The sequence below is a fragment of the Arachis ipaensis genome, chromosome B10, assembly GCF_059453495.1.
Source record: "Arachis ipaensis isolate K30076 ecotype BB chromosome B10, ASM5945349v1, whole genome shotgun sequence".
Taxonomy (NCBI): Eukaryota; Viridiplantae; Streptophyta; class Magnoliopsida; order Fabales; family Fabaceae; genus Arachis; species Arachis ipaensis.
Window position 1 is genome coordinate 24,994,493 of NC_142435.1, and position 72,089 is coordinate 25,066,581.

At 37.5% G+C, this 72,089-nt stretch overlaps 2 protein-coding genes, 2 non-coding genes and 2 pseudogenes across 5 annotated transcripts; 3 read left to right on the forward strand and 3 right to left on the reverse strand.

Moving 5' to 3' along the window:
- Positions 1-3,486: 3,486 nt before the first annotated feature.
- On the forward strand, positions 3,487-4,291 carry LOC148579447 (uncharacterized). Its single transcript, XM_088490149.1, has one exon. It carries the CDS (start codon positions 3,572-3,574, stop codon positions 4,289-4,291), a length of 720 nt encoding a protein of 239 aa, XP_088346275.1. The 5' UTR covers positions 3,487-3,571.
- Positions 4,292-12,734: 8,443 nt separating this feature from the next.
- On the reverse strand, positions 12,735-12,842 carry LOC148579448 (small nucleolar RNA R71). The gene has a single exon (XR_015895770.1). It is a non-coding gene; the product is annotated as a small nucleolar RNA R71 (small nucleolar RNA).
- A 6,988-nt stretch (positions 12,843-19,830) lies between these two features.
- On the forward strand, positions 19,831-20,957 carry LOC107623058 (putative methyltransferase At1g29790 pseudogene; annotated as a pseudogene).
- An 8,050-nt stretch (positions 20,958-29,007) lies between these two features.
- LOC107621772 (BTB/POZ domain-containing protein At3g56230) lies at positions 29,008-38,025 on the forward strand. Of its 2 annotated transcripts, XM_088507076.1 has the most exons (4): positions 29,008-29,314; positions 29,405-29,581; positions 30,226-30,593; positions 37,602-38,025. In XM_088507076.1, exons 1-4 carry the CDS (start codon positions 29,120-29,122, stop codon positions 37,612-37,614), a joined length of 753 nt encoding a protein of 250 aa, XP_088363202.1. In that variant the 5' UTR covers positions 29,008-29,119; the 3' UTR covers positions 37,615-38,025. The 2 variants fall into 2 exon arrangements, with proteins under 2 accessions (XP_088363202.1, XP_016179261.1); XM_016323775.3 differs by lacking the exon at positions 37,602-38,025 and having other exon boundaries at positions 30,226-30,763.
- A 2,093-nt stretch (positions 38,026-40,118) lies between these two features.
- On the reverse strand, positions 40,119-41,403 carry LOC107620400 (uncharacterized; annotated as a pseudogene).
- Positions 41,404-45,922: 4,519 nt separating this feature from the next.
- On the reverse strand, positions 45,923-46,030 carry LOC148579449 (small nucleolar RNA R71). The gene has a single exon (XR_015894513.1). It is a non-coding gene; the product is annotated as a small nucleolar RNA R71 (small nucleolar RNA).
- Between the last annotated feature and the right edge of the window lie 26,059 nt (positions 46,031-72,089).

Genomic DNA, 72,089 nt, shown 5'->3' on the forward strand with positions numbered 1-72,089 from the left:
TTATCTTATCTTTGGGTGAGGTCAGCTTATCTTCAAGGGAACCGCCTTTATCTCTATAGGCTTGGATTGGCTTTGGATTTGGGTCGTGTTCCTCTATTTAGGCCATTTACTGGACTTTCCTGGCAGTTTGGTCGAGTTCTTTGAGAAGAGGTCGGATAGTCGGATCTGTCGAGGTCGGTCGCCTTGTCGCTAAACATCCCGGGTCGGGTAGCTCGACCCAGGATATGAACAGTAGGGTATGGTAGGGTTTGGAGTCAACCCTAACCCTACCCACGGCTTGAGATTTTTATATAAACTCAACCCTACCCTACCCGTAGATTGAGAATATCTCAATTCTAACCTTACCCGCCCATAACCCGCGGGTACCCGACTCTACCCGCGGGTTACAAAAAAAGATGCAACATTATTATAACTTGATGATAATTTAAAATAGAACTGACTTTTATGTAAAAGAAATTATTAAATTATCAATTAATAATCTTCTTTTAATGACTAAGGATCTCTTGCATTTAGTGAGAGGTCTGTGATTCAACATCCACTTAAAACAAATTTTTATGTAAGTATATTATATATACATATATAGGGTGCGGGTTGGTCGGGTAGGGTTGAGGCTCAACCCGCACCCTACCTAACCCGCACGAGAACCCTACCCGCTGCGGATCGGGTTGGCAACCCTACCCGACCGGGTGGGGTCGGATTGGGTACCCGCGGATAGGGTACATGTTGCCACCTCTACTTACAGACGGCATTTTTATAGCGTTTGACTTAGATGTGATATACTCATCCAGAATATTTCTCGTGTATTTTCACCACAACCAACAATAATAGCGAAAAGACCTACAAAAGAATTAGTTTAAATATTAATTAAAGGGCAATATAGTGAAATAAAATAAATATGAGAAACCTTTACGTGATTTCAACAATTGGAAAAGGCTTACGGCATGTGCATTTTTATTATTATATAATCCGTGGGAGCTAACCACGGTTTTCAAATTACATGTAAACCGTGCCAGCCTTCAATGGTTTACTTAGGGGAAGGTTTGAAGGTAAACCGTGGGAGCTAACCACGATTTATGTACGAAACAATATGAGCAAAAAACCCTCTAACTCCCATGGTTTATGTACGAAACAATATGAGCAAAAAATCCTCTAACCAGCCACGGTTTATGAAGTATTTTTTAAACTTATAAACCCTTGTAGGCTACTCAATAAATGTACTCTTATTATTTTAATTTTTTAATTTAAATAAATATATTTGTATTATTTTAAATAAAATTTAAAATTAATATTAGTAAGTTTATTTAAAATTTTAAATTTTAATATTTTAAATAAACATATTTGTTACGGTAGGTAACCGGAGATTAATGGGCTGGATGGCGTTGGTTGGCCCAATCGTCTGAGGGAGGAAGCCTTTGAGAGGGTCTGCGCCTTGGGGGCCTCCGTCCGACTTGTGAGTATGAATGAATGGGGGGTGGTACCTGCAAGAACACTCCGATGCCTAAGTCAGCAAGAGTGTTAGCAGGTCTAGAGAGTATTGGGACTTAGAGATACCTGAGGGGTGTCAGTGTATTTATAGTGGTGAACCAATAACCACCGTTGGGGTAGTGCCACTTTTCTAGGGTGTTAACCGTCCCTTTATCTTAGGGAAGTTAAGATATGGCTCGTGAAGTGGTTAGAGAGTTTCTAGGGGCAGTTACTCATTCAAATGAGTGCTTATCTGCCAGCTAATCCTCGGTCCCGACTTCTTTAGAGCAAGTCGTGACGAGTACCGACTTCGTAGTGGCTGATCTGGTGAAAGGTGAGGTCAACCCTTTGGGTTGGGCCTTTTTACTTGGATCCTGGGCCTTAATCGTTGGACCAGGGTATGAACAGTGCCCCTACTCGAGCCCAATTTCTCTTTAAGATTTGGGTTCGAGTATACTACTCGGGGTTGTAACCGACTTGTTGGGGGACCGACGTGATGTTCTGAAACCGACGTGACTTTTCGTGACCTTTTGGTTCTGACAGTTACGTCTAATCAAGCGTCGTGTCCGTTAGGGATGTGCGTAGGGATTGATGGTCTTGGTAACGGTGCATTTTCATTAATGACTGCCCCGTTTTTACCATTGTGCCCCTTACGTACTTATAAATACTTTCCCTCTCTTTCATTGTTTCGTTTCTGCGATTTTTCAAATTTCCCCTTCATTCGTTCGTGCTGCATTTTTGCATCTTCGAAGGCTTTCGTTTTCTCCAACCCTCATTTTCGGATAAAGGTTAGTTCTTTTTGTAACATGCTTTTCTATTTGCATGCCTTTATTTTGTAGATAGGTTGGTTTGTAGACTTCAGTTCCGTATTCCCTCCTTTAGAGACCGTGTTTTTTATTTTTCTTTTCTTTTTTCCTTGTAGGTTTTTTGTTACCTTTTTAAGTAAAAGAAATGGCTTCCGTAGATATCCTTTCTCAGTGGGTTGATGTCACGGTCCTAGGGGAGGAACCCTCGGTCGATACTGAGTTTATCACCAACCTTCGCACTCACCACAGAATTTGTACTTCTGAGGAGGACGAGCCGAAGTATGAGTTGGTAGTCCCGGATCCTGAAGACCGGGTTTGCTTTGGGAGGGTCAATGAGGCGGCCCCTCATTTTTTCTTTATGTATGAGTGTATGATCACCCGTTTGGGTGTTTTTCTTCCTTTTTCAAACTTTGAGATATCTGTTTTGCATCACTGCCGAGTTTCCCCTACCCAGCTTCACCCCAACTCTTGGGGTTTTTTGAAAATTTATCAATTTATTAGCCAAGCTTTGGAGTTCCCGACTTCTTTTAAGATTTTTTACTATCTCTTCCATATGACCAAACCCTTCAGTGGGCTAAACAATAAGCAACAGTGGGTGTCTTTCCGAGCCATAAAGGGTCGGAGAGTTTTTACCCTTTTTGACGAATCCTTCCATGACTTTAAAAATTATTTTTTCAAAGTTCAAGCTGTAGAGGGTCACCACCCCTTTTTTCTGGATGATAATTATTCTCCCCGCTTCCCTTTGTACTGGCTGGAGGCCTCCCCCTGCGAGAAATATGGTCTGGATGACCTGGATGAGGTAGAAGCGGCCATTGTGGGGTTCCTCCGAGAAGTATGGGGGAGGGCCCCATACTTAGACACTAAAAAGTTTCTCCAGGGCTCTCCGACCTTTGTCCAGGCACAGCTAGGTAGCTTTTATTCGTTTGTTAGATTACCGACTTGCCTGATTGACCTTTCCGACTTGTCTTAACCTATTATCTATTGTTTTTTCAGAGATGGCGAAGACAAACGCGCAGGAGTCTTACCAGAGAGTCCAGGAGGCTAAAGCAAGGTCTCGCGCACGGACTGGTGGCGCCAGGGCGGTTATCTCTCCTCCTCCTCCTCCTCGGAACGTTGGGACTCCCTCTCAGCCCATTGTGATTTCTTCTTCAGCTTTCTCTCAGCCGCCCCCCTCCGCCTGATCTTCTCCTGAGCCAGAGAAGAAGAAGCGCAAGACTTTAGAGTCTGGCTCTTCTGGTGAGGTTAAGGCGGATGCTCTTGCATTCGTCCGAAAGAACATCTATCCCCATGCTCGTATAAGCATGGATGATGTTTCTGTTCGGCGCCACCTTACCACTCTGGTTGAGGAGAGCCTCAAGGCGGCAGGGGTTTGTGGCAAACTCTTAGATATTTTTGAGAAGGCTCCTCTCAGCTCTTTAGGGATGACCTCGAGGGTCGAGGAGTTGGAAGGAAGGCTTCTTTTATATCAAGAGCAGGAGAGGGAGTTGAAGGAGGAAGTCGCCAAGTTGAAGGAGGAAAGGGATAACCTCCGGGAGAAGGAGAGGAAATTGCAAGCCCAATGCAACATGGAGGTGGGCTTGAGGAAGACAGCACAAGACAGCTACCAAAGTTTATTTAACGATCTTGTGTCTGTGAAAAATGAGCTGCTGAATTCTCAGAGGGCCTATACCGAGTTGGAGGACTCTATTGCTGATGGGGCTGAGGAGGCTTGGAGGATCTTTAGGGAGCAGGTCGGAGTCATTGCTCCTGGCCTGGACCTTTCCCCTTTAGATCCTGATAAAGTTGTCATTGATGGTGCCATTGTGGATCCCCCTGTCCCCGAGATTATTTCCGAGTCAGAATTGAAGACTCGGGGGCAGAGAATTATAGAGTCCCCTCCTCGCCCTAAGGACGCTCCGAGTTCTTCTACAGTTCCTCCGACTTCCTCTTCGTCTCCTATGGATGCCTCTTTTCCCGGTCCTGGTGGCGCTCCTCCTGCCTCTGGTGGTGGTGATCTGTCTACTCCTCTTGCAAAAAAGTAATTTGTTGGCTATTTGGGGCCCGGCCTGTGGGTCCCCTCTTTTTTAAACTCTTTATTTATTTTTGGGTAGTGTTTGAACAATTTTTTGGCCTTTTAAGGCCGTAAACAAAACACTTTATAATACCCTTTTCACTAAGGGCTTACGTTAAAAAATAAATACCCCTTTTTTGGATAAGGGTTTAAGTTACCTTATGCGTGCATGCTTTTCTGATTGCAATTTTTTCGAATTCCCCTTGATCTTTTCTGAAAAAACCTTTTCTTTGGCTTGTCTGCCTTTCTGAAGCTTTTTGTTTTAAGGATCTTTAGGACAGCCTTTTAATCTTTTCTTGGGTTTTTTCTACCTCTCTTTTGTTATTCCTAGTACTCAATTTCGTTTCATTGAGTTTTTATGACTTAGATTATTTTTGGGATTCGTTTTCTTTTTCTACTCGGTTCTTTATTTCGACTTATGAGTCGGAATGTTTCCGAGTTTCTTACGATCAACTTTTATAACCTCTTTACACCGACTTGTACCTCGTCGTTTTATCTTGACGACCATCTAGGTCGGTCATGGGATTTTCACGTTTTGTCGAGCTTAAGTCGGCGCGTTTCGTAGAAAGAGAAAGCAACAAAGGAATTTTAGAGATATTTGTAAGCTAAAAAGATCTTTATTAATTGGGGAGGTACTTCATTGCTACTAAGGGTTTTGACAGTCTATTTCCCTTAGTCCCTACTATGATACCTCGTTAAAAACCCTTCTCCAGAAAAAAACCCTTTGGTTTTGGGAAAAAATCATGAAGTTGGGAAAAGAGTACATCAGGGAGTAGAGTTCGCTTTTAGCTATAGTACATTTTCATATTACAAGCATGCCACGACCTTGGTAACTCGGTGCCGTCCAAGTCGGTCACTTTATAATAGCCTTTTCCTAAGACCTCATTGATTTTGTATGGTCCTTTCCAATTTGCAGCGAGCTTTCCTTCCCCTGATTTGTTGACTCCAATGTCGTTTCTAATCAAGACCAAGTCACTTGGGGTGAATGCTCTTCGAATGACTTTTTTGTTGTATCTTGTAGTCATCCTTTGTTTCAACGCTGCTTCTCTTATCTGGGCTTCTTCTCGGACCTCGGAAAGCAAGTCGAGCTCCTCTTTATGCCCCTGTATATTTCCGATCTCGTCATGGAGAATCACTCTTGGGCTTTGTTCGTTGACTTCTATTGGGATCATGGCTTCTACGCCATAAATTAGTCAGAAGGGTGTTTCTCTAGTGGCGGATTGGGGGGTTGTCCTGTAAGCCCATAGCACTTGTGGGAGCTCTTCGGCCCAGGCTCCTTTTGCATCTTGTAATTTTTTCTTCAGCCCTGCCAGTATGACTTTGTTGGCTGCCTCGGCTTGCCCATTGGCTTGCGGGTGTTCCACCGAGGTGAACTGGTGTTTGATCTTCATACTAGCTACTAGGCTTCTAAAGGTAGAGTCGGTGAATTGGGTTCCATTATCTGTAGTAATGGAATGAGGTATCCCATACCTTGTGATGATATTTTTGTAAAGGAACCTCCGACTTCTTTGTGCGGTGATGGTGGCCAATGGTTCTGCTTCTATCCACTTTGTGAAATAATCTATTCCCACGATCAGGTATCTGACTTGTCCTGGCGCCTGGAAAAAAGGTCCTAACAAATCCATTCCCCATTTTGCAAAAGGCCATGGAGAAGTGATACTGATGAACTCCTCCGGGGGAGCCACATGGAAATTTGCATGCATCTGGCATGGTTGGCACTTTTTCACAAATTTTGTGGCATCTTTCTGCAAGGTCGGCCAGTAGAATCCAGCTCGGATCACTTTCCTGGCTAGTGACCTTGCTCCGAGATGATTTCCGCAGATCACTGTGGACTTCTTCCAACACTTCGGTGGTTCTTGAGGTCGGTACACACTTTAATAATGGTGTTGATATCCCCCTTCTGTAGAGGATATTTCTCACCAAAGTGTAATGTTGTGCTTCCCTTCGGATCTTCTTAGCCTCTTTCTCCTCCTTGGGGAGGATGTCGAATTTCATGTATTCGACCAAGGGGTTCATCCAACCGAGGTTTAATCCGACTACCTCAAGGACCTCTTGTTTGTCTTTTTCTTTTACTACGGAGGGTTTCTGGAGAGTTTCCTGGATCAGGCTTCTGTTATTCCCTCCTGGCTTGGTACTTGCCAACTTGGATAGGGCGTCTGCTCTGCTATTTAGATCCCGAGTTATGTGTTTGACCTCGGTTTCTGCAAAGCGCCCAAGATGTTCCAGAGTTTTTCCAAGTACCTTTTCATATTTGGGTCCTTTGCCTGATACTCTCCACTTATCTGGGAGGTCACCACTTGCGAGTCGCTGTATATCATCACTTTTGTAGCACCGACTTCTTCCGCCAGCTTCAATCCAGCAATCAAGGCTTCATACTCTGCCTGATTATTTGAAGCTGGGAATTCAAATTTGAGGGAGACCTTTATCTGGGTTCCTCTTTCACCCACCAGTGTTATGCCTGCACCGCTTCCTGTTTTGTTTGAGGATCCATCTACATAGAGTTCCCATGTAGTTGGTTTCTCCTCTTGGTCTCCTGCATATTCTACGATGAAGTCGGTGAGGCACTGGGTTTTAATCGCCGTCCGAGTTTCATACTTCAAGTCGAACTCGGAGAGCTCTATTGCCCATTGAACCATTCTCCCTGCAACATCCGTCTTTTGGAGGATTTGCTTCATGGGTTGGTTCGTGCGGACTCTTATTGTGTGGGCTTGAAAGTAAGGTCGTAGCCTTCGTGAGGCTACCACTAAGGAGTAGGCGAACTTCTCTAGTTTGTGGTACCTTAGCTCAGGGCCTTGTAGAACTTTGCTGATGAAATATACTGGGTGCTGTCCTACCTCGTCCTCTCTTATCAGGGCCGACGAGACGGCCTTGTCTGCTACAGATAAGTATAGGACGAGGTCTTCCCCAGCTGTAGGTCGGGTCAGAATAGGAGGTTGGCTCAAGAATCTTTTGAACTCCTGGAACGCCTCCTCGCATTCAGGAGTCCATTCGAATTGACATCACTTTCTCAATAAAGAGAACAGTGGAAGGGATTTTAGTGTTGATCCTGCCAAGAATCTGGAGAGGGCTGCAAGTCGGCCATTCAGCTGCTGGACCTCTCTTAAGCAAGTCGGGCTTTTCATCTCCAGGATAGCTCTACACTTGTCGGGATTAGCTCCAATCCCTCTTTGTGTTAGCATAAACCCTAGGAATTTTCCTGCCTCTACCGCGAAGGCACACTTTGCAGGATTTAGTCTCATCCCGTGTAACCTTATGGTGTCGAAGACTTGTGAGAGGTCTGCCAAGAGGTTGACTTCTTTCTTGGTCTTTACTAGCATGTCGTCGACGTATACTTCCATTAGGCTCCCAAGGTGAGAGGCAAACACCCTATTCATCAGCCTCTGGTATGTGGCTCCTGCGTTTTTCAATCCAAACGGCATGGCCACGTAGCAAATAAATAAATAAGTATATTTTTATACTACTCTAACACATTGACTAAATTTATTTATTTACGTAAAGTTTGTTTATGGACTCAGCAAACTTGTTTACATTTTAATACGATTTGAATTGTATTAGTATATTTTTATAAATTTTAATCAACTTAATTTTATTTAAATAATTAGATTTTTAAATTATAAAATTTGTATTAATTTATAATTTAAATTTTAAAAAGATATAATTTAAATTAATAATTTATAAAATTGTATGTATTCGTATTATTTTGTACTCATATGATTAATTATATTTATTCAATTTTTAAAAAATACCAGTGGTTAATTTTTTTTATTTAAATACATTCATATTATTTTTAAATTAAAAGAATATACTTAATTATAATAATATGAGTACGTTAATTTAGATTTAACAAAATTTTAAAATAATAAGAATATGTTTATTTAAAATATTAAAATTTAAAATTTTAAATAAACTTACTAATATTAATTTTAAATTTTATTTAAAATAATATAAATATGTTTATTTAAATTAAAAAATTAAAATAATAAGAGTACATTTATTAAGCAGCTTCCTTAAGAATGATCTCTTGAGCAGCGTCAATCTCGCTCATATATATATATATATATATAACTTAATTGAATGATAATTTGGTTCAATTGTATGTACTAACACAATTTCAACAGATAAGTTCTGAAGACAAAAGTTCAGAATCCACTTCAAATCGTTCGAGTGATTGATGAGCGGATAATTTATACGCTTTTTGGCATTGTTTTTAGTATGTTTTTAGTAGGATCTAGTTACTTTTAGGGATGTTTTCATAAGTTTTTATGTTAAATTCACATTTCTGGACTTTACTATGAGTTTGTGTATTTTTCTGTGATTTCAGGTATTTTCTGGCTGAAATTGAGGGACTTGAGCAGAAATCAGATTCAGAGGTTGAAGAAGGACTGCTGATGCTGTTGGATTCTGACCTCCCTGCACTCAAAGTGGATTTTCTGGAGCTACAGAACTCGAAATGGCGCGCTTCCAATTGCGTTGAAAAGTAGACATCCAGGGCTTTCCAGCAATATATAATAGTCCATACTTTGGCCAAGAATAGACGACGTAAACTGGCGTTCAACGCCAGCCTTCTGCCCAAATCTGGCGTCCAGCGCCAGAAAAGGATCCAAAACCAGAGTTGAACGCCCAAACTGGCACAGAAACTGGCGTTCAACTCCACAAATGGCCTCTGCACGTGCTACACTTAAGCTCAGCCCAAACACACACCAAGTGGGCCCAGGAAGTGGATTTATGCATCAATTACTTACTCATGTAAACCCTAGTGACTAGTTTATTATAAGTAGGACCTTTTACTAGTCTTTTTGACCATCTTTGGTCTCAGTTTTAATCCATTGTTCATCTTAGGAGACTATTGATCTCGTTTAGGGGGCTGGCCATCTCGGCCATGCCTGGACCTCCACTTATGTATTTTCATACGGTAGAGTTTCTACACTTCAAAGATTAAGGTGTGGAGCTCTGCTGTTCCTCAAAGATTAATGCAAGTACTACTGTTTTCTATTCAATTCTTCTTATTTCGCTTCTAAGATATCCATTTGCACCCAAGAACGTGATGAAGGTGATGATTATGTGTGACGCTCATCATCCTTCTCCCTTATGAATGCGTGCCTGACAAACACTTCCGTTCTACATGAACTAAGCTAGAATGAATATCTCTTAGATCTCCTAACCAGAATCTTCGTGGCATAAGCTAGAATGATGGCGGCATTCAAGAGAATCCGGAAAGTCTAAACCTTGTCTGTGGTATTCCGAGTAGGATTCAATGATTGAATGACTGTGACGAGCTTCAAACTCGCGATTGTTGGGCGTTAGTGACAGACGCAAAAGGAGGGTGAATCCTATTCCAGCATGATCGAGAACTGACAGATGAATAGCCGTGCCGTGACAGGGTGCGTGAGCATATTATTCACTGAGAGGAGGGGATGTAGCCACTGACAACGGTGATGCCCTTGCATAAAGCCAGCCATGGAAAGGAGTGAGACTGATTGGATGAAGATAGCAGGAAAGCAGAGGTTCAGAGGAATGAAAAGCATCTCCATTCGCTTATCTGAAATTCCTACCAATGATTTACATAAGTATCTCTATCCCTATTTTACTATATAATATTCGAAAACACCATTATCACTTTATATCTGCCTGACTGAGATTTACAAGGTGACCATAGCTTGCTTCATACCAACAATCTCCGTGGGATTCGACCCTTACTCACGTAAGGTATTACTTGGACGACCCAGTGCACTTGCTGGTTAGTTGTATCGAAGTTGTGACAAATTATGAGTGTGTAATTACGATTACGCGCACCAAGTTGCTCACGTTGCCAGGGATTGTTCGAGCCTGGACATCACAATTTCGTGCACCAAGTTTTTGGCGCCGTTGCCGGGGACTTAATTGTTCCTGTTTGGCGCCAAGAATCGTCTGAGATCCCAATCCCGGCAACAACACCAAGTTTTTGGCGCCGTTGCCGGGGATTGTTTAAGTTTGGACAACTGACGGTTCATCTTGTTGCTCAGATTAGGTAATTTTCTTTTCGTTTTGTTTTCTTTTCAAAAATTTTTCAAAAATATTTTCAAAAAAATTTTTCATCTGTTTTCGAAAAAAAAAATAATAAAAATATTTTCAAAATTTTATTCAAAATTTTTAAGAATGAATTCTAGTGTTTCATGAAGCATGTGAAGCCTGGCCAGCTGTAAAGCCATGTCTAAATTTATTTGGACTGAGGCTTGCAATTTGTTATCAAGAGCAAGCTAGTTGTTGCTAATCAACCTGCTGTTGATCCTCAATCACCTGCTGAAGCTTGGCTGGCCATTGGCCATGTCTAGTGTTTTGGACCGGAGCTTTCATTGAAAGCTTGGCTGGCTAGTGAGCCATGTCTAATTCCTGGACTGAAGCTTTAGACTAAGAATGCAAGATTCCTGGAATTCATATTAAAAATTTTGGAATCCTTATTTTCCTTTTTTCAAATTAATTTTCGAAAAAAAAAATTACAAAAAAATTAGAAAATCATAAAAATCAAAAATATTTTTGTGTTTCTTGTTTGAGTCTTGAGTCATATCATAAGTTTGGTGTCAATTGCATGTGCATCTTGCATTTTTCGAAAATTTCATGCATTCATGGTGTTCTTCATGATCTTCAAGTTGTTCTTGGTAAGTCTTCTTGTTTGATCTTGATGATTTTTTGTTTTGTGTCTTTTCATGTTTATCATATGCATTCTTGAATTCTTAGTGTCTAAGCATTAAAGAATTCTAAGTTTGGTGTCTTGCATGTTTTCTTTGCATTAAAAATTTTTCAAAAATATGTTCTTGATGTTCATCATGACATTCATAGTGTTCTTGGTGTTCATCTTGACATTCATAGCATTCTTGCATGCATTCATTGTTTTGATCTAAAAATTTCATGCATTGCATCATTTTTCTTGTTTTTCTCTTTCATTATAAAATTCAAAAAAAAAAATATCTTTCCCTTTTTCTCTCATCAAATTCGAAAATTAAGTTGACTTTTTCAAAAATTTAAAAAAAAAAAAATCAAAGTTGTTCCTTATGAGTCAAATCAAATTTTCAATTTGAAAATCTTATCTTTTTCAAAATCTTTTTCAAAAATCAAATCTTTTTCAAAATTCTTAGTTATTTTCGAAAATTAAAAAAATATTTTTCAAAAATCTTTTTCTTATTTTTATATCAAATTTTCAAAAATAACATAATCAATTAATGTTTTGATTCAAAAATTTGAAGTTTGTTACTTGCTTGTTAAGAAAGATTCAAACTTTAAGTTCTAGAATCATATCTTGTGATTTCTTATGAATCAAGTCATTAATTGTGATTTTAAAAATCAAATCTTTTTCAAAACTAATTTCAATCATATCTTTTCAAAAATATCTTCTTATCTTATCTTTTTCAAAAATATATTTTCAAAATATCTTTTCTAACTTCCTAACTTCTTATCTTTTCAAAATTTGTTTCAACTAACTAACTAACTTTTTGTTTGTTTCTTAACTTTTTCAAAACTACCTAACTAACTCTCTCTCTCTCTCTAATTTTCGAAAATATCTTCCCTCTTTTTCAAAAATTTCTTTTTAATTAACTAATTATTTTTATTTTTAATTAAAAAAAAATTTCGAAAAAATACTAACAATTTTTAAAAACCATTTTCGAAAATCACTAACTCTTTTTCAAAATAATTTTCGAAAATTATCCCTCCCCCATCTTATTCTATTTATTCATTCATATCCTAACATCTCATCTCACATCTCTGCCATCCTCACAGTTGTGTTTCTTCCATTATATTACATTCTTTGTCTCCCCCTCTTCTTCTACTCACACAGGGATCCCTATACTGTGGTATAAAGGATCTCTATTATTATTATTATTTTTCTGTGCCCTCTTCTTTGTCATATGAGCAGGAGCAAGGATAAGAACATTCTTGTGGAAGCAGATCCAAAACCTGAAAGGACTCTGAAGAGAAAATTAAGAGAAGCTAAAATACAACAATCCAGAGATAACCTTTCAGAAATTTTCGAACAGGAAAATGAGATGGCAGCCGAAAATAATAATAATGTAAGGAAGATGCTTGGTGACTTTACTGCACCTAATTCCAATTTACATGGAAGAAGCATCTCCATGCCTGCCATTGGAGCAAACAATTTTGAGCTGAAACCTCAATTAGTTTCTCTGATGCAGCAGAACTGCAAGTTTCATGGACTTCCATCTGAAGATCCTTTTCAGTTCTTAACTGAATTCTTGCAGATATGTGATACTGTTAAGACTAATGGAGTAGATCATGAAGTCTACAGGCTCATGCTTTTCCCTTTTGCTGTAAGAGACAGAGTTAGATTATGGTTGGATTCTCAACCCAAGGACAGCCTGAACTCTTGGGATAAGCTGGTCACGACTTTCTTAGCCAAGTACTTTCCTCCTCAAAAGTTGAGCAAGCTTAGAGCTGATGTTCAAACCTTCAGACAGAAAGAAGGTGAATCCCTCTATGAAGCTTGGGAAAGATACAAACAGTTGACCAAAAAGTGTCCTTCTGACATGCTTTCAGAATGGACCATCTTGGATATATTCTATGATGGTTTATCTGAGCTATCAAAGATGTCACTGGACACTTCTGCAGGTGGATCCATTCACCTAAAGAAAACGCCTGCAGAAGCTCAAAAACTCATTGACATGGTTGCTAATAACCAGTTCATGTACACTTCTGAAAGGAATCCTGTGAGCAATGGGACGCCTATGAAGAAGGGAGTTCTTGAAGTTGATACTCTGAATGCCATATTGGCTCAGAACAAAATATTGACTCAGCAAGTCAATATGATTTCTCAGAGTCTGCATGGAATGCAAGCTGCATCCAACAGTACTCAAGAGGCATCTTCTGAAGAAGAAGCCTATGATCCTGAGAACCCTGCAATAGCAGAGGTAAATTACTTAGGTGAACCTTATGGAAACGCCTATAACTCAACATGGAGAAATCATCCAAATTTCTCATGGAAGGATCAAAAGCCCCAACAAGGCTTTAATAATGGTGGAAGAAACAGGTTTAGCAATAGCAAGCCTTTTCCATCATCAATTCAGCAACAGACAGAGAACTCTGAACAAAATGCTTCTAATTTAGCAAATTTAGTCTCTGATCTATCTAAGGCCACTGTAAGTTTCATGAATGAAACAAGATCTTCCATTAGAAATCTGGAAGCACAAGTGGACCAGCTGAGTAAAAGGATCACTGAAATCCCTCCTAGTACTCTCCCAAGCAATACAGAAGAGAATCCAAAAGGAGAGTGCAAGGCCATTGACATAAGCACCATGGCCGAACCCAAAGAAGGAGAGGAGAATGTGAATCCCAAGGAGGAAGACCTCCTGGGACGTCCAGTGACCAATAAGGAGCTTCCCTCTGAGGAACCAAAGGAATCTGAGACTCATCTAGAGACCATAGAGATTCCATTGAACCTCCTTATGCCCTTCATGAGCTCTGATGAGTATTCCTCTTCTGAAGAGAATGAGGATGTTACTGAAGAGCAAACTGCCAAGTTTTTTGGTGCAATCATGAAGCTGAATGCCAAATTATTTGGCATTGATACTTGGGAAGTTGAACCTCCCTTGTTCATCAATGAACTAAGTGATCTGGATCAACTGACATTGCCTCAGAAGAGACAGGATCCTGGAAAGTTCATAATACCCTGTACCATAGGCACCATGATCTTTAAGGCTCTGTGTGACCTTGGTTCAGGAATAAACCTCATGCCCCTTTCTGTAATAGAGAAACTGGGAATCTATGGGGTGCAAGCTGCTAAAATCTCACTAGAGATGGCAGACAGCTCAAGAAAACAGGCCTATGGACAAGTAGAAGATGTATTAGTAAAGGTTGAGGGCCTTTACATACCTACTGATTTCATAGTCCTGGATACTGGAAAGGAAGAGGATGAATCCATCATCCTAGGAAGACCTTTCCTGGCCACAGCAAGAGCTGTGATTGATGTTGACAGAGGTGAAATAGTCCTTCAATGGAATGAGGACTCCCTTGTGTTTAAAACTCAAGGATCTCCCTCTGCAACCATGAAGAGGAAGCATGAAAAGCTTCTCTCAAAGCAGAGTCAACCAGAGCCCCCACAGTCAAACTCTAAATTTGGTGTTGGAGAGTCTCAACAAAGCTCTGCACATCTGTGAGGCTCCATGAGAGCCCACTGTCAAGCTATTGACATTAAAGAAGCGCTTGTTGGGAGGCAACCCAATGTTTATCTAATTCTTATTTTTATTGTTTTCTTAGGTTCATGATCATGTGGAGTCACAAAATAAATATAAAAATTGAAAACGGAATCAAAAATAGCAGAAGAAAAATCACACCCTGGAGGAGCATCTGTCTGGCGTTCAGCGCCAGAACAGAGCATGGTTCTGGCGCTGAACGCCCAAAATGGGCAGCTTCTGGGCGCTGAACGCCAGAACAGGCATGGTTCTGGCGTTCAACGCTAGAAATGGCACACAAATGGGTGTTGAACGCCCAAAATGGCCACCAACCTGGCGCTGAACGCCCAGAGTTGGGTACAAAGGCATTTTTACATGCCTAATGGGTGCAGGGATGTAAATCCTTGAACACCTCAGGATCTGTGGACCCCACAGGATCCACTCAGGATCTGTGGACCCCACAGGATCCCCACCTACCTCCACTCACTTCTTCTCACCACTCTCTTTCACACAACCCCACAAACACTCTTCCCTAAAAACCCCTCACCAATCACCTCAATCTCTCTTCCCCACTAAACCTTCACCACTCACATCCATCTCCTCTTCCCCATAAACCTACCTCATAAACTCCACCTACCTTCAAAATTCAAAACCAATTTCCCACCCAAACCCACCCATATGGCCGAACCTTAACCCCCCTCCCTTCCCTATATAAAGACCTCCATTCTTCATCAAATTCACACAACACACCCCTCTACACTCCTCTTGGCCGAAACCACATCTCCCTCTCCCTCTCCATATTTCTTCTTCTTCTTCTTCTATTCTTTTGTTTATTGCTCGAGGGCGAGCAATATTCTAAGTTTGGTGTGGTAAAAGCATAGCTTTTTTGTTTTTCCATTACCATTGATGGCATCTAAGACCGGAGAATCCTCTAGAAGAGGGAAAGGGAAGACAAAAGCTTCCACATCCGAGTCATGGGAGATGGAAATGTTCATCTCCAAAGCCCATCAAGACCACTTCTATGATGTTGTGGCCAAGAAGAAGGTGATCCCTGAGGTCCCTTTTAAACTCAAAAGAAATGAGTATCCGGAGATCCGACATGAAATTCAAAGAAGAGGTTGGGAAGTTCTAACAAATCCCATCCAACAAGTCGGCATCCTAATGGTTCAAGAATTCTATGCCAATGCATGGATCACCAAGAACCATGATCAAAGTAAGAACCCGGATCCAAAGAACTATGTTACAATGGTTCGGGGGAAATACTTAGATTTTAGTCCGGAAAATGTGAGGTTGGCGTTCAACTTGCCATACATGGAAGAGAACGCACGCCCCTACACAAGGAGAGTCAACTTTGATCAAAGGTTGGACCAAGTCCTTATGGACATATGTGTAGAAGGAGCTCAATGGAAGATTGACTCCAAAGGCAAGCCGGTTCAACTAAGAAGATTGGACCTCAAGCCTGTGGCTAGAGGATGGTTGGAGTTTATTCAATGCTCAATCATTCCCACTAGCAACCGGTCTGAAGTTACTATAGACCGGGCCATCATGATCCATAGCATTATGATTGGAGAAGAGGTGGAAGTTCATGAGATTATACCTCAAGAACTCTACAAGGTGGCTGACAAGTCCTCCACCATGGCAAGGTTAGCCTTTCCTCACCTCATCTGCCACCTATGCAATTCAGCTGGGATTGACATAGAGGGAGATATCCTCATTAAAGAGGACAAGCCCATCACTAAGAAAAAGATGGAGCAAGCAAGAGAGCCCAATCATGGAGCTCAAGAGACGCAAGAAACTCACTTCCATGAGATCCTGGAGATGCCTCAAATGCACTTTCCTCCACAAAATTATTGGGAGCAAATCAACACCTCCCTAGGAGAATTGAGTTCCAATATGGGACAACTAAGGGTGGAACATCAAGAACACTCCATCATGCTTCATGAAATAAGAGAAGATCAAAAAGCAATGAGGGAGGAGCAACAAAGACAAGGAAGAGACATAGAAGAGCTCAATGACATCATTGGTTCCTCAAGAAGGAAACGCCACCATCACTAAGGTGGATTCATTCCTTGTTCTTCTTTCTTCTGTTTTTCGTTTTCTATGTTATGTGCCTATCTATGTTTGTGTCTTCACTACATGATCATTAGTAGTTAGTAACTTTGTCTTAAAGATATGAATGTCCTATGAATCCATCACCTCTCTTAAATGAAAAATATTTTAATTCAAAAGAACAAGAAGTACATGAGTTTCGAATTTATCCTTGAACTTAGCTTAATTATATTGATGTGGTGACAATGCTTCTTGTTTTCTGAATGTATGCTTGAACAGTGCATATGTCTTTTGAAGTTGTTGTTTAAGAATGTTAAATATGTTGGCTCTTGAAAGAATGATGACTAGGAGACATGTTATTTGATAATCTGAAAAATCATAAAAATGATTCTTGAAGCAAGAAAAAGCAGCAAAAAACAAAGCTTGCAGAAAAAAAAAAAAGAAAAAGCAAGCAAGAAAAGCCAATAACTCTTAAAACCAAAAGGCAAGGGCAAATAAAAAGGATCACAAGGCTTTGAGCATCAGTGGATAGGAGGGCCTAAAGGAATAAAATCCTGGTCTAAGCGGCTAAACCAAGCTGTCCCTAACCATGTGCTTGTGGCGTGTAGGTGTCAAGTGAAAACTTGAGACTGAGCGGTTAAAGTCAAGGTCCAAAGCAAAAAAAAAAAGAGTGTGCTTAAGAACCCTGGACACCTCTAATTGGGGACTTTAGTAAAGCTGAGTCACAATCTGAAAAGGTTCACCCAATTATGTGTCTGTGGCATTTATGTATCCGGTGGTAATACTGGAAAACAAAGTGCTTAGGGCCACGGCCAAGACTCATAAAGAAGCTGTGTTCAAGAATCATCATACTGAACTAGGAGAGTCAATAACACTATTCGAAATCTGAAGTTCCTATAGATGCCAATCATTCTGAACCTCAATGGATAAAGTGAGATGTCAAAACTATTCAAGAGGCAAAAAGCTATAAGTCCCGCTCATTTGATTGGAGCTATGTTTCATTGATAGTTTGGAATTTATAGTATATTCTCTTCTTTTTATCCTATTTGATTTTTAGTTGCTTGGGGACAAGCAACAATTTAAGTTTGGTGTTGTGATAAGCGGATAATTTATACGCTTTTTGGCATTGTTTTTAGTATGTTTTTAGTAGGATATAGTTACTTTTAGGGATGTTTTCATAAGTTTTTATGTTAAATTCACATTTCTGGACTTTACTATGAGTTTGTGTGTTTTTCTGTGATTTCAGGTATTTTCTGGCTAAAATTGAGGGACTTGAGCAGAAATCAGATTCAGAGGTTGAAGAAGGACTGCTAATGCTGTTGGATTCTGACCTCCCTGCACTCAAAGTGGATTTTCTAGAGCTACAGAACTCGAAATGGCGCGCTTCCAATTGCGTTGGAAAGTAGACATCCAGGGCTTTCCAGCAATATATAATAGTCCATACTTTGGCCAAGAATAGACGACGTAAACTGGCGTTCAACGCCAGCCTTCTGCCCAAATCTGGCGTCCAGCGCCAGAAAAGGATCCAAAACCAGAGTTGAACGCCCAAACTGGCACAGAAACTGGCGTTCAACTCCACAAATGGCCTCTGCACGTGCTACACTTAAGCTCAGCCCAAACACACACCAAGTGGGCCCAGGAAGTGGATTTATGCATCAATTACTTACTCATGTAAACCCTAGTGACTAGTTTATTATAAGTAGGACCTTTTACTAGTCTTTTTGACCATCTTTGGTCTCAGTTTTAATCCATTGTTCATCTTAGGAGACTATTGATCTCGTTTAGGGGGCTGGCCATCTCGGCCATGCCTGGACCTCCACTTATGTATTTTCATACGGTAGAGTTTCTACACTTCAAAGATTAAGGTGTAGAGCTCTGCTGTTCCTCAGATTAATGCAAGTACTACTGTTTTCTATTCAATTCTTCTTATTTCGCTTCTAAGATATCCATTTGCACCCAAGAACGTGATGAAGGTGATGATTATGTGTGACGCTCATCATCCTTCTCCCTTATGAATGCGTGCCTGACAAACACTTCCGTTCTACATGAACTAAGCTAGAATGAATATCTCTTAGATCTCCTAACCGGAATCTTCGTGGCATAAGCTAGAATGATGGCGGCATTCAAGAGAATCCGGAAAGTCTAAACCTTGTCTGTGGTATTCCGAGTAGGATTCAATGATTGAATGACTGTGACGAGCTTCAAACTCGCGATTGTTGGGCGTTAGTGACAGACGCAAAAGGAGGGTGAATCCTATTCCAGCATGATCGAGAACCGACAGATGAATAGCCGTGCCGTGACAGGGTGCGTGAGCATATTATTCACTGAGAGGAGGGGATGTAGCCACTGACAACGGTGATGCCCTTGCATAAAGCCAGCCATGGAAAGGAGTGAGACTGATTGGATGAAGATAGCAGGAAAGCAGAGGTTCAGAGGAATGAAAAGCATCTCCATTCGCTTATCTGAAATTCCTACCAATGATTTACATAAGTATCTCTATCCCTATTTTACTATATAATATTCGAAAACACCATTATCACTTTATATCTGCCTGACTGAGATTTACAAGGTGACCATAGCTTGCTTCATACCAACAATCTCCGTGGGATTCGACCCTTACTCACGTAAGGTATTACTTGGACGACCCAGTGCACTTGCTGGTTAGTTGTATCGAAGTTGTGACAAATTATGAGTGTGTAATTACGATTACGCGCACCAAGTTGCTCACGTTGCCAGGGATTGTTCGAGCCTGGACATCACAATTTCGTGCACCAGTGATTCATATAAATATGAGATATTTTATGTTTCCCTCAAATAAACTGTAACTTATATAATATGAAATTACTTGAACTAAAAGAATTATTTAGGCGATGAAATATTTTGGACAATTGCAAATAGTTAGTGGGGAATTTGAACATACAATCAGGAGAGACCTAAGATAATTTCCATTTTCAACACAACCAAACATAGGCAAACCGTGGCGCGCGTGTGTGTATATATATATAGAGGGAGAAGGACAAATTAGTCCTTGACTTTTTATCCCGCAGACATTTTAGTCCCTGACCATTGAAAAATACTTTTAAGTCCCTGACGTCCTTAAAAGTTGGACGGATTAGTCCCTCCAACCATAAGCCACCGTCAGACCTAACGGAAAAGGCTGACGTGGCTTCCCCTCTACTTATCTAGTATTACGGCTTTCCACGTGACACGTTAGTGGGAATGGAGCTTTTTGAAAAATGGACACATAAGTCCCTGTCGTTGAAAACGATGTCGTTTTGTGTGCAGCAAGAGAGGAAGGGAAGAAATGGCTTTGGCATTCACCATAATGACACTGAACCTTGTTCTTCGGATGGCAATGGTGGCCACCAACATCCTCTCACTCTATCACCTCTCTTCAACTCTCCAATCGCCAAAATCCCCCAAACCACCCACTCCCATCCCCGACCAGCTCCTCCACCAGCTCCACACAATACGCGCCTCCATCAACCACCTCACGCGCCTCCAACACTCCACTGACACAACCACCACCTCCTCCACCATCCCACCAGATCTACTCCTACACTCCCACCTCAACCCGATAGCCTCTTCCTGCGACAACCACCCTGACCTCCTCCACAAGTACATGTCCTACACTCCCTTCTCCCTTTGCCCCTCCGACTCTGACCTCGCCGAATCTCTTATCCTCTGTGGCTGCCACCCCCTCCCCGCCGCCGCTGCTTCTCCCGATCCGCGCCGCACAAACCCTCATCCCCTCTCCCTCAAGACCCTTTCCCTTCTTCACTCCCCGATTCCTCTGTAATTTGGGACCATTACCCTTGCAAATCCTTCGATTGCTTCCACCGCCAAAACCCTAACCTAGGCTTCAACCCTTCCTCCGATTCGTCCAAGTTCATAACCTACAAGACCGATCTCGATCTCCCGATCTCGCAGCTCTTCCAGATCGCCAAGTCTGCAAAGTCAGTTATCTGGCTAGGCCTCGACGTCGGTGGCGGCACCGGGTCATTCGCCGCCACGATGAAGCTTCGCAACGTGACAGTTGTGATGACTATGAGCGTGGGTGCGCCATACAGCGAGGCGGTGGCGCTGAGGGGGCTTGTGTCACTTCACGTGTCGCTGCAGCAGCGGCTGCCTGTGTTCGACGGAGTGGTGGACCTTGTGCGGTACGGGCGTGCCGTGAACCGATGGATTTCGGTGACGATGATGAAGTTCTTGCTATTTGATGTGGATAGGGTTTTGAGAGGTGGAGGGTACTTGTGGATTGACAGATTTTTCAGCAAAGGGGTGGACCTTGAAAAGCTGTATGCGCCATTGATTGAAAAATTAGGTTGCAAAAAGGTGAAGTGGGCCACTGGGAATAAAGCTGATGCTAGTGGCATCAAGAATGCTGAGGTTTTTCTCACTGCATTGTTACAGAAGCCTACTTCAAGATGATCAACTTAAAGCTTGCTTCTTTACTTCTTCACTTACACAAGGATGAGGGCAGCACACAAAACGACGTCGTTTTGAGCGACAGGGACTTATGTGTCCATTTTTCAAAAGCTCCATTCCACTAACGTGCCACGTGGGAAGCCGTGATACCAGGTAAGCAGAGGGGAAGCCACGTCAGCCTTTTCCGTTAGGTCTAACGGTGGCTTATGGACGGAGGGACTGATCCGTCTAACTTTTAAGGACGTCAGTGACTTAAAAGTATTTTCCAATTGTTAGGGACTAAAATGTCCGCGGAGTAAAAAGTCAGGGACTAATTTGTCATTTTCTCAAAGTAAAAAACAGATATAGCTATAATGACTCATCATTATGTCCCTTTAGAAACATATATTAGGTAAATTACAGAAGGAAACATCTATTATTTATTACACATTATTAAATTTACAACTAAAAAATGATATATGTCACTCTTTTATTGCAATTAAAATTAAATATTTTTTAAATTAAAGACTTTTTTCCTCTTTCTTTTCCCTTCTCTATCTCTCTCATTCTTTCACTCACTCTATCTCTTTTATATATTATTATCAATGACTAATTACAAATTTAAAAATCAAAATATGCAACATGACATTACTTCAAATATTAAAATTGAGATAAAATATTTCTCTCTAATATTAATAAACTCCCTTCCTGCATTCGATTATCTACCTTTTTACCTTTTTCTATTTTTCTCTACTATTTTCACTTTATATATAATTTATAATTTATATTTTATATTAATAATTTGACAAATCAAAATGTGTCACTAGATATTTTTTCATTACAATTAAAATAATTTTTTTTTCAAAATTAGCAAACTCCCTCTCTCATTTTTCTTTATCTTTTTTTCTCTTTTCTCTCCTTTTCTATTTTCTTTACCTTTCAGTTTTACAAAAAATAAAATTAATAAAATAATATAATTCAAATAAAAAATATTATTATTATTTTATACATATTTTTTTATTTAGTTTTCAATTTTTTTCTATTTATCTTTTTAATCTAACTTTTCACTTCTCTTCCTTCAAATATTTATTACACATAATTTAGAAAAAATATTTATTAATGGATAATTTAAATATAGTACTCTTTGATAAAGTACTCTCATGTATATTAGTAGGATAGAAAGTTATATATTCTAATTTATTAAAATCGTAAATTATGCTTTTTAAGATAGAAAAAATTTAATATAATTTTATATAAAAAAATATATATATGTGTTTATAACTAATAAAAAAATAAAGATATTAAAATCTTTTTTATTCAACAAATCAAGAAACTTAAGGTAGGAAAAAAAAAACAACCAACAGTAGTGAAAGTTCTTGAAAGAGCTAAAAAAGAAATCTTAATACAAAGATATAAATCTTTAAAAGAATCTCTACCGAAGTCTCTGGAATATCATCAAAGTAACAGATGTTGATTTGATTGTATAAACTTAGAAGGAATTGGTTAATAAAGATGAGGCAAGAGAAACTATTAGTTCTAAAGTTACGGTGATAGAGGCGGAAGCTCCCTCGGCATATCATGTGGCACCAAGGAGGAAAGCTCCGAGCCAAGTTTCTGGCTCGGATGCAGCTTGGTGTTTCGCCGGTGAGTGTGGGAATGGATGGAACAACAGTAAAAAAAAACGTGGTAGGCCAAGAAAATATGGACCGAATGGGTCTGATAACATGGCATTGTAGCCATTGCCAATTTCTTCTTCGGTCTCACCTTTTAAAGAATTTTCGAGCTTTCACTCAAGTGGCAAGTACTCAAAGACTACTATATTTAAATTATTCATTAGTAATACTAATATTGTGATTAAAAGTTAGAATCAAGATTCAGTTGTTAAAAAAAATTGAATTAATTTTATAATTATCATTATAAAATTTTTTATACTAATATCTAATTATAATTTTATATACATACTGAGAAAATAATATTATTTTTAAATAGCAAATATAAAAATTAATTATTTCTATTTGTGTAACAAACTTAATACCTAATCAAATGTAAAAGTATACACGTTAAATTTATTCAAATTTTAGATTACTAATGTTAAAATTAATTATTAGTAAAAAAATAAACTTTCATATGAAAATAATTACTAAATCTTATAATTTGATTTTTTTTTATTTACGGAGACTCTGGTCTTTTTAGTCGCCTGAAACTTTTGTCCCTAAGGATTTTTTTTTTGTAAAAGTAGTGTGATTTTATAAGTCTTTTATGCCATAATTTATAATATCAGAACAAAACTGACATAATTTTAAAATATTTATATTTCGATAATGTTATTACGGATAAAAGTACTAGAAATCAAATAATTGTATAATGAGAAAAAGCAGATTCTAACTTCTCCACAAACTGACGCTACACATTACTATTAAATGTCTTAAGATAGAAAAGCCTTAGGCTCGAAATGAAATGGTGGTGGTTTAAATAGAATAAGCAAAAACTGTGAATACATTTAGCATACTATAGAAGCTTATTACAGGTTCAGAACAGCTTAAACTAATAACCTTGCTAAGAGAGCTACCTACAAAATTGAAACAACTACTTTCTTCCAAGATAAGCATAACCAAATATGAACTTCGTTCCATGTTCATTTAACTTTACCATTGCAAGTTTTCATGCTAAATCACTTCTTTGTTCTAAGATGCACTTAGACTCATTAGTATACGCATTCATATAATTTATGGTTGCAAATTTCAATGTTAAAAACTCTTCTAAAGTTTGATCACAAGTGAAATAACTAATTACCTTTTCTCATCTAATGCATCAAGAGCTTGTTGGAGCAGAGTCTCCTGATCAACGTGCACCTATTCGTTGCCTGTCCAGGCACTCAATGATGAACTCACACTACCCTCATGGCCTCATCATCACTGTCCAACAATATTGCAGCATTCTTCCATTGAGAAATATTACCTACCTCAAAACAAAACTAAACAAAAAACAGCACTCAATTCTCCCGCCAAACAACATCATATCCTAAAATGGTAGTACTCAATATGCAACATTCAACATAACACATTAAATTCACTAAAATTAACATAGCAAATTAGCAATAATGAACCTTCACATTACTAGCTGAAATTGCATGCACCCGCCATAATAGTCCCTTATATTTTATTTTGCAATTCTTTCATTGGTCAAAACTCAAAGATAGTCCACATGAATAATCACATACATTTATTCATTAATAAAGAAAATCTAAGGTTTTGATTGGTTTAGAAGATACTTTTTTATCCCTATATGAGACCTAATCAAAATTTCCAATTTAGGAGTTTGACAAATAATGATGAAGACTTGAAGAGCTATCGTATAACACATGTCGTTACTCATCATAAACAGATACATATTCTTCTACACTTTTGTTCGATGATAACGTAAAACTTTAAGAATTTATATCATTAATTATATAAGTTAGCACCTTATTCCTAGTAAAAAAAATATACACTATCTATTTATAGAAAAAGATTAATTTTTTTCTCTGAAAGTGAAACTTTAATAAACCCACCACAACACAGCAGCAACCATAAAAGTGAAAAATACAGCAAAATCAAAGAGGAGACCACAACCTACCAGAATCTGAGGCACCAACCACGGTAAAGCTTGCAGACTGGAGTTGAATCGCGCCTTCAAGCTCAGGGACCAGGAAGAATGGTGACGGCAGGGAGAAGAAGGGAGACGGTGGCGCTGGCGAAGAGGGGAATGGTGGGGTAGTGTCGAAGAGGGGAATGGTGGGGTGGTGTCGCTGGAGAAGTGGAGAAGTGGCTTGGTCGGGTGGGTTCTGGCTTTCCTTGTCTGGCCGGCTGGTGTGGCTATCCATCACCAAAAACAAAAAGAACAGGGGTTTCTCTATTTTTTTTTTTAACAAAAAGTAACAACCAATTCGGTATCCAACAATGATAAAAGCCCTGATTCGAAAATACTAGTATTGAAAAGGAACTTTTAGTTTGATTTGGTAAAGTTCTTATTTTTTGAAAGTAACTTATAAAAATTGTCTTTTAAAAGATATAAAAGATAATTTTTAAAAAACTATAGTATTTGTCTTTGATAAAATCACGTTAAAAATAATTTTTAATAAACATAAACACTACAGTTTTGTTTGATAAAATAGTTTTTAAAAATTAAAAAAATTATAATAAATATATTTATAATAAAGAATAATTTTTTTAAAATTTTAGAGACTAATAATTTAAATATTTATTTGATTTACTTTTATATTAATATAAATAGAATTATCAATAGTCAATAATAAAATTATATGTAATTCAATACGTCTACTATCATCTATATATATTGACTCACTTTTACAAATCACAGAAAATATGACACATATCTCAAGTAAAATTATATATCTATATTTACATTTATATATGTATATATATGTTGTTATTATAATTTTGACTAATGATTATAAAGTTGGTGTACGAAAATTTTATGATTGGTTTTCATAAATAAGATCTCCTTCTTCATGTTTTAAAGAACAGAGAAAAACAAACATCTACTAAAAAATACAAAAATAATGCACAAAAAATAATATAAATAGATAGAAGTTTATACCTAATACGTGATAGAGATGTATTTGTGTTGAAATTGTGAAGATTATGTTAAAAAATAAAAAATATATGAAGATTGTGTTAGAATTTATGAAGGTTAGGTTGAGAAATTAAAAATATATAAATATCAGTATTTCAATGCTAATTTTTTTTGGACGTTGAGATAATGCCACTTGTACCAATGAACATAAAAACAAGTGCTATGTGGGCCTGATAGCCTACATTATCCAATTGGGCCAACAGTTTTCTTTCAGGTTATCCATGAGATGATTAAGATCATAAACATGGCCTTAGGGCCCCTTAGGTCACCAAAAATAAGAGTTTATAACCATTTGACCAAAAAATACCACATCCCTATTCAATATTTGGATCCAGAAAAAACATCAACTAAAGTTCATGGTAAAAAAAATATAATACTATATCACCAAAAGTCTAAAATAAAAAAAAAAATTCTTATTTTTTTTTAATTTAGACAATTCATATCTTAATAATTAGAAAATGGCAATTCACATCCTATCCTTCTTTTTCATTAAATCCATGAGCCATTTTATGAGAATCTCTGACAAAAAAAAAAAACAAAAAATACTTACATGTGATGTTAGCTTATATGATCTAGCATTCATATGTTTTACATGGATGATAATTATTTGATTGTAATTGTTTATCAAAATAATATTATAGAGATGATAACTATTTAATTGGAACATCATTATGTAGGAACTAAACGGTCTCAATCAAATAGTTATTATTCACTTAAGATGAAAATTAAGTCATACAAATTATGTCACACTAAATATTTTTCATCATCTTTTATCAAAAATTCTCATAAAATGATTCATGCGTCTAATAAAAAAATATCTAAATTAAAAAAAAAAAAAAACATAACCCAAAAAAGAACCGGGGATCGAGTGTGATTGAGCTTCCTATCATTTATCCTTCCAGTCTTTTCATCTGGGCTATTCTCGCCTTTTATCTTAAGATGCCCGGAATCAAGCAAGCTTAGTCTACTTCTGAATCCAGGGAAGATCAAGAAGAGAAGTCCGGGTACATAGGCCTATAGCCCCCACCTACTTTCTTTTTCGAGTTAGCTAACACTACTAGCTTGACTCTACCCTGGACCCTAAGTAGAATTTCTTACTTTAGTGCTGCTATGGAAAGATTATGGGATATTTCGTTTATCGTGAGAGCTTTCAATTCATATATAGAGTAGTAGCTCATGTTAGATCTTCAATAAAAAATTCTACATCCCTTCGTCCATCCGACCTCCTACTATTTTCTCAGAAAATAAAAAAAATGTAACGTTGAATAGAAGATATTGGAATTATAATGATTTTTTTTTTATTTAGTATATAGCTCATTTTCTTGAGTACAAATATTCAGTATATTCTATTAGGTTGATCATGTGAAAAATAAAAAACCCTCTTTTATATTATATTTTCTATTTTACTATAATAATATATTTAACACTAAATTTTGGATGTTAGGCTGTATTTGTTTCTGAGAATAGAGCAAGATAAGACACTAAAAATAATATATAAAAGACAGAAATATAAAATTTTGTATTTTTATATTCTGTTTGGTGTTAAACTAAAACAAATTATAAAAATTTAATTTATTCTCATTTTTTTCATTCAAAAAATTTGAAACAAAAAATATAATAATAAAAAATTAACAAGAATAATAAAAAAATAAAAAATAAGTTGATGGATACAAAATATACTAATTCAGTATCTTTGAATACATTATTACTATTCATGTTTCTTCTGTTAAATACAATTTTGTGTCTTTGTGTCTCTATTTCAATGTCCTATTTCAATGTCCTATTTCTCTGTAAACAAAGGTAACCCTATAAATCTTGAAATAGCAAGTAGCCTACAACGTGTCAAAATTATTGGCTTGTTTGTTAATGATATTGTCCGCATTTTTTGAGAAGGTTGTTCACACAATGTGTAACCTCATTTAGCCAACAAATTTGGTGCACAATTTTTCAGCTGAATATTTCTTTTTAAGAAAATCCTTCAAAAGTATGATTTCTTTCTTTAACATGCTTTTTTATACTTTTTTAATTAAACATATATTTATAAACATCTAACCTCAATCGGTAACTTCATATATATTGACTTTGATATTCAAACTGATTGATGTGCAACTTTGAAAATTAAGAATGAGTTTCAATGAAGCCAATAAAGAAATAAATCAGTTTGAGTTAGTTACCTGACTTATTTTTTGTTCGACGTTATGTTCTATTCTTCTTTAATTTGGTGCTGTTGTTGTACCAAATAATAATTATATCAAGTATTAGTAGTCATCATGATTTGCCATATAATCATATGCTACCAGAAGTCCAATTGCGCCTTGTACTTTTACATTTCCAGGCTGGCCATTAAAAAAAATTATTTCGTTTTTGGACATTAATTAATTAATTAATAATTTAACCTCCATATATTAATAGTTAATGATATAGTATAAAATACCAAAAAGTGGTTACAAGGATTCTCTTTTGCATGCTCATTTTTGCTGTTGTATGGTTGGAAAGTCGTCTTCTCAATCCTAACTTCCCCTTGTTCCTTTTGTTTGTTAAGTTCTTTATATTAAGCACTATACTCTAAAAAGATATCCCACCAAACTATAGCAGCCTATCTCATTCTCAACGCACTGTCTCTTACCACATGCTTATTATTATTATTATTATTATTATTATTATTATTATTATTATTATTATTATTATTATTATTATTATTATTATTATTATTATTCCTAGCGTATAAGCTGAAAATTTTTTTCGTTTCTAACCCTTTTTTGTATATAAAATCATTCCTCAAGTTTAATTGGGTTTTAAAATCGTTCTTACCTTAAGGACCAAAATCGTACGAAAGTAGCGGCGGAAGCGAAGACAGAGGTGGATCATGAACAGTTTCTTTTTCTTCTTCTCTTTCTCTTTGTACAGGAGCGAAAATACTCTCTTTCTCTTATTTTTTTTCTTTTGTAATTATTTTTGTTATAGGTAATTTGGTCCAAAATTTTAATATTTAAGTAAAAATGATTATTTTAAAACTTAATTTTAAATTTTAAGGACGATTTTGTTTGCAAAAAAAAATTAAAGACAAAAAATTTTTAACTTATATCTTAAAGACCAAAATTATACCTAACTCTTATTATTGTTGTTGTTACACCCGCAGCACCCAAATTGAGCCTAAAAATATATATCTAATCTAATTAGTAATTAAGGACTCTAACTGTAATTTTTGTATTTCTTAGACCTCGAATTGACTTGATCATTAGAGTTCTTGTAAATATATTTTTATTTGGCTTTAAAGCAATAGTTGACTAGTAACTATGTATCCAATTATTATTATTATATAGAAAAAAGATTAATATTATTGTACATTATTGTGCATGATGATATATGCATAAAAGGATTATTATCCTATGTTAAATTAGTTGAACATAAGATGGAAACCATTTATATATATAGGCCCCCCCAATGTTCTGAAGAACCAAACATATCCCCCTCTTTCTCCTCTTTCTTCTTCATTTCTTTAGCTATATTATCTTTATTATTGAATTGAATTGAAGAGAAGGAAGATAGATATGGATTGTTGTGTATGCACAAGCATGCCATTGATATTAAGGCCACCGAGGAACTCAATATGTGGGGCTTGTTATGAAGGAGCAAGGACCATAATCAACATGATCAACAATCTCGAAACTGAGAAAACAAAACAAAACACTAATCCCAATAACAATAATAATGGCTCTCTGGCTTCAAGGCGAAATTCCAGTAAGGCAAGCTCTAATTAATTTACTTCATATTATTTTATATATAATTTCATTACTTGTAATTAATTACTCATTTAATTTGTTTTTGTTGCACAGACATTGGATGATTGTATTAGATGGTGGTCAGAGCAGATAGATATTTTGAATCAACAAAAGGAGGATTTGGGTTTTCTTAGAGGCATTGTTGCTGCCTTCAAAGAACAAATTCACACCGATATACTTGTTAGCCCAGGTGGCCATGGTCTTCCAATACCTGCACATAAGTCTGTATTGGTCAGTTCGCTTCTCTCTGTTTTCTTTTCCCTGTTTAATGCCACCATTCATGCTTTCCTTCTTGCTCAAGTTACTTCTTAAGTATTAACATCATTTTCTTTATTAGAAATTTGTAAGTTTTATAAAAGATTGATCACACACTCCTTTCAAAACAATAAAAAAAAAAAGTGTAATTGTCATTTTTTAATATAGAAGAACAATTTTACCTTATAAAAGATTTAATTGAAGATTTACTTTATAGTTTGACATTAAAAGAAATTCTAGAGACCTAACATTTTTTAGTGAGATGTTAATTAACACGCCAAATTTTTTATAATTTATGAATTTCTGAATATATATGAATTTCAGCATCATTTGAATCTACATTACACAAAATCTGCATATAGATTAACAAAAAATATATGAAGAAAATATAAGAATTCAAAATTTTTATAGCCAACTTTCAAATATTGATTTAAATGTTAATATGAATTAAAAATAAAATTTCAAAAAGACACTTGGGTGATATTAATCGATAAATAGTTAATTCTAGTAAAAATATATACATATTGACCGAAAAATTATTATCCAACTAACTAATAACGAAGCTCGCTCTTAAATATTAGTAATAACAAACTTTGTTATGTGGAATTGTAATGATATAGGCAACAAGATCAGAAATCTTTAAGAACATGCTTGAGTGTGATGAATGCAAAGCAGCACCCAATAACCAAACCATAACCATACCAGACCTGAACCATGAAGAGCTATCATCTCTACTAGAGTTCCTCTACAGCGGCACACTACCTGAAGAAACAATCGCAAAGGATGTCTACGCCTTATCGCGCGCCGCCGATAAGTACGCCATCCCACATTTGTTAAGGCACTGCGAGAGGTATTTGCTGAGTTCACTCCACACTTCCAATGCACTCGAGACGCTTGAGATCGCCGACGTGTGTTCCAGTCACAATTTGAAGGAGACAACGTTGGTTTTCTTAGTTAAGAACATTGAGCATGTTGTGTCATCGCCTAGGTTTGAAGCTTTTGTCCATAGGAATCCACATTTAACTGTGCAATTGGTTTCAAGGGCTTTTGCAAATGGCTCCAAATAATTATGTTTGCTCTTCATTTACGTTAACTAAAGTGTTTATTAATTTGCCTTTTCTCTTTAATTTCTAGTAATAAAGTAGCTATTCAATTGTATATATACTTTTACAAATAATAGAGTTAAAAGCTGGCATTTTTTCCAAAATAAAATAAAAAAATTTTAACTCCAAAAAAAAAAAAATTAAGACATTTTATTTCACGTTTTTCATGAAGTTCATCAAAAGGAGTAGGGATAAGTATGATTTTGGTTCCGAACGTAGAGACCAAAAATCGATTTCGTCTCCGGCCTTTTTTTCGCTAAAAAAATGGTTCCTAAGGTTTCAGTTTGTTTTAAAATTATCCATTTTACCAATTTTATTTTTTTATTACTAAACTACCCCTCATTAAAAAGATTATAAAATAAAATAAATATAAAAAAATAAAAAAGAAAGCAAAGAAAGGGATACAGAGAAAGAAAGAAAGAAAGAAAGAAGGGGAGGGGGGGAGGGTTGGGGCGCGAGATTGGGGGGAGGGGGGAGGGAAGGGAAGGCGCACTGTCGCACCGCCATACCGCCGCACCACCGCACCACCGCACCGTCGCACCGCCGCCCTGCCGCCTGTGATCCGCCACTGCTCCTCCTCCTCACCCTCACTGGCCGCCGCTTCTTCTTCTTCTTCTTCTTCTTCTTCTTCTTCTCCGCACCGCCATATCGCCGCACCACCGCACCGTCGCACCGCCGCCCTGCTGCCTGTGATCCGCCACTGCTCCTCCTCCTCACCCTCACCGGGCGCTTCTTCTTTGACACTGCTCTTCCTCCTCGCTCTCACCGCTCGCCGCTTCTTCTTCTTCTCTTGTGAACTGGATTTTTTGTAGAATTTTTGAAATTTTTCTTAAATATTGTTGTTACTGAATTTGTTGATTATTGTTCAAAGTGTATGTTGCTTGAATTTTTTTAAAAGAAGATGAAGAAGCAGAGCAAGAATAAAAGAGAAAGAATTTTAGTTTTGAATTTTGTTGATGGTTCTGAGTTTTGATTGGTCTGATTTTTTTAGTTCCGATTTTCTGAGGTGGGGGTGGTGGAGGGTTCTGGTGTTGATGATGATGGTGGGGGTGGTGGTGGTTCTGTTTTGAGTTTTGTTGTTCTTCTCATGATGATGATGATGATGATGATGATGATGATGATGACCATGATGATAATGGTGGTGGTGGTGGTGGGTTCTTGTTCAACTTGGGCTTCTTGGTTGATTTTGGAGAAAGTTCTGATGATGATGATGACCATGATGATACTGGTGGTGGTGGTGGCTTCTGTTCTGGTGGTGGTGATGGTGGTTGATTTTTGGTTGATTTTGGGGTGAAGGGAGAATGGTATTTTTGTCTAAAGGACGATTTTAAAATAAACTGAAACCTTAGGTATCATTTTGGAGCGAAAAAAAGGTTGGGGACGAAATCGATTTTTGACCTCTACGTTAGGGACCAAAATCATACTTATCCCAAAGGAGAACAACGAACCTTGTGAGAATAAAATAAAAATAGTCTATTTTACTTACAACACTGTCTGTTTCACAACCAACCCTACTTGCTACGGATTGATTGGACTTGTCAACCCGCTTAAGTTGAATTCGAGCAAATTGAATATTTAGAGCAACTCCAACGGTAATTAAAATTGGAGCTCCATTTAATTTACTGTGTGAATGGAAGACTTTAGCATTTGGAGTGAAAGAGAAAAGAGTTCTTTCACATCTTTTAAAGTTGTAGAAACCTACTAAGAGAGACTTATTCTCTTTGAATAAAAACCAATAATATTTAGACATGTATTAACTTTATATATATATATATATATATATATATATATATATATATATATATATATATATATATTACAATTTACATATATAATTAATTATTATAATTATTAATAAATTAAACATGATTTAATTATTTAAATAATTATATTAAATAATTAAATCATATTTAGTTTATTAATAATTATAATAATTAATTACATTAAATAGTTATATCTTTATTTAACTAATAATTTATATTAATTATTTAAATAATAATTGTTCCGATCCAACCCATTTATAAGTCAGATTCAAGTTTTCAAGAACTGGCCCGACGGGTTCTCCAACTCGCCAACCCCTTTTTTTTTTCTTTTATCTCGCCAAAGCACCTGGACAGCTGGAAAGAAAGTTTTTAGAAAAGAGGATTTGCTCATGTGGGACCATTCGAGTACAGACTATATAAGGGGAGGGCTCTACCCCTCCCCACAGGTACGTCACCTACTCTAACCCTAATAACCGCCTCTTGTACGAACACTAACTTGAGCGTTGGAGTCCTTGCAGGTGGCTCCCCACATTCCACGCCTCGCCAGCTCGAAGGACCTTTATACACCTCATTCCCAGAGCCCATCCCAATCCAGTTTCCAGCGACTCACTGATCCTCACCATAACTGGATCAGATCCGTTCCGTTCCAGACCTGAGCAACCGAACATTGTCGCCGTCTGTGGGAACCTGAATTGAGCATGGCGTTGTTCCCGCCATCGGATGAGCTCCGTGAAGAAGGAGGAGCCCGCCTGAGAGCTCCGCAGGCGCCTCTCACGAGCTGTCGAGACCCGTGACGCAAAGAGGAAACCAACATTCCCGATCTCTCGAAAGGTGCCTTTTCGGGGGAACGAGAGACGACAACTTAAAGATCATGCAGGAACTCAGGCACAGGGTGCAGAACCTTAAACGCGAACTAGCGGCACGAGACAGATACCACCCCTCCCGAAGCAGAGACAGGCGCCCGAGCTTGTCCCGCACCTGTTCTCCCACCAAGAGGTCGGAAGGTCGCGGGAGAAACCTCAAAAGGAACGACGGGCGAACAGAAACCAATGCTCGAACCCGTTCCCACACTCCCGAGAGAACGGAGGGCCACAGGGAAACCTGGGGAAACAGAGGATGGAAAAAACAGGACCCCATCATCATGGGAGTAACCCATTTCCACCCCTCCATCCTTCATGTCCGGTTGCCGAAACACTTTGACAAACCGACGGACATGAAGTATGACGGGACTAAGGATCTTCAAGAACATCTCACGGCTTTCGAGGCCAGAATGAACCTTGAAGGGGTGGGTGATGCAGTAAGATGCCGAGTGTACCGGAGTTTTCACGAATAGAAAAATTTAAATGCCCAAATTAGGTTCCGAAAAGTTAGAACGAGAATTTTGAGATTTAAATATGATTTTTGGACTCAGTAGGCTTTTCTGAGTCAGAAAATGTGTTTTTTGCGAAAAATCGTAAAAAACTGCGAACCGACAGTTAAACCGGTTGAACCGATTCAAGTCTACCCGATGTTGCGCGAGAAAAAGTGAAAATAGTCAAAAACCTTAGAAAAATATTAGAAGTCATAAACCGGGCGTTAATTTTAAAGATTTGGCCCAAAGTTGGGTCAAACGGGCTAAAAACGCTAACAGATTGGACCGATCCCAAGTTAGGTCCAAACCCAACATATATAAGGGTTCATTTAATGAACCCATTCAACACACCACACACATAAACACACACACACACACACACCAGCTGCAAGAGGAGAGGAGAGAAGAGAGAAAAAACACTATTCATCTCTTCACTCTTTTCATCATATCTTGAGCTACGGTGCTCTGATTCGCGTGCCGTCAGTGGCTACGTGAAGCTCTCGCTAAGCCCGTTGTTTCTATTCAAGCTTTGTGGTAAGTCTCTCTAGTTTCCCTTCCCATTTTTCGTGCCCTTGTGAATTTTGAGTTTTAGGGTTTGGTTTTGAGAAAAATCTTATGTTTTGGGTGTTTTAGGTACACTCTAGCACTTAATTGTTGGTGGTTTTGGCTTTCAAAACTATAGGGCAAGGTAAGAGCTCTCTAAACCCTTGTGATTTTATGATTATGTTGAGTCCTAGATTGATTAGTGATGATTTGCATATATATATATATATATATATATATTTGGTGCTTGTTGGAGTCATAGTGGAGGCTTGCTTGTAGTTGGAAGCTAAACTTGTGCTCTTTTGGGGTTTTGGCATATTGGGAATCGGCCAAGGTATGATTTTGGTTTCCTCTATGTAGTATATAATATTCATGGACACTTAGCCTAGTGATCTATAGGATAAGTTTGGATTATAATGGTTGATGAGTTGTTGAATGACGATGTATGATGATTTGTAATGGATCGATGAATTTTTGAGTTTAAATATAATGAATGATTATGATATGATGATGATGAATGTTTGTGTGAAGTTGAGAAGTGGTATGATATATGTGATATTGATGTTAATGATATGGTAATGTGGTTGGAGAGGTTGAATGTGGATTTATTATAGTATTACACATTTGATGTTGATGGGTGAGAATGGTGAAATGTGATGGAAGAGTAGTATAAATGGTAAATTGTGACCCAAGAGGGTAGATTGTGTTGTAAATGGGAGTTTGGTATTGTGTTGGTTGGATGTGGTTTGAAAATTTGGAAAATTTGAGTGCTTGTGGAATTTGGTAAAAGTTAGTTTTTGGTGAACTTAGTCTGATCATAACTTTTGCCTCGGTTTTCAAAATTTGTTGAAACTGGTTTAAAATTAAATTTTATTGAAAACTTTTCGAATCGACATAAAGTTTGTAAAATTTGAAATTTTGTAGAGGAAGTTATGATCATTCAAAGATTGGTGTCAAAATCTGAAATTCTGCAAAGTTGCAGAATTTTGTGATTTCTGGTATGTACGCACGCACAACCCTGCGAGATTTACAACCTGTGGGCACGCACACGCAGGGAAAGGCTTTCTGTTTGCAGCACTAGCACAGCTTGTGCGCGTACATACCCAATGAGGAATTACAACCTGTGCGCACACACACGTTAAGAAGGTCAGTCTGTTAGGGGCGCTAGCACAGCTTGTGCGAGCGAAACAGAATTGTGAAAATTTTTACCTGTGCGTACGCACACATTTTGAAACTTCTCCTGGGCTTGCACGCGCACACCCCTATGCGTACGCACACGCCAAGTTTCTCAAATTTTAACTTTGTTTTCAACTATTCCACCTTCCCAACAAGATTGTAAGCTTCCGTGATGCCATTTTAAGACCCTTAGACTTATTTTTGGGCTTTGAAACATGGGAAAGGTCCTAGGGGGTTTTTTATTTGGTTTTCTTTTGAAAAGCTAGCGAATGGAGGTTTAGGTTTCTGGTGTAATGAGGGTGAGTTTGGTTGAGAGAGAGAGAAGGAAGAGTAGTGAACTGGGTGATTGCTGACAACAAGTTAAGAAAACTGATGAACTCTGAGTTCGGAAAGAAAATTATGAATTGATGATGGTGGTGATGAGTTGAGGACTCAGAAATGAATGATAATTCTTGATGAATGTTGAGAGTGTGCCAGGCACTATATCCTTGGAATAATTGTGTTTGAAAGAGAGTGTGCCAGGCACTATATCCTTGGAGTGTTAAGAATTAATAATGGAAAGTGAATTGAGATGAGGATTTATGATGACTAGTGGTGATTGGAGGTGGATGGACTTATGGGATGTGGAAAGTGTGTCAGGCACTATATCCTTGGAATGATTTATGAGGAATTAGATGTTGTTGTTTTTTTTTCTCTGCCGCAAGAGTGTGCCAGGCACTATATCCTTGGAATGAGCATGCAAGTCTGCCAAGCACTATATCCTCGGAACGATAGTGTGCCAGGCACTATATCCTCGGAACAAAAGCGTGCTATGCGCTATATCCTCGGACGTGGCAAGAAAGGCGACATCCGAAAGGATGTGTCGGGTTGCCATTCATAGACCGACAAGTGATATCACGAGCCAATAGGACAGGCATTCATCATGTGCATCTATTATGTGTTTTGTTTGCTTTGCCTAATTGCATATCTTGCTTAAATGAATAATATGCCTATTTGCTAATTGTTTTACTCACGGTACATGTATATTACTTGTATTTTACTTGCTTGTATTAATTGTGATTGTATGGTGTTGAGGAGGTTCGGAAGGCGGTGGCAATGGGATCGCATGGAGGATAGGTTGGTGAATGCTGTGGGACAGCGGAGAAATGTTAGATTAGAAAATCCTTTAAGTTAGATTACCCTTTTTATCATTATGGTTTTAAGTTATGCTTTACGGTTTTAGCTCTACTTTAAGATGAATCTTGTGATAGATATGAAGTTCTAGGATTGCCTCTGGCATCCCGGAGTCTTATATCTTAGATCACTGGACACTGTTACCATACTGAGAATATCTGGTTCTCATACCATATTTCTGTTGTGTTTTTCAGATGCAGGTCACAACCCACCTCGGTGAGTTGCTTGGATGGTGACAGAAGCGGAGGATCCTATTACTCTTAGAGTCTTTTTGATTTATTTTGTTTATATATCTCTCACTTTTGTATTTTGTTTTGCCTAAAGGCTTGTATTTGAGAGAGGAAAAACTTGTATAAGCTATTTTTAAACATCAAATTCTGTTTTGTCTGTATACAACTAGCCGGCTTAAACTCCACGAGCCGTGGCTAGATTCTTAGGATATTATATATTTATCTTTTGTTATATTATATGTGTCTCTTGTGCGTTAAGTTAGAAGCTTCGTTAGTACGTCTTGCGCTTTTCAAATCCTGTTTTTGGGCAATATCCTTCATCGGGCTTCTAGAGTATATTAATTCTTTCTATATATTATATGTATGAGCTTAGAACTGTCGTAATCTCTGATTAACCTTTGCTTTATGGCGCGAGATAAAGTTTAGGCTAATTGGGGTGTTACATTTAGTGGTATCAGAGCGGTTCGTCCTCGTGATCCTGAGGGATGGATCGATTGTGCTTTATTGCATACTCTATGTGTCTTTTTCTTTGATGCTATTAGGTTATCTACTTGATATTGCATAGCACGCTTGTTTGTGAGTGCCTGTTTGGGATAATTGAAGTACTAGGCTTTTGATATTGAAACTGATCACCTTGATATCGATTGTTTGGTGTAGACAGGAACCCTAATAGCCACTCGCAGACGAGGTCGTACGCGTTCACGAGGAGAGAGTAGGAATGCGCAGCCGGCTGACAACCATGCCGAGTTCAAGCGGAGATGAAAGAACAAGAATTACAAACTCAGAATTATATTAAAGAAATGGAGATAAATTCAAAGGAAAGGGAAATGGAAAGGATGGCTAAGAAAAGGGAAAGAGAAATGGATATGCAAATACTTAATGCTGACACGTCTACAATGAGTAAAAACGACGAGCTCTTCATGAGATTTTATGTGAGAAAACAATCAATAAGTGGTTTATTTAATGGCTCCTTGTATTTGTAGAGTTAAGTAGTATGTTTATTTTTATTGAGTATTACTGGTATGTAATGTAATCTATTTTATTCATTTGTAAAATAACTTTTCAAATTAGTCAATATTATTGTGCCGTTAATGTTTAACAAAGTGATCGTTACAAAACTAGCCATTTTAAACTTAGACAAGAAAAAATAGCCGTTACGTAGCCGTTGCAAAACTAGCCGTTTTAAACTTAGACAAGAAAAACCTAGATGTTAAGTAGCTCTTGCAAAACTAGCCATTGAGAAGTAGCCTTTGTTGCGGACACACTTATAAATATCAACTATCAATGATTCAGCAACTCCATTTCAACTCTAGTTTCTCACCTCAAAATAATACTAAAAATACATTTCAAGATATGGCTAGAAATTTTGATGATATGTTTAATGAGACTTTGTATGGTAAAAGAATACGACGAGATAACACACTCATAGATAATTGGATCGATGAGTGTTTATTCGATGATTCAGAAGAAGAATATATTGATAGAAGCTCTATCCCAACTCCTCGTAGATGGATCAACAAAGATTGAAAAGCAGGACATGATCGCCTTTTCCAAGATTACTTTGTAGATGAGCCGGTGTATAATGTTGACATTTTTTCGACGGAAATTTCGAATGAGAAGACATGAGTTCCTTCGGATAGTAGACACTCTTTCAAATGTCTATCCGTATTTCCAACAGAAGGTCGACGGAACTAGAAGAAGAGGTTTGTTACCACTCCAAAAATGCACCGCTGCGATATGGATATTAGCATATGGCGTAGCAGCTGATGTTGTTGATGATTATATTGCATAGTCAAGAGCACTATAATTGAATGCTTGGAAAAATTTGTTGAAGATGTCAATTCGGTATTCGAGGATAAATACTTGTGAAAACTAAATTCAAATGCCTTCTACAAATGGCGGAGGATCGTGGCTTTCCTGGCATGTTGGGTAGCATTGACTGCATGCATTGTCAATGAAAAAATTGTCCAAAGGCGTGGAAAGGTATGTACATGAGTGGTTATTTGCAACCATAGTACTTGAGGTTGTAGCATCTTCAGACCTTTGGATATGGCATGTGTTTTTTGGAGTTTCTGGTTCAAATAATGATATCAACGTATTAGATCATTCACCAGTGTTCGATGATATTCTAAATGACTGTGCTCCGAAGGTAAATTATACTATTAATGATAATAATTATACTATGGGATACTATTTAGCAAATGGTATTTATCCTGAATGAGCCACATTTATCAAATTAATCTCAAAGCTACAAGGGGAGAAACGCAAGTTATTTGCACAATATCAAGAAGAGCAAAAAAAATGTGGAGCGAGCATTCGGAATGTTGCAAGCACGCTTTGCAATTATACGTGGCCCAACGCGCATTTGAAAAAAAATAAGAAGCTTGCAAACATAATGAGAGCTTGTATTATATTGCATAATATGATTGTTGAGGATGAAAGAGACACTTACGCAGGAAATTTTGCTAAAGACTTAGAGTATGACGATGTCAAAAATAGCTTATCACAACCTTAGCTGAGAAAGGAAGATTTTGCACCATACCATCAATTTCTCCAAAGAAATGCCCAACTTCAAAATAGGCAGCAACATAGACAGTTGAAAGAGGACATGATTAAACACATATGGCAATTTCACAATGCTTGTCGTCAACTATAGAGCTTAACTATGTTTTACTTTATATTTACAAGGGTAAATACCCTTTCCGGCCCCTGAGCATTTTAAATTGGGACATGTTGCACCTTTATCATCCAGAAACCTCAACCAGGTCCTCAACCATCAACATTAGTGGACGTATCGACCCCTGTGACCGGTTGCCAACAGGTTGCCTGGATGATGTGTCAGGTGGAGGCTGAGTTGTCAAATGCAGGTGCCACGTGTCACTAGAAGTTGTTGCAGGGACTAAAAACCCCCTCCCTGCCCAAATTGTTCTCAGCCCCACCGACAACACCCTCCACTCACCATCCCTCCCCAGCACTCCTCCACCACCGCCACCGCCGCCACCACTACAACCGCCTCACAACCTTCGCAACTCATGCGAGTCCTCCACCTCTTTTTCTTCCTCCACAACCTCCCAAAGCTTCACCCAATGGATGTTCTCTCTCCTGACAACACCTTCCACCACCACTACCACTACTCCTCCGCCACAACAACCACCACCAACGCCACCACCGCTTCTACTTCCCAACAATTTTGAAGAACTCTTTCACCTCTCCGAGCGTCAACTCACAACCAGCTCCAAATCCGGAGCCGGATTCGGAGCCGGTTATCTGCGGTGTAGACAAAATGGAAGCATCTTCTTTATTAAGCCTTGAATGCAAAAGCACAAAATAGACTTTCCAGAAGTAACTTTCACTCATATGGCAAGGACACAGTTCAATTCTGAGTGCATTCAATCTAGGAATAAGTCTCTCAATTGCCACCGCATGCTCTTGTTGTGCATCGGACATGTCAAAATCTACAGGTACAATGAGCCAAGAGATGCAATCAGAAATTCCAAAATTCACCATTATAAAACACTGAAGCTTGTATGATGACCAACAGAATTGAATTTAATTAAAATGAATTGAATTGAAACACTTATCACCTAAGATTAAGATTCACAACAAAAATGACTATAAGCAAGAACAAAATTGAAAAATGAAATGATGAACTAGCGATCTAATGCATTTCTTTGTTTTTTTTATTTAATTTCAAAAAGGAGGTTACCTTGAGGATCGTCTTCCTTGTCAATAGGAAAATCGAGCCAGGTCTCGGGATGCATAGCGATATTGAAGGCGAAGGACAAAACCTCGTCGGTGATCCCACGGCGCGTTCAGGAGCGTATTCCTCCAATTCAGGTCAGTGGTTCCCTCCGAAATCGGATCCGATGGGTTCAGGATCAGGTTGGTCGACGTCGGAATAATCGGGCCGAGAATGATCGGGAATAGAGTCTTGGTAGAGGTTGTGAGAAGGGGAAGATGAAGGGTTGGAATTGGAAGGTGGAGGAGGAGCGAGGAAACTAGCCATTCCCCAGAATTGACGAGTTAGGGTTTGTTTGATTTCATCAAGATCCTCTTTGACTCCACAGCCTTGGCCTTGATCCTCTTCATCTTCGTCGTCTTCTGGTTCCGATCCATGCGCATTATCATGATATTCATGTGGTTGGCTTGTGGGAGAAACAGCTGGAGGGTCCGCTACGACGTCGTTGTCATTGATTCGGAGGGAGTAGAAGCGGTGGTGGCGTTGGTGGTGGTTGTTGTGGTGGAGGAGTAGTGGTAGTGGTGGTGGAAGGTGTTGTCGGGAGAGAGAACCTCCATTGGGTGAAGCTTTGGGAGGTTGTGGAGGAAGAAAAAGAGGTGGAGGACTCGCATTAGTTGCGAAGGTTGTGAGGCGGTTGTAGTGGTGGCGGCGGTGGCGGTGGTGGAGGTGTGCTGGGGAGGGGTGGTGAGTGGAGGGTGTTGCCTGTGGGGCTGAGAACATTTTGGGCAGGGAGGGGGGTTTTTAGTCCCTGCAACAACTTCTAGTGACACGTGGCACCTGCATTTGACAACTCAGCCTCCACCTGACACGTCATCCAGGCAACCTGTTAGCAACCGGTCACAGGAGTCGATACGTCCACTAATGTTGATGGTTGAGGACCTGGTTGAGGTTTCTGAATGATAAAGGTGCGACATGTCCCAATTTAAAATGCTCAGGGGCTGGAAAGGGTATTTACCCTATTTACCAATTAGTGTAATCTTGAATTATATATTGTGTATTATTGCTATATATGAATTTTTTAATATTAATATTTTTTAATGGTGAATTATTTTTGAATTTATAAATTTAAATAATATTATTGAAAAAAATAATAACTACATTAATTTTAATTACTTTAATTAATTAATTTAGTGGGGCCAATGAGTTATAACTCAAATGGCATAGTCTCCCCATACTCATTTAGAGGTTGTGGATTCGAGTCTCCCTATCTTTGGTAAAAAAAATTAATTAATTTAGTGAGACCACAATAGGGACTAAAGTTAGATCCTCCTAATGGATAAGAGAGAGATGCTTTGAGTTCCTATTTACTGTTTATGACGCAAATGCTGATCTTGAGTTACTTTTTATGACAAGTGGGTCATAAATAGAGATTGGAATGTGTTTCCTTCTGAAAATGGTGTTACAAATATATATATATATAGTGTTGTCAATCCTATTTTTAATTTTGACTCTTTTTTTGGTTAAACACACATGTCCATCAGTCCATCCACTCATTCACATAGGCTCTTTTCAACCACAACCTAACTATTGGTGGGGAACTAGCCTGGCTGCTAAGTAAGAGGCAAACACCTTTATCACTTTTTCTAGATTTTTTTTATGACCATGACTCCATGAGCCTTTATTCTATTTTTTTATTGTCCACGGTATCTCTCAATCTGACAAATTATGGACTAATCTGTCGGTGATTTTGAACTCTGATGAGCGGATAATTTATACGCTTTTTGGCATTATTTTTACATAGTTTTTAGTATGATTTAGTTAGTTTTTAGTATATTTTTATTAGTTTTTAATTAAAAATCACATTTATGGACTTTACTATGAGTTTGTGTATTTTTCTGTGATTTCAGGTACTTTCTGGCTAAAATTGAGGGACTTGAGCAAAAATCAAATTCAGAAGTTGAAGAAGGACTGCAGATGCTGTTGGATTCTGACCTTCCTGCACTCAAAGTGAAATTTCTAGAGCTACAGAACTCCAAATGGTACGCTCTCAATTGTGTTGGAAAGTAGACATCCAGGGCTTTCCAGCAATATATAATAGTCCATACTTTTCTCGAGTTTAGATCACGCAAACTGGCGTTCAACGCCAGTTCCATGTTGCATTTTGGAGTTAAACGCCAGAAACAGATTGCAAAGTAGAGTTAAACGCCAGAAACAGGTTACAAACTGGCGTTTAACTCCAAGAGAAGCCTCTACACGTGTAAAGCTCAATGCTCAGCCCAAGCACACACCAAGTGGGCCCCAGAAGTGGATTTCTGCATCATTTACTCATTTCTGTAAACCCTAGTAACTAGTTTAGTATAAATAGGACTTTTTACTATTGTATTTACATCTTCGGATCAGATCTTTGATCAGTTTTATGCTATCTTAGACCTTTATGGGGGCTGGCCACTCGGCCATGCCTGGACCTTTCTCTTATGTATTTTCAACGGTAGAGTTTTTACACACCATAGATTAAGGTGTGGAGCTCTGCTGTTCCTCATGAATTAACACAAAGTACTATCATTTTTCTATTCAATTCAAGCTTATTCCGATTCTAAGATATTCATTCGCACTTCAATATGAATGTGATGATCGTGACAGTCATCATCATTCCCAACCTATGAACGCGTGCCTGACAACCACTTCCGTTCTACCTTAGATTGAATGAATATCTCTGGGATTCCTTAATCAGAGTCTTCGTGGTATAAGTTAGAATCCATGGACGGCCATTCTTGAGATCCGGAAAGTCTAAACCTTGTCTGTGGTATTCCGAGTAGGATCTGGGAAGGGATGGCTGCGACGAGCTTCAAACTCGCGAGTGCTGGGCGTAGTGACAGACGCAAAATGATCAATGGATCCTATTCCAGTATGATCGAGAACCGACAGATGATTAGCCATGCAGTGACAGCGCATTGGACCATTTTCACTGAGAGGACAGGATGTAGCCATTGACAACGGTGACGCCTAACATACAACTTGCCATAGAAAGGAGTGTGAATGATTGGATGAAGACAATAGGAAAGCAGAGGTTCAGGAGGAACAAGCATCTTCATACGCTTATCTGAAATTTTCACCAATGAATTACATAAGTATCTCTATCTTTAATTTATGTTTTATTTATCTTTTAATTATCAATTCACCATAACCATTTGAATCCGCCTGACTGAGATTTACAAGGTGACCATAGCTTGCTTCAAGCCGACAATCTCCGTGGGATCGACCCTTACTCACGTAAAGTTTATTACTTGGACGACCCAGTGCACTTGCTGGTTAGTTGTGCGAAGTTGTGACAAAGAATTAAGGTTATGAACGTGCGTATAAAGTTTTTTGCGCCGTTACCAAGGAATGAACCGTCACGATTTCTGCGCACCAAGTTTTTAGCGCCGTTGCCGGGGATTGTTTGAGTTTGGACAACTGATGGTTCATCTTGTTGCTCAGATTAGGTAATTTTATTTTATTTTTAAGCTTTTTTATTTCTTATTTTCGAAAAATAAAATAAAAAATTCTTCTTTTTCGTTTTTCCCAAAATAATTTTTGAAAAAAAAACCAAAAAAAAATTATAAAATCATAAAAACCAAAAAAATTTAATTTGATGTTTCTTGCTTGAATCTTGTGTCAGTTTTTAAGTTTGGTGTCAATTGCATGTTTATCTCTTTCTTGCATTTTTCGAAAATCCATGCATTGCATTCTTCATGATCTTCAAGTTGTTCTTGGTAAGTCTTCTTGTTTGATCTTTAAAATTTCTTGTTTTATGTCTTTTCTTGTTTTCCATATGCATTTACGATTTGTTAGTGTCTAAAGTTTGAAAATTTCTAAGTTTGGTGTCTTGCATGTTTTTCTTTTCTTCAAAATTTTCAAAAATAAGTTCTTGGTGTTCATCTTGACACTCAAAGTGTTCTTGGTGTTCATCTTGACATTCATAGTGTTCTTGCATGCATCATGTGTTTTGATCTAAAATTTCCATGCATTGTATCTTTTTTTTTTGTGTTTTTCTCTCTCATCATTAAAAAATTCAAAAATAAAAAAAAATATCTTTTCCTTTTTCTCTCATAAATTTTCGAAAATTTGAGTTGACTTTTTCAAAACTTTTGAAAATTTAGTTGTTTCTTATGAGTCAAATCAAATTTTCAATTTAAAAATCTTATCTTTCTCGAATCTTTTTCAAAAATCACATCTTTTTCAAAATCAATTTCAAAATCTTTTCCAACTTCTTTTCTAACTTCTTATCTTTTCAAAAATTGATTTTCAAATCTTTTTCAATTAACTACTTAGCTTTTTGTTTGATTTTAAAAGTTTACTATTTCAATCATATCTTTTTCAAAACTACCTAACTAATTCTATCTCTAATTTTCGAAAATCCCTTTCCTTTTTTTTCAAAATTCCTTTTTAAATTAATTAATTGTTTTAAATTTAATTTAATTTGATTCAATTTTTCTTTCTTAATTTTCGAACTTTAATTTTTATTTTTATTTTAAATTCAATTTAAAAACAAAAATACCTTTACTTTAATTTATTTAATTTTCGAATTTCTCTTCTCCTCATCTCCTTCTAATTATTTATTCATCTACTAACACCCCTCTTTCACCCAAGAATTTGAACTCATTCCTCTCCCTTGTGTTTGGATTCTTATCTTTTCCTTCCTCCATTATTCTCTTCTTATACTTACATAAGGAATCTCTATACTGTGACATAGAGGATTCCTCTTCTTTTCTGTTTTCTTCTTTTTCATATGAGTAGGAACAAGGATAAGAACATTCTTGTTGAAGCTGACCCTGAACCTGAAAGGACTCTGAAGAGGAAGCTAAGGGAAGCTAAAGCACAACTTTCTGGAGAAAATTTGACAGAAATTTTCGAAAAAGAAGGAGACATGGCCGAAAATAATAACAATGCAAGGAAGATTCTTGGTGACTTTACTGTACCTAATTCCAATTTACATGGAAAAAGTATCTCAATCCCTGCCATTGAAGCAAACAATTTTGAGATGAAACCTCAATTAGTTTCTCTGATGCAACAAAATTGCAAGTTTTATGGACTTCCATCCGAAGATCCCTTTCAGTTCTTAACTAAATTCTTGCAGATCTGTGATACTGTTAAGACCAATGGGGTTGATCCCGAAGTCTACAGGCTTATGCTTTTCCCATTTACTGTAAGAGACAGAGCTAGAATATGGTTGGACTCTCAACCTAAAGATAGCCTGAACTCTTGGGATAAGCTGGTCACGGCTTTCTTAGCTAAGTTCTTTCCTCCTCAAAAGCTTAGCAAGCTTAGAGTGGATGTTCAAACTTTCAGACAAAAGGAAGGTGAATCCCTCTATGAAGCTTGGGAGAGATACAAGGAACTGACCAAAAAGTGTTCTTCTGACATGCTTTCAGAATGGACCATCCTGGATATATTCTATGATGGTCTGTCTGAATTATCAAAGATGTCATTGGACCATTTTGCAGGTGGATCCATTCACCTAAAGAAAACACCTGCAGAAGCTTAAGAACTCATTGACATGATTGCAAATAACCAGTTCATGTACACTTCTGAAAGGAACCCTGTGAGTAATGGGACGCCTCAGAGGAAGGGAGTTCTTGAAATTGATACTCTGAATGCCATATTGGCTCAGAATAAAATATTGACTCAGCAAGTCAATATGATCTCTCAGAGTCTGAATGGATTGAAGGAATCATCCAACAGTACTATAGAGGCATCTTCTGAAGAAGAAGCTTATGATCCTGAGAACCCTGCAATAGCAGAGGTGAATTACATGGGTGAACCCTATGGAAACACCTATAATCTCTCATGGAGAAATCATCCAAATTTCTCATGGAAGGATCAACAAAAGTCTCAACAAGGCTTTAATAATGGTGGAAGAAACAGGTTTAGCAATAGCAAGCCTTTTCCATTATCCACTCAGCAACAGACAGAGAATTCTGAGCAGAATTCATCTAGCTTAGCAAATATAGTCTCTGATCTATCTAAGGCCACTGTAAGTTTCATGAATGAAACAAGATCCTCCATTAGAAATTTGGAGGCACAAGTGGGCCAGCTGAGTAAAAGAGTCACTGAAACTCCTCCTAGTACTCTCCAAAGCAATACAGAAGAAAATCCAAAGAGAGAGTGCAAGGCCATTGATTTAACCATCATGGCCGAACCTACAAGGGAGGAGGACGTGAATCCTAGTGAGGAAGACCTCCTGGGACATCCAGTGACCAATAAGGAGTTTTCCTTCGAGGAACCAAAGGAATCTGAGGCTCAATTAGAGACCATAGAGATTCCATTAAACCTCCTTCTGCCCTTCATGAGCTCTGATGAGTATTCGTCCTCTGAAGAGGATGAAGAAATTACTGAAGAGCAAGTTGCTAAGTACCTTGGTGCAATCATGAAGCTGAATGCCAAATTATTTGGTAATGAGACTTGGGAAGATGAACCTCCCTTGCTCACCAATGAACTAAATGCATTGGATAGGCAGAAATTACCTCAAAAGAAATAGGATCCTGGCAAATTCTTAATACCCTGTACCATAGGCACCATGACCTTTGATAAGGCTCTGTGTGACCTGGGGTTAGGAATAAACTTAATGCCACTCTCTGTAATGGAGAAACTTGGGATCTTTGAGGTGCAAGCTGCCAGAATCTCATTAGAGATGGCAGACAACTCAAGAAAACAGGCTTATGGACAAGTAGAGGACGTGTAAGTAAAGGTTGAAGGCCTTTACATCCCTACTGATTTTATAATCCTAGACATTGGGAAGGAAGAGGATGAATCCATCATCCTTGGAAGACTCTTCCTAGCCACAGCAAGAGCTGTGATTGATGTGGACAGAAGAGAATTGGTCCTTCAACTGAATGAGGACAACCTTGTGTTTAAGACTTAAGGATCTCCTTCTGTAACCATGGAGAGGAAGCGTGAAAAGCTTCTCTCACTGCAAAGTCAACCAAAGCCTCCACAATCAAACTCTAAGTTTGGTGTTGGGAGGCCACAACCAAACTCTAAGTTTGGTGTTGAACCCCCACAGTCAAACTCTAAGTTTGGTGTTGGGAGGTCCCAACAATGCTCTGAACATCTGTGAGGCTCCATGAGAGCTCACTGTCAAGCTACTGACGTTAAAGAAGCGCTTATTGGGAGGCAAACCAATGTTATTTAATTATATCTATTTTATTTTCCTTTTGTTATTTCGTGTTTTAGTAGGTTGATGATCATGTGGAGTCATAAAAACTACTGAAAAAGCAAAAACAGAATGAAAAATAGCATTGAAAACAGCACACCCTGGAGGAGAGCAGTCTGGTGTTTAACGCCAGAAACAAGCATCTGCCTGGCGTTAAATGCCAGAAACAGGCTACGTTTGGGCGTTTAACGCCAAAAACAAGTAGCAGTCTGGCGTTAAACGCCAGGATTGCACAACAAGGGCGTTTTACACGCCTAATTGGAGCAGGGATGTTAAGTCCTTGACCCCACTTGATCTGTGGACCCCACAGGATTCCCACATCTTCTTCTCTCCTCTTCACACCTTTTCATAACTCTCTTTCCCAAATACCCTTCACCAATCACCCCACAGGATCCCCACATCTTTCCCATCACCTCTTCACACCTTTCCATCCTCTCTTCCCCATAAACCCCACCTACTTTCAAAACTCAAACTATTTTTTCTCCCAAACCCAACCCTAATGGCCGAACCCTAAATCCCATCCCACCCCTATATAAACCCCTCTTTCCTTCTTTATTTTCACACAAAACAACCCTCTCTTCTTACCCTTGGCCGATTGCACCTTCTCCCTCCATATCCTCCATTCTCTTTCTTCTTCTCCTTCTTTCTTTCTTATTTTGCTCGGTGACGAGCAAACATTTTAAGTTTGGTATAGTAAAAGCATAGCTTTTTGTTTTTCCATAACCATTTATGGCACCTAAGGCCAGAGAAACCTCTAGAAAGAGGAAAGGGAAGGCAATTGCTTCCACCTCTGAGTCATGGGAGATGGAGAGATTCATCTCAAAGGTCCATCAAGACCACTTCTATGAAGTTGTGGCTAAGAAGAAAGTGATCCCTGAGGTTCCTTTCAAGCTCAAAAAGAATGAGTATCCAGAGATCCGACATGAGATCCGAAGAAGAGGCTGGGAAGTTCTCACCAACCCCATTCAACAAGTCAGGATCTTAATGGTCCAAGAGTTCTATGCAAACGCATGGATCACTAGGAACCATGATCAAAGTGTGAACCCGAATCCAAAGCATTGGCTCACCATGGTTCGGGGGAAATACTTAGACTTCAGTCCGGAAAATGTAAGGATGGCGTTCAACTTGCCAATGATGGAAGAGAACGCACGCCCCTACACAAGAAGGATCAACTTTGATCAAAGGTTGGACCAAGTCCTCATAGACATATGTGAGGAAGGAGCTCCATGAAAAATTGACTCAAGAGGCAAGCCGGTTCAATTAAGAAGGCATGACCTCAAACCAGTGGCTAGGGGATGGCTAGAGTTCATTCAACGCTCAATCATTCCTACTAGTAATTGGTCTGAAGTTACTATAGACCGGGCCATCATAGTATCATGATTGGAGAGGAGGTGGAAGTTCATGAGATTATACCTCAAGAACTTTACAAGGTGGCTGACAAGTCCTCCACTTGGGCAAGGTTAGCCTTTCCTCACCTCATATGCCACCTCTGCAATTCGGCTGGAATTGACATAGAGGGAGACATCCTCATTAAAGAGGACAAGCCCATCACTAAGAAAAGGATGGAGCAAATAAGAGATCATGGACCTCAACAAGAGCATGAGGAAATCCCCCACCATGAAATCTCTGAGATGCCTCAAGGGATGCACTTTCCTCCACAAAACTATTGGGAGCAAATCAACACCTCCCTAGGAGAATTAAGTTCCAACATAGGACAACTAAGGATGGAGCACCAAGAGCACTCCATCATCCTCCATGAGATTAGAGAAGATCAAAGAGCTATGAGGGAGGAGCAACAAAGACAAGGAAGAGACATAGAGAAGCTCAAGAGCACCATTGGTTCTTTAAGAAGAGGAAGACGCCACCCTTACTAAGGTGGACCCGTTCCTTAATCTCCTTGTTCTTATTTTCCTGTTTTTCGTTTACTATGCTTTATGTTTATGTTTGTGTCTTATTACATGATCATTAGTATTTAAGTGTCTATGCCTTAAAGTTATGAAGGTCCTATGAATCCATCACCTCTCTTAAATGAAAACTGTTTTAATTACAAAAGAATAAGAAGTACATGATTTCGAATTCATCCTTGAAACTAGTTTAGTTATTTTGATGTGGTAACAATACTTTTTGTTTTCTGAATGAATGCTTGAACAGTGCATATGTCTTTTGAAATTGTTGTTTATGAATGTTAAATATGTTGGCTCTTGAAAGAATGATGAAAAAGGAGACATGTTATTTGATAATCTGAAAAATCATAAAAATGATTCTTGAAGCAAGAAAAAGCAGTGAATAGAGAAGAGCTTGCGAAAAAAAAAGGAAAGAAAAATGGCGAAAAAAAAAAGAAAAAGCAAGCAGAAAAAGCCAAAAGCTCTTTAAACCAAAAGGCAAGAGCAAAAAGCCAATAGCCCTTAAAACCAAAAGGCAAGGGTAATAAAAAGGATCCAAGGCTTTGAGCATCAGTGGATAGGAGGGCCTAAAGAAATAAAATCCTGGCCTAAGCGGCTAAACCAAGCTGTCCCTAACCATGTGCTTGTGGCGTGAAGGTGTCAAGTGAAAACTTGAGACTGAGCGGTTAAAGTCGAGGTCCAAAGCAAAAGAAGAGTGTGCTTAAGAACCCTGGACACCTCTAATTGGAGACTTTAGCAAAGATGAGTCACAATCTGAAAAGGATCACCCAGTTATGTGTCTGTGGCATTTATGTATCCGGTGGTAATACTGGAAAACAGAGTGCTTAGGGCCACGACCAAGACTCATAAAGTAGCTGTGTTCAAGAATCAACATACTGAACTAGGAGAATCAATAACACTATCTAAATTCTAAGTTCCTATAGATGCCAATCATTCTGAACTTCAATGGATAGTGTGAAATGCCAAAACTATTCAAGAGGCAAAAAGCTACTAGTCCTGCTCATCTGATTGGAGCTAAGTTTCATTGATATTTTGGAATTTATAGTATATTCTCTTCTTTTTATCCTATTTTATTTTCAGTTGCTTGGGGACAAGCAACAATTTAAGTTTAGTGTTGTGATGAGCGGATAATTTATACGATTTTTGGCATTAATTTTACATAGTTTTTAGTATGATTTAGTTAGTTTTTAGAATATTTTTATTAGTTTTTAATTAAAAATCACATTTCTAGACTTTACTATGAGTTTGTGTGTTTTTCTGTGATTTCCGGTACTTTCTGGCTGAAATTGAGGGACTTGAGCAAAAATCAGATTCAGAGGTTGAAGAAGGACTGCAGATGCTGTTGGATTCTGACCTTCCTGCACTCAAAGTGGAATTTCTGGAGCTAAAGAACTCCAAATGGCGCTCTCTCAATTGCGTTAGAAAGTAGACATCTAGGGCTTTCTAGTAATATATAATAGTCTATACTTTACCTGATTTTAGACGACGCAAACTGGCGTTCAACACCAGTTCCATGTTGCATTCTGGAGTTAAACACCAGAAACAGGTTGCAAAGTGGAGTTAAACGCCAAAAACAGGTTACAAACTGACGTTCAACTCCAAGAGAAGCCTCTACACGTGTAAAGCTCAATGCTCAGCCCAAGCACACATCAAGTGGACCCCAGAAGTGGATTTCTGCATCATTTACTCATTTCTATAAACCCTAGTAACTAGTTTAGTATAAATAGGACTTTTTACTATTGTATTTACATCTTTGGATCAGATCTTTGATCAGTTTTATGCTATCTTAGACCTTTATGGGGGCTGGCCACTTGGCTATGCCTGGACCTTGCTCTTATGTATTTTCAACGGTAGAGTTTCTACACACCATAGATTAAGGTGTGGAGCTCTGCTGTTCCTCATGAATTAATACAAAGTACTATCGTTTTTCTATTCAATTCAAGCTTATTCCGATTCTAAGATATTCATTCGCACTTCAATATGAATGTGATGATCGTGACAGTCATCATCATTCCCAACCTATGAACGCGTGCCTGACAACCACTTTCGTTCTACCTTAGATTGAATGAATATCTCTGGGATTCCTTAATCAGAGTCTTCGTGGTATAAGTTAGAATCCATGGACGGCCATTCTTGAGATCCGGAAAGTCTAAACCTTGTCTGTGGTATTCCGAGTAGGATCTGGGAAGGGATGGCTGCGACGAGCTTCAAACTCGCGAGTGCTGGGCGTAATGACAGACGCAAAAGGATCAATAGATCCTATTCCAGTATGATCGAGAACCGACAGATGATTAGCCATGCAGTGACAGCGCATTGGACCATTTTCACTGAGAGGACAGGATGTAGCCATTGACAACGGTGACGCCTAACATACAGCTTGCCATAGAAAGGAGTGTGAATGATTGGATGAAGACAATAGGAAAGCAGAGGTTCAGGAGGAACAAGCATCTTCATACGCTTATCTGAAATTTTCACCAATGAATTACATAAGTATCTCTATCTTTAATTTACGTTTTATTTATCTTTTAATTATCAATTCACCATAACCATTTGAATCCGCCTGACTGAGATTTACAAGGTGACCATAGCTTGCTTCAAGCTGACAATCTCCGTGGGATCGACCCTTACTCACGTAAGGTTTATTACTTGGACGACCCAGTGCACTTGCTGGTTAGTTGTGCGAAGTTGTGACAAAGAATTAAGATTATGAACGTGCATATAAAGTTTTTAGCGCCGTTACCAAGGAATGAACCGTCATGATTTCTGCGCACCAAACTCTATTTAATGGTCTGTTGCTGGCCAATAAGTTATTACATGTACAAGACAGAATTCAAACTCCCAACACCTACTTAAGCACAAGTGAGCTGATCACTTGACCAACTCAAGTTTATTGAATTTTTTATTTAAATAAATTAAAAAAATGTTTTATTTACTGAAATAAATAATTTTAAAAAATATTACGAAAATACGTAGAATGAGTGAATGACGTATCTCGTTTACACTGTAAACGAGATAAGACAGTGCATATGACACGTGCATATCTCGTTTATAGTTTACACTGTGTGTAAACGAGATATGTGGTAAATTATAACATCTACAGTATAAATAAGATATAGTAAGACAAATGTCCAATAGCTATAAAACATATGCAACCATTGGCATTCTCCACATACATTTCGTATCTTCTTCTCCTCTATTTTTCTTCCAAAAAATAGGCAAAAATGTCCAGTAGTAGCAAATATGTGGTTGTCTGTGCGTATTCCAATTGTCGTATGATGAACAGTGACAATGAGGTGATATTTGACTTTGATAATCTGTTACTGTTGCGCACTCAGTGCGTAAGTTAGTTGTCCGAGTTGAAGAGCCTGCTATTGAGCAACCTTGGTGGTTTAGGGAGAAAAGAAATCGAAAGGGTGGGGTATAGGTTGCTAGCACCGTTGGGTAACGAAGTTTTTTTATTTTGCCCGTTTCGGCTCCAGGGCGACGACCATGTGCAACTCATGTTTGACATCCATGGGAGAATCATGGCGGAACAAGTGATGGAGCTTTCCGCCGAGGTTGGTGATGTTGGTGGCAGTGGATCCGTCCACTCGACCTTTGTGCAGGATGACCCACCTCTCGCACCACCACCGATTCATGTTGCTAGTCCAGTGGAAGATATGGATGTGGGTAATGAAGACTACGACGAAGAGTACGTTACGGATAGCAACGATAGCGATTCCTCTGAAAATTATGATGAGGAGGAGTTTGTACCAGAGACGTCGGCCAAGGCAATGGTGCACTATGTTTTGTCTCTCTCCCTCCCAATTCCGGCGCTATCATGCATTGGATCTGGACGCGATGCGTGAGAAATCTCCATTTTCTAACACCGGGGAAGACAATTACAACCTAGACGGTGGGGTGGAGTTTCCGGTCGGCCATAGATTCAAAAGCAGAGATACAGTAATGCAGGGTGTGAAGAATTACAGCATTCGCAGAAGTGTTGAGTACCGAGTGATCGAACCGAACCGATTAAAGTATCATGTGCGTTGCCGCCAAGCTGCAACTGGATGTCCTTAGAGTCTTCGTATAGCCCTTCGACAGAACCTCGGATACTGGTGAGGTAAAGTTTAATTGTGGCGTATTTATTCATTTATGATTACTATATCTAGTGTAGTTTCCAACCATGAATGTTTTATTTTGTTAGAGAGGTCCGGAGGGTTGGTGGAGGCCCAAGGTGGTACGCAACGTCCTGTAGGGTGATAGTGGCCTCACCCAATGGCAAGCGGAACATGTGGGTCTCCCGACCCTAGCGCTGCACAAATATTGTGATTAGAGAGTTGTCAAAGACGAAGTCCCTGAGAATCACCGTGTCGCCGAAACCAGCCTCCCTCAAATACGAGACGATGGTGTCCGGGGGTAGAAGCGTGTGACTCACTTACCGAGGAAAAAGTATACGAGCCTTTGACAAAAAATAAATTATCACAATTAGAAAAATTTATATGCGTGCATTGACATAACAAATTCAGTTAACTATTATATACATTTATTTAACAGAAATTTACACATATGTACTAGCTGAATTTATGTAAATAAAACTTTTTACTTTAATATTTTTACTTAGTTAATTAATAAATATTTCTTCAATACGTTACATAAAATAAAAACATTGACTAAAGTAATTAACAATCTAATTAACCAACTTTTACTTATTAATTTAATTTAGGTAAACACAAAATGACATAATTATTCACATAAAATATAACATTTATTTGGATAATTAATAACTAAATTAATAAATTAAGAAACATGTAACTAATATATCAACTCAAGAGTTGAAAAATATCTACCCCAACATTTAATATTGAAACTAATAATTATATACTTAAAAACTTAATTACAAAAAAAATATCAGAACCACATTCCTGAAATCATCACCCTATTAGTGACGTGTTGCTAACGATATATTTATCCACCTAAACCATACATTGTATTTTAGTTCTTGACAAGTATCCCAACTATGGCTATACATATATGAGATAACATAAACGTCAAGATAACAAAACTAACCATGAAGTCGGCTATCTCGGCAATGTGCCATGTCGCGTTGAGTCAATTGATATCCGGATCACATGCATCTGCGCGCACCATCTTTGTCTTACTCAAAATTATGGTCAGAAAAAGATAGAAGAGAGGAGAAAGTGGTGAAAAGGTTGGAAATGGAGCTCAGAAACTTCACTGTAAACGACATCTATATATAGACGTCACCCAATCTTATCTCGATTACAATATAAACGAGATAAATTTGCATGTATCTCATTTACACTGTAAACGAGATATACACGTGTCACGCACACTGTCTTATCTCGTTTACAGTAAACGAAATAAGTCATTCTACATATTTTCGTAATAATTTTTTAAATTATTTATTTTAATAAATAAAATCTTTTTTTAATTTATTTAAATAAAAAATCTCAAGTTTGTCCTATATATACATATTTTTTTTTATTTAAAAGGTTGTCCTATATTTAAGTAGTGGAAAAAAGTTGGAGATATATATATAAATTTTGACCTTTCAGCCCCAAAAACGTTGGATATTGGTTTTTTTTTTTTTTTTTGGTAATTAAATGTTAGATGTTGTGTTTGTTTGAGCGTCATGAAATCAATAAATATTTTTAATAAAAAAATATTTTTTTTTATTTTTTAGTATGTTTAAAAAATTTCTAATAATAAAAGTAAAAGTACTAAAAAAATAAAAAATATATTTTTTTTAAGAAGTTACAGTTTATATCTTTTTTTAAAAGATATTTTTTTTAAAAAAATATTTTTTTATAATAAATGAACAAAAAAATATTTTTATTGTATTTTATCAAAACATAATTGATAGATAAAATTTTTTTTTATATAAGGTATCTAAACATAAAATTATTTTTATTTTTATAAAATTTTTTTTAAAAATATTTTTCAAAAATTGACACCAAAACAAACCAATTATTATTGATCCTTGCTAATAGACTTTAATAGTAGATAGACTTGGCCAATTATTGTTTCATTTTTTCATAAGCACATCATCATATTTGGTAAACAATCGAAAAGTCACTTCTTCTAACGAACTCTTTCAAATGTTAACAACTTAATATTCCAAGACCAAAAAATCTAAAGTTAACATTCTAAAAAAAAAGAGAGTTAACAAAACACAGTGATACTTGACCGCACCAAAAAAAAAAAAAAAAAAAAAAAGCCTCACATCAGGTGATAAAAATCCAAAATGTATCACGGCTAAAAAAATAACATCCAAAATGTATTGCAGAAACATGTTTGAGTGGCAGTTCACATTTTAACCCAAGTGGTAAATTATATGTCTTTAATATGTTACATTTAATTTCGAATTTTGACAAATACCAAGTGTTGAATATGATCCTTTAAGTATTGTGTGGATGAATGTATAGTGCGAATATATTATATAATGTTTAAAATTAAAAGTTATATATATAATGTTCAAAACCCCTTTGACTGACTAATGCCAGATTCAGAGCCAAGTCAGCAACTACAATAACAAAGTTAGTTACAATTTGTTGTGTTACACCATTCTGCTATCTAGTTCTCCTCTGCAACACTCTTGTGGATATACCCATCGGCAAGACACATTGTAACACTTGAGAATAATGATCAATGCAATGAGACTATGAAGCATGTAACATAGGATATGACATGGTACAAAATATATATGGACATGTTAATTTTAAATTTTTGTTATATACAGCAACATAAAATATATATAAAAAATAAATAATTTTTTTAAATAAATTATATTAATATCTTGTCATTTTATTAATATTAAAGTATAAAATTATTTTTTAATATTTGTATATTTTTAATTATATAAAATATTTTAGATAATTTTTTATATTAACAATTAAAAATACATATTATTTTTTCATTTAAAAATACATATTATTTTTTTAAATTCATTATTTATTAGTTTCATATTTTCAATCTTATTTTTTTTATTCCTTGTCCAGTGGTCATCTTCTCTTCATCCAAAGGTAAATTTTAAATTCTTTATTTATTTTTGAGTATTTACCCATTTTGGTCCCAAAGAATTTTGGATCAGACACTTTAGTCCCTAATTAAAATTAATTACTCGATTGGTCCCTAACAATTAACTTCATCAGTCACTTAGGTCCTTTGCTCTGTCAACTCTAACGGAAGACAAAATGGTCCCTGATAACTCTAACGAGGGACAAAATTGTCCCTGACCCCTCTGTTCAAAAACAACACTATTCTCTCCCAATTTTTATCATATCTCGCCAGGGACGGACATAAGGGGGGCGAGTGGCGGCCTCGGCCCCAACTTTTTTTAATAGTAATAAGTTATTATGTATAATTTAATTTTTTTAAAAAAAATATTTAGTATTTAGTCTAATATAAATAAAAGTTCAGTCTAATTTAAATATTAATAATTTTTAATATCTAAAAAATAAGTAACAATATTAAAAAAATCTGAAAAAGATATTATTACTAATATTTTTTAATTAAATAAAAAATTTTAAATCTCATAAAGTAAATTCTTTTTCTTCTTGTGGCCATTTTTTTATTCGTTTGATATTAATTCTCTCTGTTTCAACTGCTACAATTAAGAGATCTTTTTCAACTATGAATATTGTGAAAAATAACTTAGAAACAAAATAAAAGATGAATTTCTTGCTAATTGTCTTTTAATTATATTGAAAAAAAATTGTTGAAAATTTTGACACAAATTCTATTATCGGTGAATTTTATGATACGAAGAATCGACCACTTCGTTAGTAAAAAGTATACACATATTTTTTTACTTTAAAATATATTCTCTATCCGTATATTTTTATAATACATCTTATATTATATAATTTTTTTACATAATTTTTAATATTATATGTGTTATTGGTCCCCATAATATCATTTCTGGATCCGTCCCTGTATCTCGTATAACCCTAATAGTCTAACACTGCAACTTCAAGCTACACAACGCACACTCTGCAACTTCAATATTCACAAGAAAAAAAAATCTTCAACTTGTTCTCAACTAATTCATACTCAGGAAACTAATGACTATATCTCTCAAATACTTGTTGTCTTTGATGGATCCCATGAATCTAGACAGAAAGTCCGATTTATTAAAATTCGTCGTCATCATCGCCACTCCTCCTCTGCCCTATCATCTCCATGGCCACATTGTCCACCACTTCGATTGCTTCCTTCAGCTTTTTCTCTGAACCAATGTTTACAAATCACTTCAGTTTTCATATGGGCGGCGACAACGACATTGCTCATTGTACTGAAAGTTTGGATGCAAGGTCGAAACTGTTTGCTAGCTTGGACCCTGGGAGAGAAGGAATGAAGCACTCGAGATTCATTACAAATGAGAATTTGCATATGATGTCAAAGGAGAATCTTCTCATGATTTCCTAATGTCTAACAATCTATATTGCTTGCTAAAGAGTGGAGAAAGGCGTGCCCTTGGCTTAGTTGTGGAACTTGGTCTTGAGAATATGGTGGACATTATCGAGGTTGGAGGTGATGTCTTATCGAGGACGTGGAGGTAGATGCTTCTAGTGGGTAAAGTGCAGAAAAGGTGGATATATAAGTCACGGAGATTTGGAAAATGTGTGGTCCATGACATGCTGAGGTATGTGCGTCATACGTGGTAGTTACACCATGACTTGATCTTGGAGCTGAAGAGGAAGAAGAAGAAGATGGAGAAGAAGACTGTGAAGAAGGAGAGTATGAATGTGAGGGTTATGCAAGATATGATGGAAATTAGGGGAGAATGACATCATTTCCGAACAGAAGGGCAGGGACCATTTTGTCTTCTGTTAGAGTTATCAGAGACTATTTTGTTCTCTGTTATAGTTGACGGAGTAAAGGACCCAAATGACTGACAAAATTAATTGTTAAAAATCATCGAGTAATTAATTTTAGTTGGGGGATTAAAGTGTCTGGTCCAAAATTCTTTGAAAACTAAAATAGGTAAATACTCTTTATTTTTTTATATAGCTCTCTATGAATTTATGTTTATATCTTCTAATTTTATTATTTCTCTTTTTGATATTTTCAATTGTAAATTTTAATTCAATCAATTATATTTTAAGTATTAATCTAATTTCTTATTCTCTTCACAATTTTATATATTTTATTTTATTATCAATTTATTGATTTTTTTTATCTTTCGTTCTATTATATTTTATTATGTTGCATATAAATTTTTAACATGAATTGATCAATTTATTAATTTAAAATATATTTTTTTATTTTTAGAAATAGTAATAGAAAAATACCGAGATACCTTCTTTATATAACTTATTTGAATCTAAGTGACTTATTTTTTGCATTTGATAAAAAGTTGATTTGTTTAGCTGAATTTTATTCACATGAATTCTTTTCTGCTTAATTTTTTGCACTTAATAGTCAACTTGAGAATTTTATATTGGATATACATTTTGATGATTAATTCTCAAATATAAATGGACTTAGTAAACTATCTAAAAAATTAGTTGAGACAAAAAAGTATACTATTTATTCATTGGTGTTTCTCCTATTAAAATTAACTTTGATTCTACTTGTGGTAACGGTATCAGTTGAAAGAATATTTTCTGCTATGAATATCATAAAGAGTCGATTTTGTAATCGACTGGGAGACAAGTGGTATGATTGAATGATTGCTTAGTTACATATATAAAAAGAGAGACATTTAATTAAGTTGATAATGAAACAACTATTTAATATTTTTAAAATATGAAAATAAAAAGAGAAGTACTTTCAAGATTTAAAAAAAGAAAAATAATGACTAATATAATATTTTTTTATATACAAATTGATGGTTTCAGTGGCTAAGAGAAGGGGGGGTTGAATCTTAGCCCCCTTTTTATGTTGCTAACGCTTGCTGAACTCAGAGGAGACTTTTCTGTTTTAGCTCGTCTCTGGACACGAGACTTTTTGTTTTTGCTCGTCACTTGCCACGAGACCTTTTAGTTTGTCTCGTCACTCGGCACGAGACATTTTAGTTTTTGCTCCTATGCAGTAGAAAACAGAAATGGAGTTGAAGAGAAGAAGGATTACACCCAGATATATCCTGGTTCAGCTGCTAAGTGCAGTGCAGCCTACATCCAGTCTCCATCACAAACATGATGAAATTTCACTATAATCAATCTGATTACAACTTGTAAAGTGCTAACCCAACTTACAAGGGGATTCCCACAGAATCATGAAACACAACATAGATGAACAAAGGAACTCTAAGACATCTATGGCTTTTTCTTTTAATTTTGCACTCTCTGCCTTTTTCCGCTCTATGGCTTTTTCATTACAAACCTCACTGTTTGCCTTTTTCCATGAGACTCAAGACATGACAAAATTAAACAGAAAAATACAAAACAGAATACATTGAAGGAGAAGAGAAAACTGTTAGCTCAGGTAGCTCTGAGAACACTGTGCCTTGCACTCTCAAATTTTCTCCTTGCTTCAAACAGTGGTTGTCCACCCTTATTATAGAAGAGGGGAGCCTCCACTTATTGAAGCCAAAACCAAACCAACTTCTTCCTCCTTCAACAAAAACGGTTCGGCCATATAGAGAGAGAAGAGATAATCATGTAAAACCCAACATGCAATTACCTCTGGACCTTTCTTGATCATCACCCTTCATCAATCCGAGCTCTCCATCCTTGGCTTGCTCTCCAAGATGGATTTCTGGCCCTTGATGCTTCATGATGATGATGACTTCATCTGCTTCAATCTCTGCCTCAACCATCACTTCGCCACTCTAGCTACTCCCTGTGGTGGTTGAGCAGAATCAAAGACAAGCCATGCTTCAAGAATCTCCCTTGCTGGCCGAATCTTCTTCGTCCATTTTTGAGCATGAAAGGTTCAAGATACATCACCAAATCTAACCAAATATGGTGAATATCTCAGCCACAACTCATTTTTATTTTAGTATGTTTTCTTGCCATCATTAGCTTGATGGTCTTGATGCATGCAACTTCATTTCGGTAGCTCCATGTAACTTCCATGACTTCCTTTATTTTCTGGATATTGACCAAAAAGAAGAGAGAGATGAGAGAAAATAAACAACTTGAAACAAAAGCAATTCAAATGTAATAAACCAATTAGTTGGTGAAAGTTGCTTTTACTTCCCTAGCTTAGAGTGGCGTGTAGTCATTACACCCATCAATCAATTCAGCTGAACATTTCTCTCTCATGTTCCCCATGCATTAATTAACAATGTAATAGATTTTGAAATTCATCACATGGTTAAAGACTTGGTTCCGTTGGAAGCACTTTGCTTTCATTTTTTCTTGGTTTCGGACCAAGTTTGGAACCATACATCACAAATAAAATTTGGGCTTATAACATTGAAATTAAAACTGGCCCATTTGGTTAACATTTGCTTTCTTGATGAGATTTGTTTCGGATCAAGCATAGAAGGTTCTCATCAAAAATAAATATGGGCTTGGTTATAATATCATTGAGTTTGGCCCATTAAAATCTGCACAACAAAATTATTAATTTAGTAAGTATGAGTTAAGATCAAATTAATAATTTTGTAATTAAATATTTTAATAATGTTTATTCATCATCAAAATTAAATAAGAATTTTCCAAACTCATCAATCTCCCCCTTGATGACAAACATTATTAAAATTGAAATGGGAAAAATTTAGTAAAGAATACTCCCTTTGTAGATTGAATTTTCTCCCCCTTTCAAAATGTCACATTGCTCCCCCTTGATGTGTGCTTATGTTACCAAGGGAAGCATTCAACCTGTAACATTTTTAAATCAAGCTTCAAGTAACAATGTTATTTAGCATATTTTATGATGCTAAATGCTTGATTTATGAGCAGTTTTAATTGATAATCAAAACTCATTTGATATCATAAACTGATTTACTGCTCAAACAATATCAAAATGTTTTTCAAATCCTTTCCTGTTAAAGATATCAGAGCAAAACAACATGATGGAAAAGTATTTGAGCAAACAAACAGGGCAGTTTTATTACATAGTTTAAAGGAACTGCCAAAAATAAGTTTTCAATATAACAAGTTTATCAATGATTAATCAACAGCTGGGCATCTCAATAAATCTAACATAATTATAAACCAAATGCCAAATGACAATTAACTAATCATGATAGACTAAGAACAGTTTGAGCAACAAATGCAATATCAACAAGCATTCTTTGATCAAGGGTGATCATGAATTTTCAATTTGAAAATTTCAACAACCCCTGTTTTTCAGCCCCTGTTTTCGTTCCAATTTCAATTTTGGAACCTTAAATTCCTCCCCCTTTTGTCATCATGGGGACACCTGCACAAAACATTGTTATAGAAAACAGAATATGCCATATAACAGTCCAAAACATAACCAAACGGTGTCATCAAAGTATCACCTAGGTAGCTATTGTCAATTGCAACCCTAACAAAAAACAAAAGAGCTAATTGAGCCAAATTGTGCCAATATCAAATAGTAACCAGAGAGTTAATCATCGAAAAGATTAAAATCAGGTTCCTCCTCGGTGCAATCACTGCCAGCTTCTTTTTCAAGACTTTCCAACATTAGACTGACCCTCTCTTGGCATTTCTTCCATGCCAATTCATTCTCATAAGCAAGTTTGCGAGCAGACTTGTGAAATTGAACCATGAGATCGGACATATTGGTGAATTCTGTAAGAATTTCTCTGAGGGAACCAGTCGTCTTTGAGGATTCTGGGCGGCCTTCAAAAAGTCATCATCAGATGCTATTGATTTCTTTCCCATTTTTGCAGCTCCGCCTGCTCTGATCATGGAAACCCGATTCTCTACATCCTCATTGGTTAAATCTACCTTAAAGTACTCAAAAATGCATGTAAGAAATATTCCATAAGGTAGATTGGCCTTTTTTGTACTTTTCACAGACTCCCACATGTGACGAATCATAATATAGCTAAATGAAATAGAAGTTGAAGTAACTAAAGCAAATATTATGAGACAATCAGATACAGTTACCCTGTTGTGAGAACCACTTTGAGGAGTGAGAATGTGAGTTATGATGCGGTGCAGCAGAGAGTTAGTTGGACCCAAAGCCTTATGAGTCGGAACATTTCCATCTAGGCCAGACAAATTTTCACAGATTTGATGAATCACTTGCTTGTATGTAACTCCTACATGTGAGTCCCATTTATCACTCATATAAACCTTTGGCCCTTCATCAATGTATCCAAGGGCAGAAGAGATTGTTTCAGAATCCAGTATGATCTGAACCCGTTTCACATAAGAGTGAAGGCTACCATCAATAAACCTTAGATTTGCATAGTGCCTAACCAGCCCTGGGTACACCATTTTATGAATATGAAGCAGAGGTGACCATTTAAGACCTTCAAACATGGGCTGTAAATCGAGTCCTTTGGAGGCCAAAGATTTTAGATTCACTAGATAAGAGAGACACAAATGCCGTTTCTCCAGGACTTCATTGTGGAATTCAAAAGCAGCACACGTAGAGAACCTGGAAGGATCGAAATGTGAGTGTTGTTTGTGAAACTTGTTCTTGAACTCCATTGACCCAAGGTTTGCGGGTTCTCTGGTCTCATGGAACTCGAAACCCTTCGTCTTCTTGGAACTCTTTCCGGATGCATGTGGAGAGGTTCTTTTCGGCGATGATGGAGAAGGTGAGGTATGAGACTCCTCTACTTCCTCTTCAATGCTGGGCTCCTTCGCCTTCTCGCTCTTCCTTCTTCCAGAGAATTTTTTAGCAATAACTTTGCGCCTCATAGTCTCGGTTCTCTTGGAGGGGGGTGAAAGAGAAGAGGAGGAGGTGGAATGGATGTGAATGTGGGTATGTGATTGGGGTGTAGAAGGTTTTTGAGATTGGCGAATTTTCTCACTCTTCCTTGGGGCTGTTTTCTTTTTCATAATGAAGGAGATAAATGGAGATGGAAGTTGCAGATGAAAGGGTGGCCGGATAGTGAGGTGAGTGATGGGAGGTTAGAGAAGCATTAAATGCTTAATTGGAAAGAGAATGAGAGAAGTTATTACCCATTAAGAGAGCGGTTATTATCCAAGGGCGTTTCAAAAACTGAAAAGAGGTTTCCCTAAATCAAGGGATTAGTTGGAGGGAAAGATTTGATTTGACAACATGCTTCTTCCAACAAGATTTGATGAGACAACCAAGGGATTTTGTTGATTTAATTTTTCAAAAGAAATGAAACTAACAAAACTGTCTTGGTGGGGTCAAGGAATTTTTGGTGGGGCCCATAAAATTCGAATTCTGCGTTGCCTCCCCCTTGACCACAGCTCTTCCATTCTGCCATTTATTGTTTCTCGTCCAAATCTACGAGCAAAAACTGAGCAGAGTCAAATATTCACAAATTTTCAATGAAACTTAAATCAAACATTCCCAAGCTTTTTCTCAAGGTACAGAATCTGTCTTCACAGAGGGGTTTTGTAAAAATATCAGCAATTTGGTCTTCTGATTTTACAAATTGAATATCAATAGTACCCTTTTGCACATGTTCCCTAATAAAATGATACTTTATCTCAATGTGCTTGGTTCTTGAGTGCAGAACATGATTTTTTGAAATATTTATTGCACTCATATTATCACAAAATAGGGGTATACTATTGATTTTTAATTTGTAATCTTCCAATTGTGTTTTTAACCAAATTAATTGAGTGCAACATGCAGATGCGGAAATGTATTCTGCTTCAGCGGTGGATAAAGCCACTGTGGCTTGTTTCTTGCTTGACCACATGTTGAGTGAGCTTCCAAGGAAGCAACACATGCCAGACGTGCTTCTTCTATCCACTCTATCTCCCGCATAATCTGCATCACAAAACCCTACTGCACAAAATTCATCAGATTTAGGATACCACAAGCCATAATCACAAGTTCCTTTAATGTATCTAATAATGCGTTTAACAGCCGTAAGATGGGATTCTTTTGGGTGAGATTGAAATCTTGAGCATACACCCACACTTTGAACAATATCCGGTCTAGAGGAGGTAAGGTACATGAGTGAACCTATCATTCCTCTATACCTTGTTTCATCCACATCTTGACCATCATCATCCTTTTCAAGTTTTGTGTTGGGATGCATTGGTGTACCCATTGCTTTGGAATTTTCTAGGCCAAACTTTTTGATAAGTTCTTTTGCATACTTTCCTTGGTAAATAAAAGTACCACTAGGAGTTTGTTTAATTTGGAGGCCAAGAAAGAAAGTAAGCTCTCCCATTAAGCTCATTTCAAGCTCACTAGTCATGAGTTTTCCAAACTCTTCACACAAGGAAATGTTGGCCGAACCAAATACAATGTCATCAACATAAACTTGAACAAGAAGTATATCATCATTAGATGCTTTAATGAATAAAGTAGTGTCGGTGGTACCCCTTTGAAATTCATTTTCCAACAAGAAGGCACTAAGCCTTTCGTACCAAGCTCTTGGAGCTTGTCTAAGGCCATAAAGAGCCTTAGATAATTTAAAAACATGATTTGGAAACTCTTTATATTCAAAACCGGGGGGTTGTGCCACATACACTTCTCTATCAATAAAGCCATTAAGGAAAGCACACTTAACATCCATTTGAAACATTTTGAAACCTTTATGGGCGGCATAGGCAAGAAGCAACCGAATTGCTTCCATTCTAGCTACCGGAGCAAAAGACTCATCAAAATCTATCCTCTCTTCTTGATCGTAACCTTGGGCCACTAATCTAGCCTTGTTACGAACAACTTGTCCATCCTCACCAAGTTTATTTTTAAAGACCCACTTAGTACCCGTTACCTTCATACCATCCGAATAAGGTACTAATGTCCAAACCTCATTCTTGTCAAATTGAGCTAGCTCCTCTTGCATGGCCTTGACCCATGATGGATCTTCAAGAGCTTGTTTGACATTGTTGGGCTCCATTTGTGACAAGAGAGCAAAGTTGCTAGGTTCGGGTTGCCTTTTGGTGGAGGATCTTGTTGTTACACCATGAGAGGGATCACCAATGATGAAGTCATGAGGATAACCCCTCATAGACTTCCATTCTCTAGGTTTTCGGCCAGGTGTTGAACTTTGATGAGCTTCTGGTGGTCTCGCTGTTTCAGTTTCTCGTGTCTGCTCAGGAGATAAAATGGAAGTTTCTCCTTCAATCTGACGAGACAGAATCGGGCTGACAGATTCTTCATTCTGGACAGATTTGGGATTTTCTTTGCTTGTTTCATCCTCTTCACAATCTGAATCAATATCCTTCACAATGCTGGGAATTAAGTTAGAATCACAAAAAGTAACATGTATGGATTCCTCTATTGTCCTATGTTCCTTGAGATAAACTCTATAGGCCTTGCTTGTGGTGGGATATCCAACAAACATTCCTTCATATGATTTTGGATCAAATTTTCCAAGATTTTCTTTGTTGTTAAGCACAAAACATTTGCATCCAAAAACATGAAAGTACTTAAGATTTGGAGGGGTTCCTTTCCATAGCTCATAAGGCATTTTCTTTAACCCTTTTCTAATGATTGTTCTATTCAAAATATAACATGCTGTGTTCACAGCCTCAGCCCATAAGAATTTAGGAATTTCACTCTCACATAACATAGCCCTAGTCATTTCTTGAAGGCTTCTATTCCTTCTCTCAACCACCCCATTTTGTTGGGGGGTTCTAGGGCATGAAAAATTATGAGAAATCTCTAAGTCATCACAGAGTTTTTCAAAATCTTGATTTTCAAATTCTCTTCCATGATCACTTCTCAAATGGGCAATTTTCAAATCCTTTTCATTTTGAATTTTCTTACAAAGGGTAAAAAAAGCATGAAAGGCATCATTCTTATGAGTAAGGAAAAGTACCCAACCAAATCTAGAGTAATCATCTACCACCACAAGACCATAATGTTTACCTCCTAAACTTTGAGTTCTAGTAGGACCAAAAAGATCAATATGTAACATTTCTAATGGCCTTTTGGTTGAGATTCCATCTTTTGATTTAAAAGAGGATTTTACTTGTTTGCCTAATTGACAAGCATCACAAGTAAGATCCTTATCAAACTTGATGTTTGGGATTCCTCTAACCAAATTTCTTTTGACTAGCTTAGAAATTTGATACATGCTAGCATGTCCCAACTTTCTATGCCAAAGCCATTTTTCAGATTCAAAAGATGTAAAGCATGTTACATTTTGTTCCTTTAAATCCTCAAGAGTTAATCCATACACATTGTTACATCTTTTAGCTTCAAGAAGAACATTCCCAGTTTTTTCACACACAACTAAACAAACAAATTTCTTAAAGATAACTTCAAAACCCAAATCACAAAGTTGACTAACACTAAGCAAATTATGTTTCAAGCCATGTACAAGGAGAACATCATTTATACAAGAAGAAAAGTTTTTACCAACTTTCCCAACAGCCACAATTTTTTCTTTTGCATCATCACCGAAAGTGACAAGTCCTCCATCATAGTCATCAAGCTTTATGAAGAAGGTTGCCTTTCCGGTCATATGCCGAGAGCATCCGCTGTCCATATACCACACATTTTCCTTCCTTTTGGATGCTAGGTACACCTACAAAACAATGCTTAAGTAACCTTAGGTATCCAAATCTTTTTGGATCCTTTTACGTTAAACCATCTTCTATGTCCTAAGCCATTGTAATCAAAAACAATTTTATAAACCTTGTCACCAACCATTCTTTCACCGAAAAAGCATTGAATGGGAAAGTGTCCATTCCGATTGCATAGTCTACAAAACCTTGGAGTTGCCTTTTTGTTAAAGTAGGTGGGATCTTGAAATCTTGTGTCATTAGAAGATGAAGCAATATTTTCAAAATGTGAATTTTCAGATTTAAAGAACCCCAAACCAGCCTTATCATAAAGAGGTTTTTGACTAGCCAAGATGTGATTTAAACTTTCGGAACTTTGTGTAAACTTGGCCAAGTCTTCCTTAAGTCTTTTAACCTCTTTAAGCAACTCTTCATTTTGCTTAAAACAGTCCACATATGCAAGAACACAATGGTTACTTTCACAGCTCCTAACTTGGGCTCTTAACTGCTTATTTTCTTCAACAAGATCACAAGCAGTTTCGGCTTCTCTCACTTTTTCTTTTAGAAAACTGTTTTCGGCCTTAAGAATGGTAATTTGCTGTTCAAGTTCTTGATTTTCCAGCAGAAAATATCTTATTTTTTCAGAAAGGTGATCTATCATAAGATGAAGATCTTCAGTGTTAGGGTTATGAAAGACTACCTGATCTATATGATCTGCCATGAGACATGTTTGTGACTTGGTCTCGGTTTCTTCATCATCATCATCAGAGTCATTCTCCAAGTCTTCCCATGTGGCCATCAGTCCTTTCTTCTTTCCTCTTTTCGGCTTTTCCTCCTTCTTCAGCTTGGGACAATCAGATTTGAAATGCCCCATTTCCTTGCAATTGTAGCAAGTTACCTTGCTAAGGTCTTTCTTTACTCTCCTTGTGCTGCTGCCTTTGCCTTTGAGCTTAGCCATTTTTCTGAATTTTTTTGCAAATAAAACAAACTCATTTTCAGAAGAGTTATCACTGGATTCATCATCCAGAGGGTTAGTCACAGAAGAAAATGCAATTCCTTTCTTTTTTGTATCTTTTTTCAAATAGGTATTTTCAAAAGCAAGAAGATTTCCTCTCAAATCATCAAGTGTCATGGAGTCTAAGCTACTGCTCTCAGAAATAATTAAAGCTTTAGTTTCCCACTCTTTTGTGAGATATCTCAACACTCTTCTCACTAGCACAGAATCAGAATGTGTAATTCTCAGAGCATCTAAGCCAACAATGATAGCATTGAACCGTTCGAACAGTTCATCAATGGACTCTCCTTCCTTCATTGCAAACATTTCATATTCTCTATTTAGCATATCTGTCCGAGTCTTCTTGACAATGGTGGTTCCTTCATGGGTGATTTGCAATTTGTCCCAGATTTCCTTTGCCGTTGTGCATCTTGATACCCGTCGGTACTCCTCGAAGCTGATAGCACAATTGAGCAGATTTATTGCCTTGGCATTTAACTCTACCTTCTTCCTATCTTCCTCGGTCCATCTTGCTTCTGGTTTGAGAGAAACAACTCCTTCTGCACTTGTGATAGTTGGAAATTGAAGCCCTTCGAGAATAATCTTCCAAAGTTTGTAATCCACTGCTTGTACGAATATCTTCATCCTCTCCTTCCAATAGGTATAGTTTTTTCCATTGAAAAGAGGAGGTCTGTTGCTTGATTGACCTTCAGTTAGATTATAGGACACCACATTTGCGCCACTGTTTTCTGCCATGAGGATCTTTACTCCAAGCTGCAAAGCTTGATCTCTTTGAGACCAAGCTCTGATACCAATTGATGGTTTCAGTGGCTAAGAGAAGGGGGGGTTGAATCTTAGCCCCCTTTTTATGTTGCTAACGCTTGCTGAACTCAGAGGAGACTTTTCTGTTTTAGCTCGTCTCTGGACACGAGACTTTTTGTTTTTTCTCGTCACTTGCCACGAGACCTTTTGTTTTGTCTCGTCACTCGGCACGAGACATTTTAGTTTTTGCTCCTGTGCAGTAGAAAACAGAAATGGAGTTGAAGAGAAGAAGGATTACACCCAGATATATCCTGGTTCAGCTGCTAAGTGCAGTGCAGCCTATATCCAGTCTCCATCACAAACATAATGGAATTTCACTATAATCAATCTGATTACAACTTGTAAAGTGCTAACCCAACTTACAAGGGGATTCCCACAGAATCATGAAACACAACATAGATGAACAAAGGAACTCTAAGACATCTATGGCTTTTTCTTTTAATTTTGCACTCTCTGCCTTTTTCCGCTCTATGGCTTTTTCATTACAAACCTCACTGTTTGCCTTTTTCCATGAGACTCAAGACATGACAAAATTAAACAGAAAAATACAAAACAGAATACATTGAAGGAGAAGAGAAAACTGTTAGCTCAGGTAGCTCTGAGAACACTGTGCCTTGCACTCTCAAATCTTCTCCTTGCTTCAAACAGTGGCTGTCCACCCTTATTATAGAAGAGGGGAGCCTCCACTTATTGAAGCCAAAACCGAACCAACTTCTTCCTCCTTCAACAAAAACGGTTCGGCCACATAGAGAGAGAAGAGATAACCATGTAAAACCCAACATGCAATTACCTCTGGACCTTTCTTGATCATCACCCTTCATCAATCCGAGCTCTCCATCCTTGGCTTGCTCTCCAAGATGGATTTCTGGCCCTTGATGCTTCATGATGATGATGACTTCATCTGCTTCAATCTCTGCCTCAACCATCACTTCGCCACTCTAGCTACTCCCTGTGGTGGTTGAGCAGAATCAAAGACAAGCCATGCTTCAAGAATCTCCCTTGCTGGCCGAATCTTCTTCGTCCATTTTTGAGCATGAAAGGTTCAAGATACATCACCAAATCTAACCAAATATGGTGAATATCTCAGCCACAGCTCATTTTTATTTTAGTATATTTTCTTGCCATCATTAGCTTGATGGTCTTGATCACAATCACACGAAAGCCATGCTTCGAGCTCTTCGCTGTGGTGGCGGAGGAAGAACTCCAACCAAGTGTGCTTTTGTGGGCTGAAGACAGTGATCAAGAAGTTTGGGACAAAAAAAATCCTGATAGATTGTTCCATGCTTGTCCAAGATACCGGGTGAGTTATGAATGTAGTCTTGTTGAAACTTGTAATTATTTGAGTGGGATTTTGACATTTTTGTACCCTAATGTTGTGCAGAAGGACAGCCACTGTAATTACTTTAGGTGGGCTGAGGATAACGAGTATGAAGGATTAGAGCACTTAGGAGATGTTAAAACCATGGTTCTAAAAATCGAACCGGACCGGTCGGTTCAACTGAAATAACCGGAAACCGGTCACCTAATCGATCCGGGTAAGGTCAAAAACCGCCTGGCAAAAAATTGATAAAAAACCGGCCAAACCGGTGGTTAACCGGTGAACCGGGAGAACCGTCCGATTTTTTAGCGGTTTTTGGTTTGAAAGAAAAAATGCTAAACGGCGTCGTTGTCTATTTAAAAAAAAATTCATAAAAAGAAACCTGATCCCCAACGCACCCAACCCCATTCCTCTCTTCTCCTCACCTCTCTGAAACTGAACTGCAAATTTTATATTGAAAGCACAAAGAACCCTAGCCCTCCAGCCACCGCAGCCAGCCAGCCACTGCGCCCCGCAGCCCCCAGATCCGCGCAACAATACTTCATTGTCATCGACAAACTCGTCTCCGCTGGGTAGAAGCGTCTTGTTCGGAAGCTCCGTCGCCGTCGCAGGAGCTATGTCGCCGTTGTAGGAAGCTCCGTTGCCGTCCTAGGAAGCTGTGTCGCCGTCGTGTGGAAGCTCTGTGGCCGTCGTCTCCTCTTTTCGAGCGCGCTCTCTCTCTTTTCGCCGGTGTCACCGTCTCGTTGGTCGTCACTGTCTCTCCCTTTCCTCCTCGCCACCGGTAAGCACTGTGGCTTGGATTTTGATAATACTGTGTTCGCCGTGTCACCTCCTCCTCCCCGTCTCCTCTATTTGCTGGCTTTACTGTTAATAATTGAGTTGCTGATTTAGGGTTTGTCATTCTGAGTTACTGATTTTGTTAATTTGTGCTTATTTTGTTAAATTTTTTGGAAAGAATTTGTTGTTGATCCTCAGATATTGTGTTACTGATTTTGTGAATTTGTTATTTTATTCTGAGTTGCCAATGTTTATGAAATTGGAGTTGATTATAATGATCTTCAGATTCTGAATTGCTCTTCTGTTGAATTTGGAGTCTGGTTTCTGGACAGAACTTTTGTTGCTGTTGCATTTTTTTTGGTTGATTGTAACCATTGTGAGTTGCTGTTTTTGTTTGTTTTTTTTTATTTTATTTTTGTTGATTATAATTATTCTGAGTTGTTTATTAGAATGATTTTGGAATAATTTGATATTTTTTGGATTAAGTCTGAGTGGTTGTTAATTATGATTTGTGATGAAGAGTTTCTTTATTTTGGTTTTACAAAGCATGAAACCCAGAACATCTCAGTTCTATTGGTAAAAAATTATAGGATGAAGATATAATTATATATGTTTAAAATTATATATAAATTTTTAATAATTTTTTAATATTTAATTAAAACCGGTTGAACCCTGATTGAACCCTGGTCGAACCAATAAACCAATAAACCAGTGACCTTACCGGTTTATTGACCGATCCGGTTCTCGCAACCTTGGTTAAAACTGATGCAGAAATGGAGAGTGATGCTGTTGTCTTGAACCATAACATATCATGGAGAATGATGAGTTTAGAAGCTGAAGTTAGAGCACTTAGGATGCAACTGTATTTTGGATTAATAGTTGTGATTGTGGTTTTTATGATTACGTGTATGTTCTTTAGTGGGAAGTGAAGCAGTTATTGTGAAAACATGGATTT

Bases quoted from the DNA above. Each gene is read 5' to 3' on its own strand.
- LOC148579447 (XM_088490149.1), top strand. From the start codon at position 3,572: ATGGATGATGTTTCTGTTCGGCGCCACCTTACCACTCTGGTTGAGGAG.
- LOC107621772 (XM_016323775.3), top strand. From the start codon at position 29,120: ATGGATTGTTGTGTATGCACAAGCATGCCATTGATATTAAGGCCACCG. The intron at 29,315-29,404 runs GCAAGCTCTAAT...TTTGTTGCACAG, and splicing joins CAAGGCGAAATTCCAGTAAG to ACATTGGATGATTGTATTAG. The intron at 29,582-30,225 runs GTCAGTTCGCTT...GTAATGATATAG, and splicing joins CTGCACATAAGTCTGTATTG to GCAACAAGATCAGAAATCTT.